Raw genomic sequence first — 71,573 nt, forward strand, 5'->3', positions numbered from 1 at the left:
TTATACCGTTTTAAATTATTATTTTTATTATATTAGTCAAAATTATTAGTCAAAATTATTTTTATAATTTTCTGTGATATTTTTTTTGAAATAAATCACAGCTTAAAACATAAGCAAATAAGAAAATTATTACTTAGAAATACTTGTTGTGATATTGTGCAATGTTTTTTTTACTCAAAAGTCAAATATATTTTTTGACTGTAAAGTCAATTATATTACTTTTTTTTGAGGAATTATTAAGTATAGCTTGTACTCCAATTCAAAAAATGAATATGAGATGGGATATTTAATATTTTAGATAAGAAAAATTACATTTATTACATATTAATTTTATAGTACATTAAATATTTAATATAATTAATGAATAAAACAAAATGTAATTTAATGCATACCACACTTTAAATTGAATTGATTAACAAGAAAATTAATACCATTAAATTGAAAATATTTTTTCCATTAAAACCAAATGATATTTAATCTTACATTACACCTTTCTACAAAGTGGGTCAGGGATTTTATACAAAGAGGGTGTAGAGGAGGCAGATATTGACAGTTTTGGTACTTTTTTGTGGCTTGACATCATTAATGGGCTCCATGCATTTTCAAGAGAGTAATGGAAACTTGAATAAAAGATGACATATTGCTGCATTTAGATTGACAACTTGACGTGCAGTGAGGATAGTTGAAATAACATATCCATTCACCTTCTCATTCAATGCATAAATTTTTGCAGCCTTTTTAATACTGCATAACTAACTCCAATATCTCATTCATCATGGTTGCCCAAGTTAATTATGATTGCATCAAGGGATTTTTCTACCTATTCATCATGGTTGCCCAAGTTAATTATGGATGGTTGCATCATCAAGGGATTTTTCTACCTTTGAGTTATGAGATTGTTACTGTGCCAATAGGAATGTGTATATATATGGTCATATGTAGTTTTAGTTAGTAGGTGAGGTTAAATGGGATTTGGATTTGGTGCAACTAATATAAACCGTCTGATCTCAATGAACAATCAAAATCATTTAATCTTAATTTTATTGTTGTGTAATCTTAACCGTTCAATCTTCGATTGATGGCCAAAATTGTTTAATGCTTGAACTTGGAGTTTATACTGGATCCAATTTAGATATGGTAAAATGAGTTAGAAATGTCGCATCACTTAATCCATAAACACATTTTCTATTTTTTAGTTTTTGTTATGGCAATGTCGGAACTTAATCCACTTTTTCTGAATTCAACCCACCATATCACATTTTACGGGAGGATTGTGTTGGTGTAAGCCTTAAAGACCAATATTTTTATATTTGAACTTAGAACCTGAATCATGTTGTTTAATATTAATATGATTTTTTTGAGGTGAATATGATGCATTTCTTTATTACGTTTCTTTCCATGTAATAAAGTCTCTAGATTAGTTATTTTGTTTAATGGAACTTTAAGTGTGACTAAATTGTGAGACCTCGTTAAAGATAAATACATTGTTTTTAAAGGATTCATGGTCAAACTTTATTGTGAAAATGGGACAACAATATTGCATAAAGACTATTATGTGAGTCGTTTGATGACCACGTCTCTATGAATATAAGATGTTGAACCTTCACATGGGTAGAGATATTTGGAGTAATATTTATACTGACTTGATCCACATGAGAATACTACATAGTGTGTCATGTAAGATTCATTAGTACTAGCAGTGTATGTCACCCTTCAACCTGAAACTATTATGGTCTTTACATGACGAGTTTATTGTTTTATTGTTATCAAACATTACTTGCAACAAGACAGTAAAGTCAGTAATCTAGGAAGCCCATGAGTTATGCATAGGGACATGAGTGACCTATATGAGATTTGTCCCTCATACAAAGGTGAGATTTACTATAGCTATAGATAGATCTGATCTACAAAAGTCAATGTTATTGTTGCGTTGTGAAAGGAGTGGTTAATAAAAACCACGTAAGAGGAAGACGAAATCAAAATTGAAGACACGAGCTCAAGGAAATATGGATGTGAGTTTAGGTTGCATGTTTATTTTAATAAGAAAATACATGAGATGTAGTTGAACATTCTTATTGGAGTTCACAACCATAAGATCACCTTCTTGCGGGGTAGATTAATTGAGAAAAACAAGATGAAAATTGTTGACCCGGCAAGGAGTTTGGTGCAGCCTAAGCATATTTTGATGAATTTGAAGGGTAAAAATCAAGAAAGTTTAACAAATATAAAGCAAGTGTACAATGCTTGTCATAGATTCAAAAAATCAGAAAGAGATAACAAGACATAGATGCAACATTTGGTCACAAAGTTGGAGAAGCACAAATATGTTCATTCAACCGGAACAAATTTTGAGGCTACTACTGTTCATGACATATTTTGGGCTCATTCCGAATCTATTAATTTGATCAGGACTCCACCTATAAAATCAACTTGTACAAAATGACATTGTTTGAGATAATGGTGTCACCTATATCGAGAAGACATATTGTATTGCTTTTTATTTCTTGACGTCTGAAAAAGAGAAATACTTCACTTGGTTTCTATACATGTTGAGTTACCTTTTGAACTCAAAAGTCAATATGTCTAAGATGATTGTGACTGACTGGGATACCGCTTTAACGAATGATGTAGCGACTGCTTTCCTTAAAACTACTGCATTACTTTGTCATTTTCATATTGGAAAAATGTTAAGCAAAAGGCATCACAAACTATAGAGTTAAACCTAACATGGAAGCCAGGTAGGTGAAAACAAGTGAGATAGTTAAAAACATCTTGAGAACTTAAAATAATATGGTTGAGTCTCCTTTAAAAGAATCATATGCAGATGTCGTAGTGCAATTTTAAGATGTCTGTAAAAAATCCCAAAGTTCCTTACATATGTTGAAACAACCATATTGAACACTATTAAGGAAAAATTTATGAGGGCATAGACAAACCATGTTTTTCATCTTGGCAACAAAACCACTAAAAGAGTTGAAGGGGCTCATGGAAAGTTGAATAAATATTTGAGTTATATTGTGGGATATTTGGCAACATTTTGGGAACCAATACACAAAATGTTGGAGGGGAAGTTGACTGATATATAAGCAACATTTAAAAGGAGTTATATTTTCCTAGAACACAGAGACAAAGATAACTTTATGTACTCTAAGTTGGAGGGTAATATTTCTAGAGCTGAATTGAGTTTTATTACTTAGGAAACAAAACGCTCCAAGATAACTAGCATGGAAACGAAAAAATTGCGACTGTGTGATCAAGACACCATATGGGATAACTTGTGCATGTATTCTTTCTATGAAAATCCGTAAAAAGAAGCCTATTTGATTGAGTGAGAAAAACCCTCACTAGAAAATGTTACTTATGGGTGAGGAAGAAGGTTAAGATGCTTTCTCTTTCATGGATAAGTGAAATGGTATTCAGGAACATCTCAAAAAAGTCTTTTAAAAATCAAACTACCCATCAACAAGGTTATGTTCCAGTTAGCATTTCCAGAAACGACATTGTTGGCTCCACCTCAAAAAAAGATACAAACCAAAAGCGCCAAATAAAGAGTGAGATCTACACCAAATGAGGCTTCAACTAGTCGAATTCCATCTTTGTGGGAGCATATTGATTCCAGATTTTCGGATAGTGATAAGTGTCAAATTACAGTTATTTCCCATAACATGTATCGACTTGTTTTTATAAGTAATCTAATACAAAAAAAACCCAATTATAGATAAATATTGTTTATATCGTAAAACTATGTCATAAAGCTATTACTTCTGTTTCCCACACTTTTTTGTAGGTTTTGGACACGGCTAAATCAATACAGAGAAAAGCGAAGAAAGCACACAAGCAGGAAGCTAAGCCATAGCATCACAAAGACATATGGGGTAACCATGATTTGCTAAGCAAGTCTATCGAAGTGAAAGCGAGCCAAAACAGATAGTTATGGTGAGAAATGCCAAACGCATTTTGCTAAGCGATATTTGGTCCGCTAAGCGAACTAAGGAGGTTTCAAAAAATATATGTAGACAACTAGATTTTTCGTTCAAGGAAGAAATCTCAATTCTCTAGTAAAGCCCTGCTTTGTCTGGAAAAGTTAAAATTACATAATTTCTATAAATAGAGATGTAGTTCATTTCTTAAAAACCTAATAAGTTGTAAATTAGACAAATAGAGAGAGAACATAGAGAGGAAGGCATGAGCCACCATAGGAGAGCTAGGGAGCTTGGATTCAAGCTTTTGATGCTTCTCCAACATCTTTCAACCTTCTCTTGTTAGTTATGCTCTACTTGGATAACTAAACTCTCTTGTGTTAGGATTAGATGTAAATAGCTAGGATTTATGGTTTATGCATTCAATATGGTTTATGATTTATTGGCTTAGAAAACTCTCATGTAGTACTATTAATCTGATTGGTTGTATATGATTTATGCATTCAATATAATCTTTTGTTTAAACTTGTTCTTAATGTTTTGCCGACGATGTAGTGTTCTGCAATTGATATTTTGATTTAGTTCGAGCCTTAATTGGTCTTACTAACTAAGGGACATGGTTTAAATTACGTATAGGTGTTATCGCGTTAAAGATGTTGGGTAGGTATATATTCATGTATAATTATCTCCGTGTATGTCATTGAAACAATCGACTATTTTGCCACATATGCATCGGAAGTCAGCTGGTTCAATGAACCTCGCTTTGTTAACCAAAAATGGAGACGTATGTTGAGGGATATGTGGAGTTATATTTGAAGCATAAAAATTATACAATCGATTAAGAGGAGAAATACGAGGAATGGTTATTGAAATCTAATCCCAGCACAACTTTCTCTATCTTGGACTATTTTACTTTTGATCACATCAATAGAAAGCATTTATAAAACTTTATTTAGATATTCTGTCAATACGAGTAAAAAAGAGTTCAGCGCGGTCTCTGTGGTTTGATAATTTATATTTGATAAAACCAGCATAATACTTACTGGTGTGCGAGGATAGGAAAACTCGTCTTTATCAAATAGTCAAACGTCACTAACGAAGCCATCATTTCCTAAAACAAAAAGTGCTCGTATTGATAATCCATCATGTTCTCTGGTTCTAACGCCTACTCCGGACCATAATCCAAATTTACCTCATGTTAAGCATATGCCTTTGTTCATGAGACCATATATTGAAAATATTGTGGATGTTAAAGGCGATGGTAAGTGTGGATTATGAGTTTTAACTCAACACATGAGTATGTACGAAAGAAAGTCATCCTATAATTCGCATAGCACTTATTCAAGAGTTGAATAATCATAATAGTGATTATCTGCTAATATTTGGGTCTAACGAACATTTTAAGTATATCATGAATGTTTTGTACCCTTCTCAAAATAGCGTGGAAATTGCATTCAAAGAAAAGTGGTTGACATAACTAAACATGAGTCGCATTGTTGCAACTTGTTACAATCAAGTTGTAATTGAGTTAGCAAGTAAAAAAATCATAATATTTGAGTTTTTTTTATTTTCAATCAGAGGTAGTTCAACACTTAACTCAAATACTTGCATCATGTGCATTGGCTTAATCCCCTGACATTTTAGAAGATAGGTGCCGGTAGTCTTGTCTCCTTTTTGAATGATAGTTGGATTGGTACTAAGATTAATAACTTAGTTCTTGGTCCCATCCCGACGTCAATTTCTCATTTGATCACTTGCAAGGAGTGTGATGCGATAACTAATCACTCATGGACGCTGGCTGCGGACTTTGTTCATCTATATCCTACTATTGGTTCATATATTCATACTAGCTTGTTTGCGGTGCGGTTTGGTTCGATTTTGAGGGTAAAAGTTATCTAAACCGTAAGATAAAAAAGTATGCGGTTTAGTTTAGTTCGATTGGCTTTTAAAATGAAAATTGAACCAAACCAAACCAACACGGTTTGAATTGGTTCGGTTGTTGCAGTTTTTTTCAAGCAATACAATTTTTTGTTTTCAACATTAAAATTAAGTTAACAATATTACAAATTACCAACATTACAAATTTTATTTTCATCCAACCATGTTCCCATCAACATAGACCAAATTAAAAATATGGACCAAAAAACAATTCTCTTCGGTAAGAAATACAAAATGCTAAGATTTTATCATTCTCTAAAAGTTCTCATTGAGTTTTTATAATTCAAGATATATCTAACATAAAGATGTATGCAAAAGTGCAAGTAGAATTAAATTAAATCACATAAGTACATTTTTAAAATCAAAAGCATATTGAAGAGACTTAACAAGAGAAAAACATGTCTTAGTCAAAAAGAAATGGAGAAAAAAACATGTCATTCTATAAAATTTCTCGTGGAATATCTATGAGTACTAGGTTGGATGACATAAGTTTAATTAGTGTTTCTCTTATGTTGTGGTTTTGTTCGGATTAGTTCGGTTGCTAAAATAAAAACTACAAACCAAACAAAGCCATGTGGTTGGGTCAAAAGATGATCTAAATACATCTGAACCAAATGCAGTTTTTGCGATTTTTCAATTTGGGTTGGTTCAGTTTGCGGTTGTTCTATTGGATTAGTTCGATTTTGAACACCCCTAACTCATACCACTTCTTCACTTGGTGCTCATGTGTTAGATGGTTTGATTTTGTGTGATTTAAATTTGGGTTCTCCTACTTTTAAAGATGTTTATTTTGGCCATACTCATAATCTAGTTCTTCTTGATCTACCTTGGGCAAAAATCATCTAGAAACCTTACATTCCACTGGAAAAATATCTAGTGATTTAGAGACTTATGCGCAATGTGTTTGTCATTGACGATGACTTGATTAAGAGAGGTTTTACTCTTAGATATTGGAATTGGTTGTCTGCTTTGTTGGGGGTGCATATTGATATATCTTCACCTATCTTGTATCAATTATTGATAGAGGTTGGAGCCCACAAGTTTGTGATCTCATCCTAGCTAGTTGTCATCACTTATATTTTATGAATTGTTTGAAAATGTAGGAATAACTTGAGATTTTAAAACATCCATTCCTAATTTTGAACAAGATTTGGCTCAGATGAAATATTTAGTTTAGGCTTAATTACTATTTTGGTCCCTTAAGTTATTTGTTGGTTACATTTTGCTCTCATAAGTTATTAACGTTACAATTTGGTCCCTTAAGTTATTTGTTGGTTACATTTTGGTCTCATAAGTTATTAACGTTACAATTCGGTCTCTTAACTTAATTTTTGGTTTCGTTTTGGTCCCTTAACTTATTTTTTGGTTTCGTTTTTGTACCTTAACTCTAATAACATAAAGGACCAGAGTGGTTGACGGAGGAAGAGTTAAGGTACCAAAACGAAACCAAAAAATAAGTTAAGGGACCAAATTGTAACGTTAATAACTTATGGGACCAAGATGTAACTAACAAATAACTTAAGGGACCAAATTGTAACGTTAATAACTTATGGGACCAAAATGTAACCAACAAATAACTTAAGGACCAAATCATTAATTAAGCCTTTAGTTTATTATTCAGCTACTCGCTCCAAAGGTCACATGTATTCATCTATTAAAGAGTAATTAGGCAAGTCAAATTTATCTATTAAAGAGTATGTGTTAGAACATGTGATGGTTATCTGCCGCAATAACTTGACCAAAAAGATGATGAAGTGTGCACATAAATTCTAAAGTGTGTGTGGGACACATAACCTTTAGGTTCGATTCGCCCCCACCAGTTATGCCAACCGTATGCAAAAAGGTATATCGGCGAATCCCCTTCAGGATACGATATAATCCTTGACTTGACTTGCTCATTCACACCAAGCATATCGTTCAATGGTAGCGTACAAAACAATGTTCTGTCAATTCCCCTCGTGCACTAGAGAAAAGAAAGAATGATTTAGTATAATTTTCGGCAAAATTTCGACTCACAAGAATGTGATTTTTGTCTCTATTTTTCTGAATACTTTTCTGCCTCCAAAGTGTCAATCTTTATAGAGAAACTTATGTCCTTAGATGAAGAGAAACAATCATTTGAAAGAGTTTGTTCATTAATTGTTACATTGCTTCAATTGTCAAATAATACACTTTTTCTCTAAAATGTCTCTATTTAGCCATTACAACTTTCCAAATATATTTTAGAAATTTCTCCTCAAATATTTTTGTGTTCAGTGTCATGCTCTTTCTCCTTTTCTAATTAAACAATATCATTGGATTATGCCCCCCAATTCATTTGATAAAATGCAACATTGATGATATGCATATAAAGGCTCGCTAGGTGTTTCTACATGTGGAGGTATTTTTAGAAGTCATCTTGTGACTTTTATTGGTGCTTTGTCTGCTAATATTGGTATTGCTAATTCTCTTCGCATTGAGATTAGAGATGTCATTTACTCCATTGAAATTGCTCATTATAGAGGCAGGAACAATTTATGACTTGAGTCTAATTCTTTGTTAACTGACCAAGCGTTCTCTAACATTAGCCTTGTTCCTGCAAAAACATGTGGAAGAATTGTCTCGATATTATTAAAAAAAATAGATTTAGAGTTTGTCACATATATAGGAAATGTAAGTGCTAATAAAATTGTTAATCCAAGATTCTTTGTAGATGACTTAGTTTGTTGGGACACCCTTCCTCATTGCTCTAGAAAAACTTTTTTAAAGATAGATAAATTTGACTTGCCTAATTACCGTTTTGTTAACTTTGTTTTGGTGGGTTTGGTTTATGCCTCCGTCTTTGTTTCTTTTTTATTATAAATAATACTTTCAGAGGCCTTGTCAAAAAAAAAAAAAAATACTTTCAGAGGTGTTGTTAATGGTAAACTGGGGTGCCAACATAGTCGAGATGTCAATGTATCACATTGATACAGTAACACTTTTAAATTTGCATAAAAAAAAAAAAAACAAAGTTTGTGTGTAATCTTCATAAGATAACAGCTTCAGTAGTTTTATAAGAAATTATCTATGTTAAGAGACTAAGCTAAATTTTCAAAAGGATTACTAACCAACCCCCTCCAATAACACTTGAATGCACTTCACATGCATCTTAAAAAACCAAAGGAAATCAAGTTTCAGGTCTCAAAAAAGAAGGAACCAAAGACATGGTACAAAGGTTATGGGATCAGAAAAATAATACATTTCAGAACTACTAGCAAGCTAGCTCATTCATGGTGCCAGTGCACCAGTTGATAAACATTGATAGTGTTGACATTTCTTTACATTAAAATTCAAAACCAAATCGTACTTTTGAAATCAATGTTAATGTCCCCTGTCACATTTGCTTGTAACATACAATGTTACTTGTTCCTTTACAACACTTTGACATTCTCTTGGGTTTGTCCAATATATGATTTTGTAGGAAAAAAGGGAAATGAACATTAATTAAAAGGGAAAAAATTCAAAGCCTGTGGCCTAGGATTCCCAGTTTCCACTTTTTATTGTCCTTGTATTTTCACTTTTATACGTTTTGCATTGTTTGGTTTGATTACTACTCTATTGCTTCTTTGTGAAATACTCTTGAGCTAATAATTATCGATCATAAGTGCTTATGTATTTTCTCACCAATATGAGTGTAATTTAGTTCGGTTTTGGAGGAAAAATAACTAAACCAATCTAAAATAGTTGATTTGGTTTTGAATGATGTGAAACCAACACCGAATTAATGGAGGTAGAACTTGATTGATTTGGACCTAAACATTTAAAAAAATGGATAATTTAATTAGTTTGGATTGGAGTTTCGAGTCATTGATTTACAATCTTACTCACTAACTTGGAAACTATGTTTGCCGTTTATGGTAGAGTTTTATGGCTTAAGTACCCACATTGAGCTTTTTTTCTACTCAACGTGTGTCTCAACATTGCCACCTATAAGAGTTGACGTCCAAGCAACTTTTACTCATCTATCAGTATTTCGATGGTGAGAGTTAAATCAACCGCATTTTAGCCTTCTTTTTAGAAAATTACTCCTCACTTCTTAAATTGCTTTTTTTTTCCAACTATCATTGGAGTATGTTTAAGATCGGTTAAACCGATTTAAAATTGACTTAAAAAGTGATTGAACTCCGCTTTAAAAGTGATTGAACTCCGCTTTAAAAATTGCCTAGAGGCACTATATTTCTAAAAGAAGGTAAGCTAACCCACCCAACGACATTTAACTACCGCTGAAAAGCCGAACGAAAGTTAAATGCCGCGGGAGTGTATGCTTTTGAGCAATTTAATTAAAAAGTGAAAAGAGTAATATAATTTTTTGTATATACTAATGTGTCTCTCATAATAGTGTCCGAATAGTGTCTGTCATAATAGAGTCCAAATAAGATCACACAAAAGAATAATTTGACTTTGAGGGTCAATATGCAAGGTTGAAACAGTTTTATAACAGTACCTTCACAGCTAATATTGGGGGTCAAACACACATGCATATAAGTTAAGAGTTGAAATAAAAAATAAATGAAATAATTATAGTTGTAAAATAAGTTTTTTATTAAGTTTATTCTCTATTTGTGGTTTGATAAATTATAAGTTTTTTCTCTATCAAATTTTATGTTAACTGATAAATTTTAATTTATTTTATTAAATTTTTTAAAAAATTACTATCTCTCACTTGAAAAATAATAATAAGTTTTAGACTAGTCAATATACCCAGCAAACAATAAAAAAAAAAAATTAAAGAACAAAAAAAGATAAGATGAAAAACAAATTGGGTCCATGATCAGTAAAATTTGTCTTAGACTCTCACACAATAAACATCAAGATATGACATTGACATTTATACTTATGGAACAAAACAGGTTAATGTGGCCTACACCAAGCAAATATTCTTTGACAAATATTTTGTTGGTTGAGCTGGGAATATATGCGATTTTTTCTATTATATTATTTCCTTCAATGGTGGGGGTTCCCATTTTAGGATCCTACAACTTTTTTTTCCCATTTCTAGTAACAAAGGTTTAATGCAAATTTTCATGTTAAGGAAGAATGCCCTACATCATTAAAAATGTCATTTTAGTCGAATCCAGATGTAATCTGGGAATATTAATTTTTTTTGTGATTTTAATTTTGTTTTGTATTCAGACCTTGAATAATTTACATGATATATTGCAGATTAAATACTTTACTTAGATTCTCACTCGATAAACTTTGACATCAATTTTTTTTAAAAAAAATGATATTATTATTATGGGAAATGCTAACAAGTGCCCTTAGAGCACTTGATAAGAAACCTAAAGTAGTAACTTTATCTTGGAAATTGTGCATTCAACTTATTGAAATACTAGTAAAAAACAACTTTTTCTACATGAAATTTCACAATTATTTCCTTTTTTAATTCCTTAACCATTGCCCAAAGGGCATTGGTTAGCAAAACCCTATTATTATTATTATTATTTTATAAAAATAAGTATTTAAAATTAGGGCTTTTATATCAAACATCTTAAATTTGATCAGTTTGACTTGTCATAAATAGTTGTATGTTCTACTTTTGCAATTTGTATTCACATTTAGAATTCTTCCAATAGTAGACTATACATAAATGTCATTATGAATTCTTCTTAGCCGTATGAGGTCTACCTCCTGTTTGCAATGTGTTAAGTTATTTAGTGACTAGAATAAAACATTTTTTAAATGTGAATTAGTTGGAAGTCGTGGGTTCGAACCTAAATCCATACAAATGGATGTCCATCAACTAAGTTATGTTCATGGGATCGAGGTCTACCTCCTTTATTCTATTTATTTTGTGAAAAAAAAACCTTTAATTTCAGTTGGATCTCGTTACCGGCAATATAAATTTGATCGAACATCAAATTAAATGTTTGATTAGTTTCTTAATTTTTCCCTTTCAAAAAAAAAGATTAGTTTCTTAATTTTTTGAATTTAAATTTACCATAAAAGAAAAGTTTTTATAATAAACTCTACATTAATTATATTTTAAATCTTTGAAATTCATCTTAACTAGTTTGTTAACATTTAAGTTTTGGACAGAGAAAAAAGATGAAATCCAAATTCACAATTGGTGAACACTATAGCTTTGTTAAAAAAATTCAAAACTTAACCAAATTCATTTTAACTAGATATTCTATAGCTTTTTTCAAAAAAAAATTAAGTTTTTTAAAAAAACAATCATTTGAAAAATGAAATAGAAAGGAAGTGTGTAGTTTATAAATGATGGGTGTGAATAACATTCCCCGTGGGAATATATTCTATAGCTTTTTTCAAAAAAAATTTAAGTTTTTAAAAAAAACAATCATTTGAAAAATGAAATAGAAAGGAAGTGTGTAGTTTATAAATGATGGGTGTGAATAACATTCCCCGTGGGAATATTAAATGCTTAATGATAAGTTTAACCTGTTTGGTTATTCAAATGTCCAACCCATCACTTTAAGCCCATATAAAATACCCCATTTGCGGGATTAATTCATTTTTCACTTTATTTTTGAAAAGGAAATCATTTTCACTTAGTTGTGCAGATATTTGATGAGAGCATTTGTACAAAAAAAATAAAAAAAATTCTTTGGAGAAAAATGTTTTTTTACTTAATTATATTACTCTTTAAGAGTTTTAACATCGTTGCATGTCCAATGATGCATTCGAACACATGACATTGGTTAAGTTAGAAGAGTCATGTGTCAATTCATCTAAACATATATAAGCCATTTTGATTTATATTTGCCGTAACAAAAACGACTTATAACTTTATAAGTTCTCATACTTTAAGAATGTTTTATATGGTTGTGATTTATATGACCTTGGTTACAATGGTCCTACTTTTTTTTTAAAGATGGGTGGAAGGAAATATTCTCTAATCACAATAACTATCATTTGGTTAGATACAAATCTGATCACTGGCCTATTCTTAGAACAAATTACAATTTAGATTTGTGATATGTGAGTCACATACTTGCATAAGAAGTCTAGAATAAAAGTTAGAGGTGTCAATAGATCACCAAATCACAAAACCCCACCTAAAGTGCCCGTAAGCCCACTATATGTTAGGGCCCCTTGATGGACACTATATCATATACCCCTACATTTTTACCTTCACCCCTACAAATCATTGATAATTCCAATTTTGTCCTTTTCATAATTTCACTTTTATTTTTCACCTTAACCTTCAATATTTTCAGTTCAGCCTATATTTTTAGTTCAACACGAGTTGTTCACCCCTACGTAGTCCTCCATAAACATATTTTCTGGAAAACGAGATCTTATTTTTCTAGTTCATATTTTATTTTCTAGAAACCGATAGAAAACGTTTACTGTTCATTTTTTAGCTCCAGAATTTTATTTTATTTTACCTTTTTTAGATCATGATATGTTAAGCATCCCACCCGTAAAAAATGTTAGTTTCTGCCAATTATTTGTTGTCTCCCTATATTGGGGTCACTTGAAATCCCAGTTCTAATACGAGAAGCATTACAATATTTACAATAGTAAATAAATCCATTCAATTTGTGTTAAAAGAAAAACAGATAAACAATCGGCATGAAAACGTAAATCCATTCCATTCAAGTTTGAATTTAATTTGCTTTAATTTCAATCAACATTGAATGTCAACAAAAGCAAAGATAAAACTGAAATTATGAAAGAAAATATTGATTATTAATAGAGGAGAGGACACTTTGTGTGGCGAATAGCAAGCAACACATCAATGGCGGGAATGAAGGAATGAATGGCCTCCTCTTGCATTTGGCGACCGATCCTTTCGGCAGCATCGCGGATAAGTTCGGAGACATAGGGTTCTTGTGGTTCGAGAGAAGTGGAAGAGTTGAGAGGTGACAACCAAGGGAAAGGTTTGAGCGGCAGAGATCGCGACTTGTGACGTGTGGGGGCGGCCAATTGTGGTGTACCGGCGGATGATGATCGTGCAAGGGGAAAGTGTGGTTTTCTATTCCTGTTTAAGTTTGCCGGAAAAGTTTTATGTAGGTGTCTAGAAAATAAAATAGGAACCGAAAATGAAAGATATAGTTTTTCCGGAATAAAATGTATTGTGTCATGAAGGTAGGGGTGAACTAATGTGGAATAGAAAATGTTAAAAATGAGGTAAAAAAGTAAAATTGTAAAATGTTAAATTGCCAAAAGGGTAAAATTGAAATTATCATTGATTTGTAGGGGTGAAGGTACAATTTTATGGGTATAAGGTATAACTTCCCCCCTTGTTAGGTTAAATTATTTTGACTCAGGCCACTAAATTTTATTTTTTAGTGGGCTATGATGACGGGGCTCCAGGCCCACTAAAACTTCAAATTCTCACATTTCTCAGCAAGTAGAAAACTGGAATCGCACACACTCTCACTTCTCCGCACATCTCATCCCATCGTCGCCATTTTCGCCTATCCCCATCGTCTACCGCCGTTGCAATTCATCTCTTTTTGGCTCTCCTCTCCTCGGTTAGTTTCTCTTCCCAATTCTCTTCTCCCTCATTTGTGTATTTTAGGGTTATATGTCAATTTTAGGGTTTATGATTAATTCATGCTAAATTCAATTTGTTTCTTCTAATTAGATCATCAAAATGTTTATTATTTGTTTTTTATCTGAATGTGGTGTTGTGTTACAGAAAAATAGAATGGGTTTTTAGTTTTCAGTTGTTCATTGATCTGAATAGATTTGTCTTGATGCGAAAATAAATATGATGCCTGTTTTATGTGAATATTGCATGTGAAGGTTTTCATTAAATACTTGTATATGTTTGGATATAAACTTAATTAAGTGCTTATATAGTATTCTACCATTTTTTTTGTCATGTGTTGGATACTATACTCTAAAGTGTGATATATAGGCCTTGTTAGGATGAACAACTTATTTTGTAGTTTTTAGCATAAGTGCTTATCATGAAAAACGTTTAGTTATAAACTGTTTTTATAACAGAAGATAAAATAATGTTAAATTATTTTTGTATAAGCTACAAGATGTTTACATAGGCTATCTTGACAAGCTTATCAAAATAAGTTGTTTCTCATAAGATCTTCCACCATAAGTGATATAGAATACTTCCTATATTTTAAAGTGATTAGTTAATATATGAAAGTAATAAATAATGGGTGGTGCTTTGATAAGTTGTGTCCTATCACCATGGTCATATCAGATAACTATTTTATTACACCACTCTAAGTTTTGAAACTTCAGTTCATGTAGGTGTTAAATATTTGAATACTACTAATGTGGTTTAACCACAATGGTCAAATGTATGTATCAAAATTTATTAGAAACATCAAACTGTTTGATTCTCTTAGTCAGTGAAAATAAATCTCATATTGAAAAATTGAACTCTTGTTTTAGGTCTGTTGGTTTTTTTTTGTTGCTTAGAGTCCTGTTTTTATGGTTGGTGGTTGTGCTACTAAATTTTAGTTTCTTTTTTGTAAATTGAAACATGTTATCTCATATTCAAGATAATCTATGTGGTGAAAAGTAAGAGAACTTTAATTTCTCATATTATGATGATAGATTGAGATTATTATGAGTATGATTATGATAATGATGTTGTTGTAGATTATTAAAATAGAGCATAGCCATCTTTGTTTCGTGATAAGTGATAAAGTTTATGATCAACTTGGTGGTTATGTCTTTGTTGTTGTAAGTTTATTTGGATCCTGTCATATAACATTGGAATGAAATGACATTAAATCTTATTTGATCTAAAATCATTTTAGTGTTCTTTTTATGTTCTCTCTCTCTCTCTCTCTCTCTCTCTCTCTCTCTCTCTCTCTTATGGGTATGTTATTTGTTTAAATGTTTGGGAACTCCTCTTTATTATTGTATGGAGCCTATGGATATGCTTGTGAATGGAGAAAATCAAGATGAAACTGTTGTGGCATTTGAGAATAACGGTACTCATAAGAAAACAATGTCTGCAGTTTGGAATTTTTTTGAAAAAATCGGTAAAGATCTAGTTGGCATAGAAACGGCTGTCTGCAATTTTTGCAAGAACAAACATGACAAAGGAGATGTGAAGTACCATAATTTTGAAAAGACCACGGGTTTTTTCCGATAGCAAAATCTTTCTTGCAAAAATTGCATACAACCCTTTCTATGCCATTTAGACCTTTACCGATTTAAAAAAAAATCCAAACCGCAAACATTGCTTTCTTATGAGTATCGTTATTCTCAATTGCCACAATAGTTTCATCTTGACATTCTCCATTCACATCCATATTCATAGGCTCCATACTATAATAAAGAGAAGTTCCCAAACATTTAAACAAATAACATAACCAAGAGAGAGAGAGAGAGAGAGAGCACTAAAAAAAATTCATATCAAATTAGATTCAATTTTATTTCATTCCAATGTTATATGACAGGATCCAAATAAACTTACAACAACAAAGACATAACCATCCAAGTTAATCATAAACCTTATCACTTATCACAAAACAAAGATGGCTATGCTCTATTTTAATAATCTACAACAACATCATTATCATAATCATACTCATAATAATCTCAATCTATCATCATAATCTGATAAATCAAAGTTCTCTTATTTTTCACCACATAGATTATCTTGAATATGTGATAACATGTTTCAATTTATAAAAAAAAAAAAGTAACTAAAATTTAGTAGCACAACCACCAACCATAAAACAGGACTCTAAGGAGGTTATTGTTAAGCAGGAGTGGGCCAGACATCCTCCCGACCCATTCCAGATCATCGGGAACATCAGAGCCAGAGTGGCGCATGCAATGGAGATTCCTGATGTGGTTTTAAATCCACTCTTTTTCAGCATTTTGGAGGGCATCCGGTCAGATTATTCCGTGTTTGACGAGGTGTCAACTCCGCGGAGGAGGAGGAGTCCACGGGAGCAGAAGTAGGGTCCTTTTTTTATGACTTTTGTACCTTTGTAGTTATTTTATGACATTTTCGTTGTAATATATTTACATTTGCGCGTTTGCGCTTATTTATGACATTTTAGTTAATTTTCGTTAATGTTGCGTATCTAAATTATGAATGCATGATTTAATGAGTGGTTGAATGGATGTTCTCTAAATTGTGAGTTTTATTTGAATGAATGAATGGTTGTACCTATGTATGAATGAAGGAATGAAAGAATTCAAGGAATAAGGCATTATTGCCTGTTGCGGTACTGAGCACAGAAGCTGCGTGAGTTAACTCACATAGAAGTGTAATCAACGTGAGTTAACTCACGCTGATATCAACACTAGCGTGACTTAACTCACGCAACGTGAGTTAAGTCACGCAGAATTTACATCGGCATGAGTTAACTCACGCAGGGGTATTTTTGGAAATTCAGTTGAGAACGAGCAAAAACTGTTGGGTAAAGAGCAGAATTCCTAACATATAGTGGCCTTAGTGGGGGGTTTTTAGATGAGGCTTTGTGATTTGGGGATCTATTGACACATCTACCTCATTCTTAGGTAATGAATTCCTAAGGCATTAGAAAAGAATAGGATTTGGACATGTTGATAGGCCAAACCGCAAGTGCACGGTCTATCGAAGTAGTAGTAAAAAGAGTATCGTTCCACTACAAAGTTATGAATTCAATTAACTTTTAGAAAATTATTAGAAGAGAAGAAAGATTATAAAATCGGGGATTTTTAAATAAGAGAAAATAACAATAATAAAATAAAAGGAGCCTTGGGATTATTGGTTCATCCTAATGATAAGTCCTTCGCAAGCAAACCCTTAAACTTATAACCTTACGTTGGTCTTAATTTCTAAAGACAAGTTTCTGTTTAGCCTATCACATCTCCTTTCGGTATCAATGAGTGTGTTGCTCCAACAACCACACCTATTTTCATGGGTGATTGCCTTTAGAATCCTTGAAGCTCGAAACTTTATATGTCTCAAGGTTTGCTAGACTATTTTCATGTTTCGCAATCCTTGTCTAGATTCACTTGTTCGAATATCAAAACTCCACTTTCGTTTTATGAATTGATATTTGGAATAATGAATTAACAATTATCAAACCCTCCACTTTCGTTTCCACAGTTTGATAATGGTTAATTCATGTTAAAACGGTGAATCTAGATTAGAAATTAGGGTTACATAAGATTAAGGTTTAAGGCTTGGCTTGATCCGGATTATGTCATTAGACTTATCCAACAATCCCAAGACAAAGAAATCTACTCACCAACGTTCATTGTAGATATGGAGAAGAAGAGGAAGAAGAACATAAAATAAATAACAAGGAAATAAAGATAAACTTTTATTCAAAGAAACAATTGTCACATATTATTTCCAAGAACAAAAGATGAATGTTTATGATGGAGAGCTACTATATTTATAGCTTTACAATTGACTTAAAATCTAAGCAACTACAAGGGCTATTCGGTAAAACTAAAACAGAGTAACTTGGGCTTGAAGAAAAGCAGCAAAAGGGCATCTGGAGGGTGGCACGGCCGTGCCAACATTGGCACGGGCCGTGCCAAGCTTCTGACTTTGGGGGAGAGTATTTTTGTCTCCGAATCTTTCATATTTTTGCTCCAAATCAGCTCCAGACTCCTTTCTTTTGCTCCAAGACACCTTCAATCATATATTCGTTCCTGAAATATAAAATATGCAATTGAAGTAAAATAGTTCAAAAAGGAAATAATATTTAAATAAAATAAAACTAAATCTAATTAAAACGAAACTAAATAATGCATAAAAATAGACTAAATAAAGACTCATCACATGTTTATTGTAGTGACGATCTCCAATGATTCTAATGTTGTTTCATCAATCGCATATTTTCAACCAAAAAACAATCATCGATCTTTAAAATACTCAAAAGGTAACCATGATATTCACAAGTCATTGTTCATACGATACTCTTTTTTTATTATGAAGACATACTCGTACACTTGTGGGCGTGGTTTTTGGCGCCATTCTCGGGAACTTGCTAAAAAATCGAGCTAAATTTTTCTTATTTTAATATTTAATTTTCTTTTATGTTTCTTTCATTTATACCTTGTTTCATTTTTAATTTTCAATTGTTTTCTTATCTTAAATGCGAAGAACTCGAGGTCTTATAGCCATTGTTAAACCAATACCCGAGATCAAGAGATTCCTCTATCGAAGGAATATAAAACAATCATTAGTTTTTCAATTGGATAAATATGTATCCTTCAAAGGAATATGCAACTCTCACCATTGTGGATCTGCATTCAAGTATTGTGCCTCCTACAATGGATGCTAATAGTTTTGAACTTAAGCCATCACTGTTGTCTATGGTACAAGAAAATTAATTTTTCAGAGTCTCGACGGACGACTTAAATCTTCATCTTTCTATTTTCTTAGAATAACGTGACACTTTTAAAATGCATAATGTCACAAGTGATGTCATACAACTTAGACTCTTCCCTTTTTTATTAAGGGATAATTTGCGAGAAAATGCATATTCATTCGATTTCATTTCCACATGGGACGAGTTAAGACAAATTTCCTAGATAAGTACTTCCCCTCTTCTAACACTAATTCAATAAATAAATAAAAAATACAAATTTATCACACAAAGAATGGGAATCTTGTACGAAGCTTGGAAATGTGTTTAAAGAAAAGCTCTGGTTGTGACCACATCATGAGTTAGAAAAATTGTTACTAATGCATACATTCTATAATGGGTTGGCCTACACAACAATGATGACCATGGATGAGGCACACATATGATCACATATGACCAAATATAGAGAGAAGGCATATGTACTCATAGAAGAAATGGGGATGAATTACTACCAAAAGGTAGGGTAGCACTTCGGTGCCTTTTAGGCGCCAAAGGCACCTGCCTTTGCCTCAATCAAATGCTGCCAAGTGTCACTGCTTTGTTTAAAAAATAAAATAAAAATCAAAAACTAGATTTTATTAAGGGAAGGAGAACACTTAAGAGAGCCATACCCACCACCCTCTCTTCTCAATCTCTTGTTATGCAGTGGAATTGAATTGGGATTAATTGAGGATTAATCTAGGGTTGATGAATTGATTTACAACCACCAATATACTAAAAGACAAATTTAATCATTACACAAAGCAAATCAAACAGAAAGCTAACATCAACATGTAGCAAATACTCAGTTTGGGAGAAAGAAGGAAGAGCTTCGCCACCCTCCTGTCGTTCACCATCTGACCAGATCTGACGAAGCAGAAACACTCGACTCACCCATGGTGAAGCTCTCAGCGGCACAACTCATCACCAATGTCGAATCACAACTCGAATCATCCATCGTGAAGCTCTCACAAACCCAAAACTTGTTCCGGTTCACACACAATGATTTCGTCAGACGTTAACGACGCGGCGGTGGGCAATGGGAGGATGGTGGGTGGATGGCACGTTGTAGATGGGAGAGAAGCGGATGAAAAACTGATACGGTATCTTTCTCCCAAACTGAGTTTCTTTTATTAAAGACTTGGTGACGTGGCTAAATCTAATGCATTCATAGGAACGTACGGTCGAGATCTGTTGAAAGGCAGGTGACTTTGGCGCCACAAAGTCACTGAAGCGCGATCCCAAATGGTAGATGATATTGTGGAACCTCCCAAAAAAAGGGCATGTATGATGTTGATGCATTAGATTTAATTTTTGCAAAAATTGAATCCTTATCTAAGCAATTTGAGAAAATTAAGGTTACCAATCCCCGATAAATAAACTTGTGAACTTTGTGGAGTCATATGTCATAATCTAGATTGTTTCCAAATTATATAACTCCCGATGGGGGTCCTACTCAAGAAATGATTACCTTTGTTAATCAATGGGGAAATCCTTACTTTAACATAGAAACCAAAACCCTAAGCAATCGATTGGAACCCCTGGCTATCTATCAAAGGGTATCAACTACCCTCAAAAAAGTCTAACTTAGAGATTATGATGAGAATTTTTGTTTTAACCTAATCTAAACAAAATGAGGAATTTAAAACACAATTTTCATGTTAATAAAATTCTAAAACAAATGGTATCTAAGGTTGATGTTATGACAACACATAATAAGATGCTTGAAACTCAAATCTTGTAAATTGCACACCAAATGGCTACCACTTCTGAAAATCCAAGCACCTATCTCGGTCAACCGGAACCTAACCCTATAAGCCATCTAAATAATATTACTATGATTGAGGGGGAAGGTTTAGAGGAAACTAGAGACAAGGGTAGAAACAAAAGGGGGGTGATGAAAAATCATGATCTTGCAACACTCACACCTCCAACCAAAAGCCTTAAGAATTCATTGAAATAATGTGTGAGTTCAATGAAGATCATAACTTCATAATAATTGTTAATCAAATTACAATCTTTTCTAAATTCCTTTAAGAAATTAGTTTAGATAAAATGAATAATATATGACACTAAGTTAATAAACACTTTAAAATAATTAAACACAATAATCCACGAGGAAATTCCATCGAAACATAAAGATCCTAGAAATTTCTTAATTCCTAACCTCAAAGGAGAGGGAAAAATATTATATCAATAAAGCATTTTGCGATTTATGATACAGTGTGAATCTTTTGCCTTTAGCCACTTATAAAAAAAATTAGGTTAGGAGCTCTAAAACCAATTAATATGATTCTATAACTTGTTGACTGTCAGCCCCGTTCTTAGCATTTTATGGATCTTAGACCAAGTTTGAGAAAAGGGACCTCTTATATCGTATATCATTTTTTATATATAAATGATGATTGAGACATGCATTAATCATGGCGGTTGGCATCTCAACTATGTTGTCACCCCCAAGTCACCATAATATGATGTTTTGAAATCTTAACTATGCTGATACCTCAAAACATTGTGACAAAAAACACCTCATTCTATAGATTATTAATAAAAAAGAATAAAACAAAACAAAACAAAAAAAGTTTGGGGGCCGAAAGCAAACTCGGCAAAGCTAAGTAAAACGATAGGTAGACAAACCAAGCTTTATATAAGTTTTATTATCTGATTTGATAATTTAGCTGATTTACTACCTCTAAAAAATTTCAAAGAGTTTCATAAATATTTACCACATATATCTATCATAATATAAAATACATTTCCCTCAAACCCACTAACATGAAAACCTTTTATCATTTGTCCATAGAATATGATATGTTACCTATAAAAATAACACACAAGACCAAATTTGATGTTTCAAGCATGAAATTTTCATGACGAAAGTCATATTATATTATGAAATCTAAATACAAATTCATGTTAACTTCAATTTGAACTACCAAAAAGAATCCTCAAAATAAAAATAAAAAAATTTAGTCTCTGGGAAGGAGTAGATATAATTTTCTTTTTACGTGTTGCTTATGCGTTTTACGTTTTACTTCAAAGTTTAGCATTTTGGCCAAGGAAATGTTGGAAGTTTGAAAATGAAAGCACTGAGTTGCGGGTGTGAAAATGAAATGTTGTTGGATTGTAAAATAAAAAGGGTGAAGAGCTATTGGGCTAAAGTCAAACAAATAGTTGGTCCTCTTTTGCAGTTTTTGCTATATATACCCCCTATTAAACAAGTATTTCTATATACATCCTCATATATATGAGAACATCATTTTTCCCTAATTGGTATATGGAAGCTACTGGTCACCCCATGCAACCTCTCAGACAAAGTCATGATCATGGCATGACCCACATTTTTTTAACCTTGTCACAAGCAGTAAGGCAAGACCGGAAGCAAAAATTGGATTCTTTAACCAATTATGATCCTCAGTTGGGCGTGTAAGTGAAACTATCTTCTTCTCATGTTTGATGCTTCATAGTACACCTCACGACTCTAAAATACAAGAAACAAACATTTGATAAATATAAACCAGAATAAACACTTGAAATTTAAAAAACATTTGAATTATAAACTAATATAATTATACTTACAATCAATGTCCTTTTAAATCAGGTGGGAAACATGACCTCCAAATGAGGGCAACATAGATAAATATGAAGGGCCGCTAACAAAACCAACGGGTGTCGGTGGGTTAAGATGGTTTGGTGATGGGTGCAAAGTGGTGGTGATGGAGCCTCATGCTACTCTTCATCGTCGTCAGGCTCATAGTGTTGTTTAGGCTCATAGTAATGTTGTTAAGGCTCCTGTGTAAGGTCAACCACCTAGGGTGGGTCCGTTTGTGATGTTTTCTCCCCTACAGCATTCATACGTCTCTGTCCCGGTTCAGGATGAGGGATCACCACCACTCTCTCCGCTTGCGTTACTAGTCATTGTATGCCTTCCTAGCATGCGCCTATCTAGATTGCCAACTATATCTACACAACAGACATGAAAAAAAACAAACAACTCACTGAGGCATTTCATTAAACACTTGGAGTAAAAATATACATACGTTTTTCACTGTATTATTTCAACTTGTAAACTACCACATTGCACTTAAACTTAGTTTAAACTACATTAACTGTCAAAACATGCAAGTATTTGATCATAAACTTTCCAAAAAATCATCAATTTCCTAAACCGTAAACACTAACATATGACCGGTTTAAACAAAAACAAAACTAACATATAAAACTAAGAATGTGAATGTTAAATGATTATGAACACTTACTTGTTATTAGATTGATGAGTTGTTTGACTTTGAAGAAATTAGATGGAGGTTGGTTTGTGGGAGTTCGGTTGGAGTTTTTGTGTTTTTGATATAATGTGAGTTGTTGTTTTGAGCGAACGGAATTTAACTATGGTAGACAGCAAACGGTAGTTAACTATCATTGGGGATAAAATCGTCATTTTGAGGTGCTTGAGAGAAAATAGTGGAACCTAAAGACCAACTTTCTAGCACCGTTGAAGTAGGCATTTGTCAGTAATAGAAAGGGGCCTAAGAGGGTTGTATGTCAAAATCATGTTCGAGCAATAATAAGTTTTGAAAAAATAAAGCCGAATTTATCAGTCTCTAGATACTTATTTAAAGGCACATTCAATATAGTCCCGTAAGTGTAGTTCAGTTGGTAGCTACCAGGGACAATATTTGCAGGGGCCGGGGTTCGAACCCCGGATTCCCCACTTCTCCACACTTTAAAAAGTGTGTGATCTAGCCACTAGGCTATTGAACCAAAAAAAAAAAAAAAAAGGCACATTCAATATCACAACTTAGGACAACTAGAATATTTAGACTGTTATTCATTTTTTCCCATCGTCGGGGCCATCACTGCATACATTGTGTTAAAGATGATTTTTCTTTCTTTTGGACATAAATGAGTTACGATGTGTCCCAATTTAAATTTGTGAATTGGAGAGTTGTATTACTTTATCACAACCAGAATAAATCAAAATGTAGAAAATTCAATTGAAATATTTGAATTGTCTAGAATTCTAATTCTTCTAGAACTTTCAATTAATGTGTGTTTGGAAAAAAAGAATTTCTTCAAGAAATATAATTTTAGAGGGTAATTTAAATTATTCATTGTAAATTCTCATATTTGGATAATATACCGGGATAATTTTCAAAATGAATATGTTTATGATATTTTGCCAATTATCTTCCAATTATCTTTGAGCTGCATAGCCATTTTAAATTGGTTTCATAATGTCATATTAACGTCAAAGAAATCTTAAATAATTCATCTATATTTTTCGCTAATAGTAAAACAAGGGGTGTGGTTATGGTGCATAAGGAGATCCTTATGCACCGTGCATAATTGCTTTCTACACCTAACATAATTGCTTTCTACACCCCAAGTAAGCCCACTATAAAATCTATTTATTTGTGGGCCTAATAAAGCCCCATATTATAATTTTTTTCTTAACAATTTATTTATGCAAAATAGCTTATTCGAAACAACTTATTTATGCAAAACAGCTTATTCCGATCTCATTTTAAAAAACAACTTATTCAAAATAGCTTATTTATGCAAAACAGCTTATTCGAAACAACTTATTAGGATCACTTTTTTTAAAACCGCTTATTCAAAACAGCTTATTTATGCAAAACAGCTTATTTGTGCAAAACAGCTTATTCAAAACAGCTTATTTATACAAAACAGCTTATTCCGATTTCATTTTTAAAAAACAACTTATTCAAAACAACTTATTTATGCAAAACAACATATTTATGCAAAACAACTTATTCAAAACAGCTTATTTATGCAAAACAGCTTATTCGAAACAACTTATTTATACAAAATAGCTTATTTGTGCAAAACAGCTTATTCCAAACAACTTATTTATACAAAACAGCTTATTTGTGCAAAAACAGCTTATTCAAAACAGCTTATTTATACAAAACAACTTATTCCGATTTCATTTTAAAAAACAACTTATTCAAAACAACTTATTTATGCAAAACAACATATTTATGCAAAACAACTTATTCAAAACAACTTATTTATGCAAAACAGCTTATTCGAAACAACTTATTTATACAAAATAGCTTATTTGTGCAAAACAGCTTATTCAAAACAACTTATTTATACAAAACAGCTTATTTGTGCAAAACAGCTTATTTATACAAAACAGCTTATTCCGATTTCATTTTAAAAAACAACTTATTCAAAACAACATATTTATGCAAAACAACTTATTCAAAACATCTTATTTATGCAAACAGCTTATTCGAAACAATTTATTTATACAAAATAGCTTATTTGTTCAAAACAGCTTATTCAAAACAACTTATTTATACAAAACAGCTTATTTGTGCAAAACAGCTTATTTATACAAAACAGCTTATTCCGATTTCATTTTAAAAAACAACTTATTCAAAACAACTTATTTATGCAAAACAGCTTATTCGAAACAACTTATTTATACAAAATAGCTTATTTGTGCAAAACAACTTATTTATACAAAACAGCTTATTTGTGCAAAACAGCTTATTCAAAACGGCTTATTTATACAAAACAGCTTATTCGAAACAACTTATTTATACAAAATAGCTTATTTGTGCAAAACAGCTTATTCAAAACAACTTATTTATACAAAACATCTTATTTGTGCAAAACAGCTATTTTGCACAAAATAAGCTATTTTGAATAAGCTTTTTATGAGTTAGAGAGAGAAATGAGTATGGATTATGAGTTTCTTTACTGGAACGTTGTTTAACATGTTATACACTGAAATTATTACTGAAACCATAATTATGGTTTAATGATTTTGATAATCATGTATGTGAAACCAAGATAATTGTGTAATGGTTTTTAATGAAATTATTATTGTTAGATGGTTTTGAATAATGATTAAGATGTTATACACTGAAATTATTACTGAAACCATAATTATGGTTTAATGGTTTTGATAGTCTTCTATGAGAAACCAAAATAATTGTCTAATGGTTTTGCTATGGCTATGGTTTCTGTGAGTTGTACTCCAAAACCATTTTGCAATGAAAATGGTTTCCGTGAGTTGTACTCCAAAACCATTTTGCAGTGAAAATGGTTTCCGTTAGTTAGACTCCAAAACCATTTTGCAGTGAAAATGGTTTCCGTGAGTAATGTTAACACCAGATCCGAACCGGATTGATCATAAACAACATAATTCATCATAACATTCTCAATAATACTAGTTGTTTATAGTATCTATCATATTATACTATTCATCTTATTTAATTTTTGGCCCAATAATGTTCAATTTAATTTAATTTTACTAAAATTAGGGGTATGGAATACTGAAACCATAAATACGGTTAAATGGTTTTGATAGTGTTCTATGTGAAACCAAAATAACTGCCTAATGATTTTAAATTAAATTATTAATTTGTTTTAAACAATTTATCTTCTAGAAAAAGAAAACATACTTTTGCTTTATTTTATGTTTGTTTTTCGTGTTAAACCTCTCGAGTTTCTACGAAAAGTGACATAATAAGTTGGTTGTGTCTTTTTATAGTATCTATCATAGTATACCATTCATTTTATTTAATTTTTGGCTCAAGAATGTTCAATTTTATTAAAATTAGTTTTCAATGTAACCACTTAATAGTACACATTTTGATAGTTTTCAATGTGAAACCAAAATAATTGTCTAATGGTTTTGTAATAAAAAAAATGTGATAAACATTAAAATCATTATTAAGTAACCACTTAATAGTACACACTTATAACCTATTAAATAATTGTCAAATGGTAAATAAAATAAAAGAATAGTGAAAATTATTATTGATAAATGGTTTTAAATAAAAACTATTACTGAAACCATAAGTATGGTTCAATGGTTTTGCTAGTGTTCTATGCGAAACCAAACTAACTGTCTAATGGTTTTGTAACAACCTATAATCATGAATACGTAACAACAAAGAATGTGAATGTTATAATTTCCAATAACAAGTGCTCCACAACAAGTGCTCCTAAAAGATGCTAGCTATGTCAAAAATGCTAGCTATGTCTTCCGCAACATCAACTTGGATGTCATAGTAAAAAGATGGTTTTGAGAGAGCTTCATTTCTAAAGAATTCTTGAATTACAGTTGCTTCACCAACCACCATCTCCTTTCTAAAGAATTTTTGAAGGATTGTCATTACATGTACATTTTAACTGCATGCAATATTCATGTGTTTTGAGTGAGCTGATTATACAAAAACAAAGAAAATTAACCCAAAACATGCCAACATTGCAGATCAAATTTCACATATATTGTTTGAGAGGTCGATACTTCACTCTGCACACATCGCTAGCATTTAAAAGCAAAGATGTATTTTGAGAGTTTGAGATATGTGCATCTCTTTCATTAATACTCTTTCATTAATACTTTCAGTGTTTCCAAACTAAGGGATAAAAGAGATGAGACATGAAAGAAAGAAAATGGAGCCAGGAATTTGGATATGTCATACCAAGAAACTTACTGTGTAATATGTCTCTAAAATCTCAGTTAATTCTTCTGGATAGAGCTTATGTCAATTTTGTCTTTCATCAAGGAAAACAAACATATCTTGCTTCCTAAGGCACTCATTGCAATTGTGGAGAATCTATATACCCTAATGTCCTAAAGTAATATGATCAGACACAACTTACGCTTACTGTATCCTCTATGTAATGAACAATATTTCAAAAGAAAGTCTAGAAACGCAATTTCGGCCATGCCATAAGATTTTTTATGTCTCTAAGACAACAATGCAACTATGATTAAGGCCGCGTCAACTACATTTAATTGCAATTATCAGCAATATCAAGGATCACGAAGCAGACTCTATAATAACTATTGCATTTACTTTTTCCTAGAAAATCATTCAAGAAAAAATGCCACATGCAAGTGAATTGTGTAGCTTTTATTGTCCGTTGACTTCTATAATAACTATTGCATTGTCTTTCTTATATGTGCATAGTAATGTTTTAACAGCCTTTTCGACAAAAAGCAACAACAACAAAAGTCTTTTCCCACTAGGTATGCTAAAATGAACATTAAGGGATGCAATAAGTCTGAATTCGAAAAATTACCGTCACGTTATCGAGGGTTTGAAAATATCCAATAATCCTTTAGTCAAAAAATATATCAGAAATTTCTTATCAAGTTGTGTGACTACAAGCCTTATAGTTCTGAATCCATTCTGATTTAAATCAACTGAACCAATAATGAAATGTGAGGCATTATCTTACCCATAACATTTTCACCCTCATTGGCTGTGAAAGCACCCTCCCCTTCTTTAATAATCTTCTTAATCACCATGGAGTCACCAGTAACATTTATGACAGGCTTGAAGGACACCAATTCAATATTAATATGGAGCATTGAGTCTGGTGGAATTGAACGGAACCCGCTACCAGCTTCACTCCCCTTCTCCCCAAAGGCATCTACATTCACCGCATGAAAACAATTCAAGACTAATTATTTGAGATATTGGACCGTAGGATTCATGAAGTCTTTTATTTGGTTACCAGAAACATAAAATAAAGATATGATACTAAGTTAAGTAGAAGAACACGAGGCGTACACTGAGGTTGAACAATTAATTCAGCTTTCTCGCCCCTTGTCATAGTCATGATCACTTTTGGAAATCTAGGAAGAAGATGATCTTCAACGAGTAAAATAATCGGTCACAAAGATTGGGATGAAAAATGAAATTATATTCCCCGTTCGGTGAAATAAAATAGGAATGCAACTTAACAGTATAATCGGTATTACCATCATTCACATAGAATTCAACTCCTCCTTCCGGAGTTTCTGCAACAACAGTGCCATCTTCAAGTGCCACCTGATACTTCACTATAGTTGCAAAAAAGATCAAAAAGACTAATAAGCTGACACAATCTTCAATATTAAAACACAAGCCAGAAAAAGAGAAATACAGCAACAGAAAACATCGTTAAAATGGATAATAACATAATACATCTCAACTTGTTGCCATGTGGGAAGCAAAAGAATTATGTATAAGCAGCTGATAGACTACCAAGGACTTCATCAAGATCACCGGGTCGATCATTCCCTTTCCCCTTCTCCATAATTTTCTTGATAATTCCACCATCTTTGCAAACATCCACCACCGTGATCCAAGAAACGAGTTCCACCTCTAATTGCACAACCGAGTTGGAGTCTTGTGGAATGCTTCCAGACTCAACAGCAGGTAATGTGAACAATGCCACCTCTCCTTTCTTCATGGTGACGATTCCATCATCCAATCCAGCATACAATTCACCTATCAACCCAATTAACAAATAAACAAATCTAAATCACACCCACATTAATGTTATTAATTTACTCCTAAAACACAAACAATTCACCTTAGTGCATGTATGGATTGGCGGTGAGTTCGGCAGAATCACGGGGTGTCTCTGTAATTTTGGTAAAAACTACACTTTTGAGCTTCAACAAAATTACGGTGTCACCGCGAATTCGTCAAGCTCACTATCAATCAAAAACACATGCTTAGAGGGTAAAGTAATCTCAACTGATGATGAATAAATCACCATTGAAATTCCAATGTATATATGATCTGCCTTTCTTGTACGAATTGTCAAATGGGTCGCACACGCGCGCACACACACACACATTCAACAACAGGAGAACCTTTGGCGATGTGGGATTCCGATACAACTTCAATACATCTAACATCTACTATTGATTTATTCATCAACTGTTATGATTACTTATTCTATCATCTAAACCAAATATCTCAATTTAGATGAGCTACATCCTAAATTACATAGTATGATTAAAATAAATTACTTAACAATTGTCTAACATATTTGGTGACATTAGTATGATTAAAAACACAGTTTCTTTCATTCACATTTGAAGTCTAAATGATACCCACATAAAAAAATTACTATAACTTGAAATCCAAAGGACAGCCACATAAAATTTATACTAAATAACAACAAAAAAACATTTTTTTATTGAAATTACAACAAAACTAAATTATTGTCATCTTTTCACTCACCTTGTCCAAGTGAAAATGTGACAGGAGAATCAGAATCCCTAGTAGAACCCAATTTGGTTCCATCAAGTAAAGTTCCAACATAATGAACTGCATGCATTTCAACAAAGAAAACATTAAAGGGTGTTAATTAATTTTACATTTATAAATTCAAGATTATAGCATAAAGATGAAGATGATTAGGAACTAACGAGTAACATGATCGTTGAAGTTGGGGGTTTCCCAACCGTGTCCGATTTTGAGAAGCGTCTTCTTGATCGGCAAGTTGGAAGTGAGTTGTTTCTCTTCGCCGAGCTTTTGAGGCGGTGCTGATTCGACGACTTCGCCTGGTTCTTCATCGATTTCATCTTCTTCTATCTCCGATAACACTGCCATCGTTGCAAGAACTCTATCTTTTCCACCGGAGGGATATTCCGATGCGAAGGCTCCTGCGCCGGCGCCGGTGGATCTGGAAGCGGTGGTGCAGAAGAAGAAGAGTAGCAGAGTTTCGTTGATGGAAATGTCGGAGAAATCTGAAGCGTTGGATGGAGTGAGAAAGTGTGAAACTGTAGCCGTTGGATTGAAAGAGCACATAAGTGAAATCTGATGGTTGTGAAGTCCTTATGCATGGTGCATAAGGAAATGGCTTATGCACCATAACTTTTGCCTAAAACAAGACCTTAAGGAACTCATAGTAATGCACTTCTTTTTTGTTTATTTTGATTATATTGAACGTTAAAAGTTGTTGTTTTATAATATAAAAATGCTTAAATTTAAACAATCATATATGTCATTCAGGAAAAAAAGTAACCAAAGTTGGTTATGTTTAAGCAACCAATAAACAAATAGCACTAAAGTTGCTCTTAAAATATGTGGTATTAGATTTTTCTTAACATAAAGGAAAAGAATGAAGCATCATCACAAAGGAAATGTGAAGAATATATGAACTACTTCGCGTTGACAAAACTTGTGGACAATAGTATAACCAAAAAATCTCTCTCTCCCTCCCTCACAATAATTTAAGGTAAGATTGGGTTTAAGACACTACAAGAAAATCATGATTTGCTACAAAATTAAGGATGGTGTACTATCTCCAAGTTGAATAATAGTTTTTTTTTTATTAACCATAAAAAAGTTTTTTTTAATTGAGATTAACTACAATAAACGGTAGTAAAAATATGGTAGCTAAAATTGTATTTACTCGTAGTGAGATGCTCTCAATTTCTTACAATAAATGAACATGTTTAGTTTTGGTTTAATGTTTAATAAATATCTCCAAATCTAAAAATGTGTGGATTACTAGTATTTGTTTAATTTAAAACTAGAGAAATGATATTTGTACAATCATTTTATTACAACTTTTTGACAACTTTCTCTCTCATACTCACATTATATTCTTATTCTCTCTTTTCTTTTTCTCTCTCTATTGTTTTGGACCAATGAGAAGAAAACAAATTAAAGTTGTCAACAAAGTTGTACCAAATGGATGTACATATATCACTACTCTTATTCATCATCATAAAAAATAATAATGGACATTTTTATTTGGGGGGTTTTGGTGTTTTATTTTCTTTTCTTGGTGTAATACTTAGGATTTAATCCCCTTGTATATATAATACATTTTGCCATTCAAAAAAAATCGACAGTTTTATTTTATTTTTAGAAAATAGAGATAATCACGACTCATAGAATTAAGTAAATCTATTTTTTTATCTAGATGCATTTTTTTCCTTTCAAATATACATATATTTTATGCAGTATCCATAATTTGACTCTTCAATTTTGTGAATCTTTTATCTGTACAGCCATTCCATTCACATCCATGTGAAGTTTGTTCAGTTGCCCATCATTTTAGGTTTCTCTAATCCAAAAACTTGAGGTCTCAATTCACTTATAGAATCTGCAAGAATCAATTATATGGCATAGAATAAAATCCTAACCCCATAAAGGTTATAGCCTACATGGGGCCATGAGATCCACTATAAATAACATGTGTAGTTCAATGAACCTTTTATACTTTTTAAAGATAACTAATAACTATATTAACTAGAATATTTTTTTTGGGGATATTAACTAGAATACTTATTAAGAGATTAAAATTACACATACGATTAATTTAATTTATCTATGATAAAGATCTTTTTGCATTGACGACACGTATCACAATTACGGACTTGAATCATCTCCTTCTATTATTCTCTCATTCTCCATTTTGTGTCTCTCTCTTGATATTCTCTCATTCTTAATCTTATTTTTTAGGCTTAAACGCACTTTTCACCCCTTAACTTTGCAAAAGTTGCAATTTTGGCCCCCTATTAAAAAAAATGGCAAAAGTGACCCCCAAGTTTACCCCCTTTTGCAAAACTCCAATTTTGACCTGGTCAACGCCATGTGTCAAGCCACTCAGCGTGAAAAGTTGCCAGCTGTATATTTTTTGAATTTTAAAAAATAAAAAATCCACATATTTACCAATTGAATTAAAAAAAATGAAAAAGGAAAAGAAAAAAAGGTAAGGGCACGTGAGAAAAAAAGGAAATGAAGGTAGTGAACCACACACTAGCAGCTCTCTCCCTCACCTTCATCTCTCTCACTATGATGTCTCATTCATCTTCATCCTTCTTCTTCAGAAAATCATCAATCTTCAATCTTCAATCTTCAATATTCATAAAATCATCAATTCCAGATATCTAACACACCCAGAATCTTCAATCTTCATTAATTAAATCATCAATTCAAATAGAAAAACAAGGACCAAACACGTTCAAGCAAACCTAAATTCGTTTACCCCAAAATCATTAAACCCAAATTCAAGTTCGGTCAGATTATGTGGGAATTTGAAGGATGATGCAGTGGTTGTGGTGGTAGCACCAGATTGAACACGAGTAGAAACTGCAGTGGAAGTAGAAGAAGCAGGTTCGTGCGTCCTTGCCCATTCCGAAGCTTTTGAATGAAAGCACCGAAATCCTCTTTCACAGTTTGTTTAAGCTTTCTCGTTAAAACATAAATTCCTGCTAAACCCAAACCCAGTAATACCCATAAATTGTTCGAAGATTGAGAGGACGCCATTGATTTCATCAAATCAAATCAACTCTGTGACTGAATATAACAACACTCCTCACCCGCCGCCTCAGCTTCTTCTAAGTTCATTCTCTCTTCTTTCTCTATCTCATCATAAATTTATTTATTTTTAAATTTGAGATATTTGAGAATGATGTTTACCTGACAAAAGAATACGATAGTCTAGTGTTTTTTGTTATGTTGGTGTTGTGATTTTTTAGGGGAAATTGGAAGAGAAATGTGAGGTGAAGTGTGTAACCGTAAAGGAGAAAGAAGAGGTGAAACAAGGAGTGATTTTTTGTTAAGGAGAAAGAAGGGGTGAAGTGTGAATTTTTGTTAATTGATTTATTGTTGCTGGAAATCTATTGTAATTTCATGTTAATTGATTTTTTTTTTTTTTGTTTTGCTGGATTTGGGGTATGAAGAAATGAAGGAAGAAGATGAATGTCACGTGCTGCCCTCCAATCAATCCTTTTTTTTTTTTAATTCTGTAAATACACATGTGGCTTTTTTTATTTTTTATTAATTCAAAAAATACCCATATGGCATGACACTGAGGATTGACCAAGTCAAAATTGGTTTTTTGCAAAAGGGGTAGATATGGGAGGTCACTTTTGCCATTTTTTTTAATAGGGGGTCAAAATTGCAACTTATGCAAAGTTAGGGGGTGAAAAGTGCGTTTAAACCTATTTTTTATTATTTTTCTCTCTCTTTATCTTCTCTTTAAAATTTAGAGAGAGAAAGATACAAAAGAAAGAAGTGTAAAAATCAGAGAATGAGGGGAGAGGATCCAACCTCCACAAATACACTCTTCTTGAACAATCACAATCGGACTCTTATTAACATTAATAATAATAAAATTTGGGAGGAAAATGAAGATTGGAGAATTTTGGATGACAAGTCTCAATTCATAGGCCAGACTGAAAGGGTTTTAAGACAAATCAGCCCTAGAATTGTGGGCAAAGGATACGGTGGGAGACCTTGATAGGTCTCCTACCGGTGAGAGACCTCCTCTTTTTTTTTCCTTGCAAAATATGAAAAAAAAAAATGAAAAAAATGGAAAAATATATAATTTTTTGAAAAATGAAATATATAATTTTGAAAATCATTAAAAAATCTGATTTTTTTTGAAAATATATTATTTCATTTTTTTCGATAAATCTGGATATATTAGTTCATTTTTTAACGAAAATTTCAATTCTGGATATATTATTTCATTTTTTTTACGAAAATTTCAATTTTAAAAAATTATTTCATTTTTTCGAAAAATCTGGACATATTATTTCATTTTTTTACGAAAATTTCAATTTTAAAAAATTATTTCATTTTTTTTTGAAAAATTTCGGTAAATTATTTTAATATTTTAAATTTATTATCGCTTTTACCAAAATACCCCTAATTTAAGAATGAAATAACAAAAGCATCATTTTTGTCCTATTTTACTCAACCATTGGATTTAATCCAATGGCTCCATTCATTTTGCAAAAAAAAAAAACAAAAAAAATGAGGTCTCTCACCGGTAGGAGACCTATCAAGGTCTCCCACCGTAGACGGCGCCAGAATTGTGCTTGTGTTTTGTTAGAGTTGAAAGTGTTATCAAGGATACGTGTCGTATAATCATTGAAATATACCATCGCCCCAACTAGGGCTGGAAATGAGTCGAGTCGAGTCGAACTCATCTGAGCTCGACTCGACTCGATAAGGATTGATTCGGCTCGAAACTCGACTCGAGTTCGATACGAACTATTTTTTTGACTCGAGTTCGACTCGTTTAAAGTTCGCGAACAACTCGGTTCGGCTCGATAGGGTCAACTCGTTTACATAATTCAAAAGTTTTTTTTTTCTATTTTCGTCAAAAAATTTCATCTTGACCTTATAATTTGTTTTTTTAGAAAAACAAAAATTGAAATAATATAAAAATGTGGACCATGTTGGTCTTAGCACCACTAAGTAAGAAAGTAGTACCACTGTAGCGCTATTAGCATACATGAGCTCTCTTTTATAAGGATTCCTCCTCTCTAATGTGTTTAAAGTAACCGATGTGGGACTAATTTTGTTACACTTGGTTAAAAGCCTACACGACTATGTCATTAGCTTCTTATTCTTTCTTTCTTCTTCTTTCTCTCTTTTATTATAATTATTGTTAATTAAACTAGTGATAAGTCCTCTAAAAACAAGTACATACATAAATACTAGAGGAAGCTTGTAGTAACTTACATATTTTATCTTTTATTATTTGAGATTATACTTTATTAATTTTTACAAACCTAATATATATATATATATATATATATATTACCGAGTCGGTTCATGAACCAACCGAGTCGAACTATATACAACTCAAGTTCGGCTCATTTATTTAACGAACTTAATTTTCAGCTCAAGTTCAGCTCATTTGGTTCATGAACCAAGTTCAACGAGTTAATTGTCGAACCGAGCTCCGAACTATTGTCGAGTTGGTTCGGTTCATTGTCAGCCCTAGCCCCAACTAATAATAAACAACAACTTGTCCCAAACCTCTCAAAAAAAAAAAAAAAAAGAACAACTTGTCCCAAACTCTAGTGAATTTGTGGCTCACAATTTTTGATGATATTTTATAAGAGTGGTTACTATATCTGAAAGCAAATCCCTTTTTTTATTATATATGTCTAGTAAGCAACACCATCTGGATGCTTCATTTGGAGATTCCTTTCTTTTCTGGGAGAAAAAAATGTATTTCAAGTTTGCCTAATTTATATCCCTAAACATAAACTTTGTTGATATTGTTTTATATTACATTATTCTATCTTATCTTCTAAACTTCCTCTTAATTTATAAATTAAAAAAATAGATGTTAAACCTCATGTTCTTAGAAGAAAATAGTTATGCTAACTTGGACTCTGGTCGGAAGTAATAAACTATAAATAAGATTATTTTAAAACAAAATTCTTTTGATAGAGTACATTAACCACTTAAATTCAATTACTTGACTAATATAAATTACTCGATATTGTTTTTCAATATTCTCTCATTTTTTAAGGATATACTATTCTATCTTCTATTCTTAGAAATGTAGCTCAGTTGATAGCTACCAAATATATTATGTGCAGAGACTAGGATTTGAACTCTAGATTTCCTACTTCCTCGCATATGAGGTGTCTAGGCTACCTAAAAAAAATCTCTCTTCTAAACTCTCTCTTAAATTTAATACGTTAAAACAAAAGAAATCATTATTTATCATATATATGTTGTAATTAGTCTGAAAATTTTTGTAAGCAAAAATGTGAATTGAAGAGTTTGTCAACAACAACTATTTGAGGTCATGGTATGTTGATAAATATATTATATAAAATATCTGAGGTCATGATATTATCAACAAAAATAACTATCTGATCAAGTCATGTGTGCCGATGTATGTTTCATATAAAAAAAAAACTGGATTAAATAGTAGTACAATATCGTGTCCATTTTTTATTTTCTTTAAGAAATATCCTTTTCTTTTTCAATATTCTCTTTTTTTTTAGGATGTATATAAATTTTGTTTCTCTATTAAGTTTGTAGTTTTTTAATAGATAAACAAAATTAAAAAATCATTAAAAACTTATACACACGAGTAGTTGAGTTAGAGTTCGTATCTCAATCTATATGTCTGATCTAATAGTTTTGACGTTTTTATCGGTTAAATTAAGACATGTGGACAAGAGTATATAGTTTTAATGTGTGACGTTTTTCTTATAAATAATATATATACTCAAAGAAATACAGGATGATAAAAATGTCAGCAGAAGTTTCATATTTTGTCAAGCAAAAAGTTGTTTTACATATTGTACAATATTCATATCCAACATCTACATTCTTTTAACAACAATAATATTTATACACTGATGATTTCATACATTCATAATTCATTTAATATCATATTTTCTTTTTATCTCTCTCACAATTACATCACTAACATCATATTAATCACACCACACTCTCTATTTCATTTTCTCTTAAAATGTCAATGAAGTTGGAGTGTTAATGAAACAATTTTCTTTCATTCAACGGATATTGTGATGCTGCAAAAACACTTAAAAAAGTCTTTAGAATAATAAGAATGAGAATACAATCTTTGTATGTATTGATAAATGATAAATTGAGTGTAAAGTTAAAAAAGTTATCAGAATAAGAATGAGAATACAAATTTTGTATGTATTGATAAATTAAGTGTAAAGTCATATCAATATTTGGAACGGAGTATCTCAAAGATTTCGAGTATATCTATGATATTAAAATATAACAATGCAAATAATAAATCTTTTTTCCAACACTCTCTTTAACACAACTCTTTTATCTAATAAAATCAATATGAGTTATTTCATATTATAAAAACAAGCCTCACGAAAATGATAGAACTCACATGAATTTTATTCGATAAAAAGCGGGTATTAAAGAGTATAAAAAAGACAAGGTTATTAATCTTTCTCTAATAAGAATATTGTAAAGAAGAAAAGGATAAAATGTGGATAAGAAGCAATAAGGGATTAAGTGGTTGGCTTTCAAGGTAAATAAACTAAAAATAAAAATAAAAACTAAGAGGAAGTGGAAGCTGAGGTGGCCATAAAGCGTAGAGAAGGGTATGGTAGGGACCACGACAAGTAATCACATTCACATATCTTACTTGCCTTGCCAGCTGTATTTTACATCTTCTTGTTTCTAGTGGTTCTAGATTTTTTTCATTTTTAAGATTTTTTTATTTATTAAAATTGTTTAGTTCTTTTTATATACAAAATGGTAAAATATCATATGGAATTCACATATATAATTATAACATTCTAGGTTCAAACTCTGTGAAAAGTGTCTAACCAAACAATATTATCATTGTAAGTTGAACTAAATCCTACGTATATACAAATTATTTAATAATTTACAGTGATAAAGACAAATGATATTTTTTGGGTCAAATAGTCTTAATGTTAATAAGTGAAGAATATGGAGTTTGAATTCCAACTCATGCATACTGCAACATCCTTATCAACTAAACTAAGTTTACGGGAACTTAACATTTGATATTTTAGTGGGTACACAAAATATCTTTGTAAATTTAGGCCACCGAGTAAGTAACCATAAACAATGTTGTTTAATTTTGTACAAAACTTAGGTTTGTTATCTTCAATATTTTCGTATGAATCTTGAGTTTTTTTTGTTAAATAGTATGGTGACTGGACTCATACTTTTAAGTGTGAAGAAATGAGTAATCTAGAGTTCGAATTCTGATTTTTACATATTATTCTTGCACTTAAGTTTTATTCGATTGTTTTAGTTTTGTTGCCAAGTGTATCTACTTCTACGGACATCATTTGGAGATCAAGTGCGTTGTAACAATGTGCTTATAAGTTATGGGTGCATAGTGTCAAAAGCATACAAGTATGATTTTCATTTTTATTTTTTTATTTTTTATTAAAAGAACTAAATTTTCTTATAGATCTTGTTTGAGTCGTTTGATCTCTTAGGTTCAATTATTACGGGACTTTGTCATGATTGATCCAATATTTGATCCAATATTGAATGAGACATAAATCAGAGTTTGGTATACGGTCAAAGATCCAAAGGAAACAAATTACAATTTGACCATATAAGGATGTGAAACTTCCATTTGATCGGTTATTAACAATTGTTTTAATTGAGTCGGACAAGACTCATTAAATCATTAAAGTAGATCTCACACTACAACCCATATTAGCTAATGCATTTGAACGAGTGTTTGCCTCACAGTAAGAGTGTTGAACTTTCACCTCCCATGTCATCAAAGTAGATCTTTTTTGAAGTAATATCCTTGTCTATTGAACAAGATTACGACTAACAGGACTAACATCTTCTCCATCCAATAAAGTCTTTGTCACAACTAATTAATGAATCAACGTTTAATTCTACCACAATAAACCTCTATCTTCTTGCATACCGAAAACCTTCGTAAACCCACCACAATTTTGCAATATAAGCACTACACATCCCGACATACTTGAAAAAACCGTTGAGACATTCACCCTCACTCCCCTGTATGATACCTACACAACCTGCTCTGCCATCTTCTTTTCGGTCTCCATTAGTGTCGATTTTAACACACTCCGTCAAGGGAACTTCCAACTCACCATTGTCATAACTTTTGGAGTTTCTTGAATGATCTTTGTGGCTTTAACAGTATCATGATATTGACTGACATAACTCATAACATCAACCTTCTCATTCAAATACACAATTTTAATTTCTTTTAAAAGAAGTGCTAAAAACATATTTTTTTAACGCTCTTCTAACATTGACTCTTCTATCAGGTGAAAATCATATTAGTCTAATTATTTACCTGTGATTCATTTTTAAAGTATAAAATTTACATTGATATCACTAAATAAAATAGTTCGTATTAGAGATAATATTAAAAAAAAGTGTTGAAAAGAGAATAGCCAAAACACTTATATTTCTTTTAAATTCAAAGAAAAAATTGAGATCAAACAATCTTTTTTGTGTGGTTAAGTAGTCCAACGACTAAAAATTTATTGCTTAAAACAAATAAATCATAAATTTGATGTTGAACCCAAACCTTTGTCTATTGTAACATCCCTCAAGTAAACTATGTTCATAGGCACAAATCATATCATATTTCAATTGTCTTTTTTTGATACATTTTTCCATAGTCACAAATACAAATGAATAGTGTTTGATCACGTGCACATAAAAAAGCTATTCTTTGAAATACTAAATCATTTTATTATCAATTTTTTCATTATTAAAAAAAACTTTTAATATGTGTGTTCAAACACTATTCATCTGTGTTTACACAATAAAAGAATTTCCTACTTTTTTTAAGTAATCTACAAAAGCTTAGGTTTTTTTTTGGTGTAATCTACAAAAGCTTAGTTGGCACCAACAATCTGAGAAGCAACAAATCATTAAAAAAAATTCATACTCCCCTTGTCCCACAATACATGACACAGTTGACCCTATTACGCATGTCAATGCATAATTTTGAGCTTAAATATCTTGAATAATACTCCCTCCGGTCTCAAATGTAAAAAACTTTTCACTTTTTAGGTTCATTCAATAATTGATGTATGTGGTCTATAATATGGACCACATACATCAATTATTGAATGAACCTAAAAAGTGAAAAGTTTTTTACATTTGAGACCGGAGGGAGTATATTAGAAAAAATTATGAAAATTTAATATTTTGAAAATACTCATCGAGACAAATCTAACGACATCTTATATGATATTATTTATCTTTGTATATTAATAGAAAAATATGGTCAAAGTAAGGGCAAAAGTTATGGTGCATAAGCCATAACTTATGCACCATGCATAAATTAATCACAACCATCAGATGATTGGACACGTGTAATGATCCTGTGCTTCTCAACTCATACCCCAGAAAATTTTTCTCTTTCTCTCGCGCTAACCACTTCTTCCTCCTCTGGTGCCGATTTTCCGGCGTCTTTTTCCGGCGACGTCACGATTTCTTCCTCCTCTGCTCGCCGATCCGACGTTGGCTCTCCGCTCCGATTTCACCGGTGATTGCGACGATTTCACCTGTGTGTGTAGATTTCACGATATTCACCCTTTCTCACCGGATTGACGTCGTTTTTCCGGTTATCTCCAGCAAATTCGTACTGCATTTTGAAGAGGTAATCTTGTTTAGGTTTTCTGTTGTAGCAAATTCTTATTGCATTTTCCAGATTTTTTATTCAAATTTCGAATTTAGGTTTTGATTGAAATTTCCAATTTGTTCTTAGTATAGTATCAATTTAGTGATTCAAATTTAGTGATTCAGTTGTAGCAATAAGCTTCATTTTTCGATTTGTATAAGAATCAATTTTGGTTTAGTATAAGATTAAAACTTGAAAAAACCATTTACACAGTATATTGGTTTTGGCATATTGATTCAAATTTAGTGATTCTCAAACTTTTCCTCAAGTTAACATTCTGAAATACGAAGGATGCTATTACTGATAAAACTGTGTTATTTTTTACATATATGTTAATGCTCTGAAGTTGTTTTGATTTGAAGATTACAAGTAGTTCACTTATTTGGAGTCATTAACTATGGTCATAAGATTAAAGTTCTACATTGTTGTCGACCAAGGTTGATTGGAGGGTGTTTTCCTAATGAAAGGCCATGCTATAATAGGAGTGATTATGTGTTTTGGGATGAAGTCCATCCCACTGAGGCATATAACCAACCCACTGCAACAAGGTCTTATTATGATTCATATAATTCATGCTTCACATATCCCATGGATATTAAGAACCTTGTTGAACAAGAAACTAAGATGGAATTGGAGTCCATAAATGAGACCACATCAAAGCTTAGTGCCTCAAGTTAAATTAAATAGGTTCACCAGGTCCAAAGTAACAGGAATATAGTTTTCCAAAGATACCAGGTCCAAATTTAAGGCTAAAGCCAGTGACAAATAAGACTACACAATGCAGATACAACAAGTTGAACAAGGTTTATGAACTTTGAGTAAGTGCATTTCTGCATATTTGTGTTACTAATTTGTGTTAATCTGATTCGTGTGTAATATTTCCTGTTTCTACGATTATGTGTAATTACGTTTCTGCACTGTTACAATTGTAAGTCTCAAATATTGTGGTGTTGATTCAAAACTTTCTAGTAGTGGCTAGTAGTGAATATTTCTATTAGAAAAAAGAAGCCGGTGAGAATCATAATGATGTCAGACAACTCTAACATCTGAATTAATTTAGATTTTGCAAAACCAGGCGATTGTCAAATTCATGTGTTCCACTTGAAATGAAATGAAATTAAGTAGGGATTTTAATTCATGATATAAATTGATCAAGTAGATCATTCTGCTATTGCTTTAATTGATATATGATTTTATTGTTACTTCCTGTCTTAAAAAGTAAACATCCTATCTCGTAGTTACACGGTTGGTATATAACTAGAACACATAAGCATGCGGTTAGAGATTTGAACACAGATTAGTAGAAAACAATCTGTTGAGAGATGTTATACTCTTAGTAGCCCTAGGAAATCACAATCCTTATGAAATAGCTGTTTTCTTTCAATGGTTTTGCCGCTTTTCACTTGCTCAGTCCTTATGAAACCTGACACTAATATATTTGGTTTTATTGTATTTGTATGTGAATACTACATGAATAATTTAGGGAGGAGATTTTGTACTGCTCATTTCCATGGTTGCCAGATAACAAGGCTCATGCTTTCACTCTAGAAAGGAGAGATTTGTGGTCACTTCAAAAAAATGAATGGGTGTCATGCTTTGTGATAAATGCTTGGGTCAATTGCTTGAACTGGAATCAACCAATTGGAAAAATGACAAGACTAGTTACACCATTCATAAATTATGTATGCATTACATTCAATTAATGTTAAAAGTTTACATACTGTTTGGTCTTTTTGGAATTGATTTTAGTCATTTTATATAAACAGCTTGAGTTGGAAAAACCTGATGCCCTGGAAATAACGAACAAAGTTGCATGCAAAAGATTCATCGAAAGACTGAAAAACTTCAAATATATGGATTGGAAGAATATTGACCCTACATGTCTAGAATATGTAAGACTTAGTTCATTATCGTTTTGCAAATTTCTACATATTGGTTGTTTGAATTATATGGTGTCGATTATTTTATTGATGAAACAGGTAATGACACCAGCACTAGTTGGAAATCCGGGTTATCATTATGTGTGCTTCGTTGTGGATCTCAAGAGCCAGAAATTCCATTTCCTGAACAGCTTGAAAGGAGAGACATTGCACATGAAGAATGGCGAAGCAACTGCGTACAAGAAGATGTTTGATGTATGGCTGAAGGAGGTGGAAGCATTTGTGACAAAATTGTACAAGAAAAGAAAAATCACAATGCCTTTCAAGTTTAGCACATTTAAGTGGGAAACACCAAAGATGCCTGATCAATGTGATAAAAACAGTTGTGGAGTATTTTGCATGAAATTTCTTGCTGAATGGAAGGGTGGCAATACCAAAATTGAATTTTTCAAAGATTGGTCTAAAACGAGAAAGCATGGGAAGAATGGAAAGGCTGCAAAAACTATGGATTTGAGAATTGGAATTTGTTCATCAATTTTAAGCGACTCAAGCAATTCCAAAAGAAACTATGTGCAGAAGGAAGCAACTTCATACTATGAAGAATTGGTTCAAAAGCTAGAACGTTAATGTTTTTTTTTTATTGAATTTCTGGATTTCTGGATTAGTGTTAAGTTTCTTGATAATATTTGTATAAAGTTTATGAATTTCTGGATTTGTAACAAGTTTATGGTGAATTTCTGTATGGAAGATGTTTATAAAGATGTTTATGAATTGAAACAAATTTAACCATTAGGCGTATGGAATACTGAAACCATAAGTATGGTTTAATGGTTTTCATAGTTAGTTGTGTCTTTTTATAGTATCTACCATATTATACTGTTCATTTAATTTAATTTTACTAAAATTAGATGTATGGAATACTGAAACCATAAGTACGTTTAAATGGTTTTGAAAGTGTCCTATGTGAAACCAAAATAACAGACTAATGGTTTTGTAATAAAAACTGACTAACAGGTGTGTCTTTTTATAGTTCTATCATATTATACTGTTCATTTTATTTAATTTTTGGCACAATAATGTTCAATTTAATTTAATTTTACTAAAATTAGATGTATAGAATACTGAAACCATAAGTACGGTTAATTGGTTTTGATATTGTTCTTTGGGAAACCAAAATAACTGCCTAATGGTTTTAAATGAAATTATTTATTTGTTTTAAACAATTTATCTTCTAGAAAAACAAAACATGCTTTTTTGCTTTAAAAATAAATAAAAACATTGTAACCGCATGATTTTTTTATTTAAAATGACTTCAAGTCATTGCAACCGCTTCAACTTCCCCTCAACTTTTCTTTGCAACCGCACCACTTCAACTTTCATTCAAATTCATTTTCATTTTGATATTAATCTCATCCTGCATTTTCTTCTTAAAATGTTTAGAATGAATTAATAAATGAGTATAGTGGTGATCCAATTCAATATAATGTAAACCGCAATAACCGAATCTAAAAACCAAAAAACAAAAACCAAACAAAACCGAAAAAAAATCACAATTTTAAATTGATTAGAATGTGAAATGTATAATTTTCATTACTTCATATCAAAATATTCTCAATAAAATCTAGTACAAACTTATAATAGTACAAACTTATAGCATAAAAACAATCAATCAGTGACAACTTTTTGGTTTAAAACTTCATCATCTCTATTTTGTTTCTTCCGATTTATAATGAATATTTGCCTTTCTCTAGCTTTTTCATAATCTAGATGAATATTTGAAAATCTTAACTAAACCATAAGTATGGTTTAATGGTTTTGATAGTGTAATATATGAAACCAAATTAACTGTCTAATGGTTTTGTAACAAAATATAATCATAAATACGTAAAAACCAACAAATGTGAAAATGTATAGTTTCCAGAAGATAATATTGAAACCAATACATAACAATCAAGAATTTGATATAAAATCTAGTACAAACTTATCACATAAAATAAGTGACCGCTTTTTTGTTAAAGCCTGAACATTTATCTTAACATACTGCTGATGTTTTGTAACCTGAACATTTATCTTAAATGAGAGTGAAAACTGAGAAGAAAGCTAATCCAATCAGCCTCAATTATATAGAATCATAATTAATCTGTTGAAGCCTCAATTCACTAGCAAATGTGAATAAGTGCAAGTGAGTAATAAGATAAACAAAATAAATTTTAACAAGGTCAAGATGTTTTGAGAATTAGTGCTAGTGAATCTTAAAAGAAATCCAAAAATTGAAACTGCATGAGAGTCCCACTTGATGCAAAGTTCTGGCTGATGTGCAGCTTCATCATCATCATGTCCATGAGTTGGTGTTTAGTATGAAGTATACGAGATTACCCTTTCTCATCGTCGTGATCTGTGCATAGGAAAAACAAAACATTGGTGAATATGAGAATAGATGTCATAAACACAGAGTACATGTGATGTCCGTATCAGATACATCCTGTAATGGCATATATTGTGCTCTAAAATACATATAATGGTTTTGAAGTACAACTGACCAAAACCATTCCCATAGTACAATGGTTTTGGCATAGTTTCACTAATAAAAGAATCCTCCAATTATTGTTCTTTCACATACAAGTGGTTAAATATAAACAAATATCAACTTAAACATGTTTCAAGTTTCATGCAAGCACACTAGCAGCTTAGGCACAAGGCAAAATTCATAACAAAAAAAAATCTACAATAATTACACCCTCTTGAAATGAGTTTTTTTTTTTTTTTTTGTGTTCTCTTTGATTGTTTGCTAATCAGTTATGATTGTGACTTGTGAGCTTCATATGATAGAAACATATGTGGTAGAGAGTTAGCACTATTAATAGTAAATGAATGTTTTCTTGTATATTTTCTCTTTAATACATTTTTGCATAGTTGACTGAAGCACAAAGAAAACAATATGATAATGGGAACTAGAAGGTTACATTAAATTTAAAGGTTACATACAATTCTACTCTAATGTTTGCGGTTCATGATGTCCATTTAGGTTCTTCAAAACCAACAAATGTGTATGGTTCAAAAGAGGAAGTTAAAGCTAACAAACCTCACGAGAGTCCAGTTCCACACCAATCTGCAGTTATTATAAGTGGTAAACAATTTCTTTCCCTTTACTGACTAATATGTTTGCAAATCCTTGATACTATTCAAGTGATTATTACTTTACTTTTCTTTTTCAACATCAATATATCTAACAACAATAATCAACTCATTCTTTCAGATATGGATCATCAAAACTGTGCTCGAAAGAACGATCTTGATCCACCTGTTTTTACAATTAAACCTGAATAGACACCTCATTACATTCGCTATAGAGCTACTGTAGTTATTGATGGGAAATCATTTGAAAGCCCTACATCTTTCAACACTATAAAAGAGGTAGAGCAGGCTGTTGCAAAATTTGTTGACATGTTTCAGAAGGTAAATCAAATGTGTTTGAAGTTGTCGAACTTATTCAAGTTTACTTTTATGTTTGTGTTTTATCCACATTAAAAATAGTTATAATTGAATTTTGATATGTATCCTACATATTCAGGATGAATCTTGTCCATCCAAGAAACTACTTCAGGAATTATTCTATATGAAACCATATGAAACCATAAATAGTCTATCAAAACCATATGAAACCATTTACACAGCATATTGGTTAGGACTTATAATTCAGATTATTCTATATGAAACCATATGAAACCATTTACACAGCATATTGGTTTTCATAGTGAAAACTTAGGGTTACAAATGCAATTATGTCGGTGTTAGACAACAGACACACTTTCAATTTATAGGGAGGTCGCAACCTATGTGAACTTTGTTATAAATGTTTGGTCAATCAACACATGATATGCCATCATCAGTGTATCTCATCTACATCCTAGAGAGCCAATACATGAAAAAGTGGATTTAAAAAAACAGGAACAGCGATGAAGGAACTTGATCTACCCTTTATACCACAAACTAAGCATGATTAGAATGAAAAGGTTTATACATGAGAGAGAAATCCAGAGATAGAGTAGGTGAGAAATAGTTCTTTTTTTTTCTTTCAGACGAACAAAGTAACAAGAAGGTGCTCCCATTCACATGTCTCAGTTTCTGTTATTTTTGCCAAATGCATTCCTTTACCCTTTCTCCTACTAAACCATAGAACCTCCCTTTCATGCCATTTCTCTTGGATGAGAGTTTTCAAAACCTTTTTCGCACAAGCCAGTTTGATTAGTTACACAAAATCTAGCAATCAACACATTGTTCTAGCTTTAGAAATCTCACACAATGGCTATAAGGAACTATCTTTTTTCCCTACCAATCATTTGAAACCAATCGTATTACCTGTCAGCTGGTTTTCCACGAATGTTTGATCAAACAGAATGATGAACACTCATACAGAATTCAGTTAACAGCAATTGGGCGATATAACGCAAATGCATTTTATAAATGAAAAAGGTATTCAACTGCGTAACTTAGATTTTATAGACTTGCTTCAGACATTTTATTAAAATTTAAACAGACCAGAGTCTTGATAATCAGAACTCGGTATGTTATTTTTTGAACTCAGTATGTTATTAAATTGGCAAGAACCATACAGTTGTTATAATGATAGGCAAAAGCTACCATACATAATTTGTTTTACCTAAAATCATAGCTTTCTAAATGATCCTTATTCCTTCTGTTATGTTCATTCTATTATAAAGGAAACAAACATTCGTGAAATAGTTGCAACCATAGACAATTAATTGCACAACAATAACCTAAGAAACTATCGGCAACTTTAACACCCAAGACAGCTCAAATGATACAAACAAAACAAAATATGTGCAAACTTTAAGGTAAAACCTCTAAAGTTGAGTGCAGAGTAAGAGATAAAACGGTTCAAACAGATGAAACAAGTTCACAACAAATTGAGAAGAAAAGCATAGTTACTAGGGAATTAAAAAACTCAACCACTATTGTTGTTACAAGTATCACAGAACACTACCAAAGTATAGCATTTAATCAAAACTAACGTAACAGGGAACCAATTGTACTAATCATCAAATATGAATATCAAATAAAAACCAAATACCAAACCAGTATGTTGTTAGAGTGTGAAAAACCTCGCTTGATATTTTTAATAAACTCGCTTGATGGTTGGCGTGCTGCACAGCGCAGACTATGAGTTGAACGACAACTATATACATGTTATGTTTAAGCTATATGAAACCATTTCCTCAGCAAAATGGTTTCAGAGTAAAACTTGCGAAAACCATTTACACAGCATATTGGTTTTCATAGTGAAATTTAGGGTTACAAATGCAATTAGTTTCTAAGTTTTCATAGTAAACCATTCCAAATTCAGATTATTCTATATGAAACCATTTACACAGCATATTGGTTTTCATAGTGAAATTTAGGGTTAAAAATGCAATTAGTTTCCAGAAACAATTTCCAACTAGCAGATGAAATTAAACTGATTGTAATTACTTTAAAGTAGAAAATAAGTTCAAACCTGTCTTGTTTTCATCATTTTGCGAAAAACGAGTGTGAAAGTTGATGAATGCGATTATGCTGAGTATGCTGAGTGTAAAACGGCGATGATGATGAAGTTGATGAATGCGGTGGTGAACGACGGTGTTGTTGAGTTGAACGACGGTGACGAGTTGAACGACGTTGTTGAAGACCGTTTCCGGTCGTGAAAGTCTGTTACCGGCGATAATGCTTGCGTGACATGATGCTTGCGTGAAAAACGACGGTGGTGATGATGATAATGAATGACGGTGGTGTTGATTTGGTGAACGGCGACGGTGAACGGCGAAGTGAACGACGGTGGTAGGAGTTGGTGAACGGCGAAGTGAAACTGGTGAACGACGAAGATGAGTTTGTTTGTTAGACCACTTACAATGGGCTTGTTGAATCTCAATTCAACCTATTGAAACCATTGCAAGAGCCTATTGAATATCATGCAGAGGAAAGAGAGGATGAAAAAATTCAACAAGCTTAATCCCTGTCCGAGGTGCCACGTGGCGTTGCGGCATTGGTCAAAACTGGCGCGTGCACGTCACGCGCCGACAGGGAGGGTGAGAAGCAGCTTCACGCGGTGAGAGAAAGGGAAGGGGTAAAGATAATGCCACGTGGCTTGCGTTGATTGGCTGCTTGGATTTTTATCTTCTTAATAATTTGGACTCAATTATTTCATTGCAAATAATTTTTTTTTTTTTTACCAAAATTCGTGATTTTTTTTTCTCTATAAATAGAGACTTGGATCATTTCATTTGGACACAGAAAAAAAATCGAGTTTTTCACTCTCTTAATCTCATTATTAGTCTTTCTTTTAAAGTTTTAGTCTTTGATTAGTGAAATGGATCCCAATAACAATCAATTCAACACCCAAAATTCTTCTGATTACCCATTTAGCTACCAAAATCCCAACAATTATCAACACCCAAATCAATTTCTCAACCAACATCCTCAAAACCCAAATCAATTTCCCAACCAATATCCTCAAAACCCAAATCAATTTCTCAACCAAAATCCTCAAAACATGCCTAATTTTGGTTTTGCCTCAAATTTCAATCACCCATCCTCTGTTCCAAACAACTTTCATCCATATTCTAGATCTATGATGGGATATCCATCTCAAACACCCCCATTTAATGGTTATATGCCGATGATGAATGAAAATTTTCAGAGTGTTGGAGAAATGACAAGAGACAATGAAGTCACTCCAGAGGATACAACTCCTAAGAGCAAAAAAAACCCCAACCATCATGGAACACTGAACAAAATTTGGTGTTAATTAGTGGGTGGATAAAATATGGAACATCCAGTGTTGTCGGGAGAAACCAGACAAGTGAATCATATTGAGGTAAAATTACTGAGTATTGTAATGAGCATTGCTCATTCGATTCTCCACGCGATGTCATTGCATGCCGAAACCGTTTTAATTATATGAGCAAATTAATAAATAAATGGGTTGGTGCTTATGATACCGCTAAGCGTCAACAAGCAAGCGGTTGGTCGGAAGATGATGTTTTGGCAAAAGCCCAGGAAATATATGCATGTGGGAAGAATGGTAAATTTACTTTAAAGGAAGAATGGCGCGCTCTTCGTGATCAACCACGTTATGGCAGTCAAGTAGGAGGCAGTCAAGTGGGAGGAAATGTTGGCTCAGGTAGTAGTGGATCTAAGAGATCTCACGAGGACTCTGTAGGATCTAGTGCTCGTCCAATGGGAAGGGAGGCAGCTAAAAAAAAAGGAAAAAAGAAAAGCAATGACGTTGGCTTGAAGGAGGTGGAAAACGAGTGGGTTCAATTCAAAGAAATGAAGGTGCAAGAGATGGAACAATTTAAAGAGTACACCGAAAAAATGGAAAAGTACACTGCAGTGCAACAGGAGAAAAACAGATTGAAGAAAATGGACTTGTACATGAAGTTAAGTTCTCAAGAGCATCTCGATGACAGGAAAAAAAAAATGTTGGAAAACTTGGAGCGTGAGCTGTTTGGAAATTAATTTCACTAATATTTGTTTGTATTCGGTCAAAATTTTCAGTGTTGTCTAGTCCCCAATGTTTACTTTAAATAATTGTCAGTGTTGTCTAGTCCTCAATGTTGCTTTAAATAATTGTCGGTGTTGTTTAGTCCTCAATGTTGCTTTAAATAATTGTTAGTGTTGCTTTAAATAATTTGTCTCGTGACTTTACTATGCTTTACTATGCTTTTACTATGCTTTAAATAATTTGTCCCGTGACTTTACTATGCTTTACTATGCTTTTACTATGCTTTAAATAATTTGTCCCGTGGTATTCATAGCCCATGGTATTCATAGCCCATGGTATTCCTAGCCCATGGTATTCGTAGCCCATGGTATTGCTTCAACTATTTTCTTATATATAGGGACTTGAATAACATTCATATCTACTTCCAAACCTATTTGCCACTTCAATATTGTTTAAACTATTTCCTTTCTCAAATTACATTCATATCCACTTCCAATATCTACTTCCAAACACTATCAATGGATCCTTTTGGTTTTGAAATGAAAGCCTACTTCCAAAAACGTGATGCTGAAGACACTTATATGGTCAACCGATTTATTCAGCGTCGAAAAAAACTAGAGGAAGGTAGTGGATCCGGTAGTGGATCTGGTAGAAGAAAATATTTAAATAGAGATCATGCAGCAGCTAACCAAAGACTCATTGACGACTACTTTGCCAATGAGCCTACATATGACGATGCAATGTTTCGTCGTCGGTTTCGGATGCAAAAACATGTTTTCCTTCGAATCGTTGGAGACCTTTCAAGTAGTGACAACTACTTCACCCAACGAGTTGATGCCACCAACAAAGAAGGTATATCACCCTTAGCAAAATGTACCACAGCAATGCGAATGTTAGCATATGGTGTGGCAGCAGATGCGGTCGATGAATACATTAAAATTGAAGGTACTACAGCATTGGAGTGCTTACGTAGATTCTGTAAAGGAATCATACGATTGTATGAGCATGTGTACTTGAGAGCACCAACCCAAGATGACCTTCAAAGAATACTCCATGTTAGTGAAATGCGGGGGTTCCCAGGGATGATCGGGAGTATTGACTGCATGCACTGGGAGTGGAAAAATTGTCCTAAAGCATGGGAAGGTCAATTTACTAGGGGGGATAAGGGAACCACCACAGTTATTCTTGAAGCAGTTGCATCTCATGATCTATGGATCTGGCATGCCTTTTTTGGATGTCCAGGAACGTTGAACGATATCAACGTTCTAGATCGATCACCGGTGTTTGATGATGTGGAACAGGGAAAGACTCCAAGGGTGAATTTCTTTGTGAATCAACGTCCCTATAATATGACATACTATCTAGCTGATGGTATCTACCCTTCTTATCCAACTTTCGTCAAATCAATTAGACTTCCTCAAAGTGAACCCGATAAGTTATTTGCAAAACAACAGGAGAGCTGTCGAAAGGACATCGAACGTGCTTTTGGAGTGCTTGAAGCTCGATTTAAAATCATCCGTGAACCAGCTCGCTTGTGGGACATAGCCGATTTGGGTATCATCATGAGGACATGCATCATATTACATAATATGATTGTTGAAGATGAAAGAGATACATATGCTCAACGTTGGACCGATTTTGAGCAATCTGAGGGAAGTGAATCTAGTACACCGCAACCATACTCGACCGAGGTGTTACCCACCTTTGCAAATCATGTGCGTGCTAGATCCGAGTTGCGTGATCCAAATGTTCATCACGAATTGCAAGCAGATCTCGTGAAGCACATATGGACAAAGTTTGGAATGTTTCATGATTGAAGATGATTTGTATCAGAATAAATAAATTAGTTGTGTTTTGTGTGCTTGTTTGTTGTCTTGCATTTTAAGCTATTTGTGTGTCGCGTGCTTAGTTTGTTGTATTACATTTTAAGTTAAGAAAAAAAAATATTTCAATAAATATTGTTTTTAAAAAAAATTAATTGTATTATTTTAATTTAATTTAAATCGATAATTATAATTTTATGTAATTATAAAAACAAAAATTAAATAAGAATAAGAAATAAAAAGTGGTGGGGTAGGGTGTTGAATATTTACCATTGGAGTGATAAAAATTGAATGGGTGTTGAATTAAGAGAGAGAAAATGATGTGCAGTGTTGGGAATTGAAAAAGTGGGTGTTGAAGGTTATTGAAAAAATTTTCCCATTGTATATGGTCTTATGTTTTGGGTTTCTTCAGTTATTTGGGAAGAAAGCAATTTTTGTTTTTTCTGAGGTGTAAAAAGCAATTTTTTTGGGCTTGTTGTTAATGGGCCAGACTTATGCAGGGTGCATAAGGATTTCCTTATGCACCATAACCACACCCCAAAGTAAGTTAGATCAAAATTGCACGTTTTCAAATGAGTCATCTATTGCAGGACAGACGGAGTATTTTAATTAATCGGTTTTCTTTATCTAAGTAGAACAGCGAGTGAGATTCACATGCTATAACTGCAACTGAAATAACAAAAAAACAATAAGTCAAAAAGGGACACTAAAAAACAACAAAAAAATATCTTCTCAATTATCTTCTCTGCACTAATCTCTTCCACAAATAAAATCTAAACCACCCAATTTTTTTTTTTACCAATTTAATTTTCTTTATTTTCCCAATAAAAATTAACACATCACAAAAACACGACACGTGTCCTTTGTCTTAGACCATTTTCAGCCACAAACCTCAAATGTTTTCTCGAACCCTCTTTAGAAATTTCATTTCATTTTTTATTTTTTCTCAAAAATATTTTCAATCTGACGTGTCACTCTCTGGTTTTTTGTTTTTAATTTTTAATTTAATTTAATATTATTTTTTAATTTATTTATATTGTCTTTTCTGTGTTCTTCTCTTTCTCCCTTCTTTGCTCCAACCTTCTTCCATTGCTTCATTCTCTCTTTCTCTCCAAATTCTTCATCTGGGTCACTTTGATTTTCTCTGAAAATCTCAATTTTCATATAAAGTTTGCATTTTTACTTGACAATTGAGACTTACAAAATCGGTTGACTCAGCTGAAATTACAAGGTATATCCATTTTTTTAACTATTTTTGTATTATCAAAACAATTTTTGTTTGGATTTAGTTCTTAACATTCAGAATCAGATTGATCTGATTTGTGAAATGGATTTTTTGTAATTTTTTTGTTAGTTTCTATTTTTAGAAATTTTTTCTGAGCTTTTTATGACTATTATGTAGAAAAGATTGTGAATATTGATATGTGATCTTTCTTTTGGTGTTGCTTGATTGGTGGCAGTTGATATTGTTAGGGTGTTCTGGATTGGCTCTGAATTTGCTACAATGGAGACTAAGGTATATAACAATGAATAGTTCAAACTTGAGCCTTTTTTTAATACCCTTTTTATGATTTTGATCTTAATTTTGCATTTTCTTTAAAAAGTAAGGTTGATTCTTATATACTTCATGTCTCAACATAAATATCTTTTCAGGTTCGTTGATTAAATAACTGATGTATCTGGTCGTCTATAACGGTTAACTGATGTCAGTTATTCAATGAACCTGAAAAAAGATTATTTGATTATATATGAGACTAGGGAGTAGAGGGGAGTTTCTTTTTGGTTAAGAAACACATGTGCTTTAGAAGATATGTGTTTTGTGTACTAAATAGTATTTATTTTTGTTTGTACTTTTTAAGGAAAAACATGTTTTAGAATCTATGTGTTGTTTGTGTATTTCTAGAGTATTTTAGTTCCATAGGGAAGCTAAAAAAGTTCTATAGAAAATGGATTGGATAGTTTCTTGAATGTATTCAATAGTTGATCTCTGAAATAAAAAATTGATATGGTAGTTGAGTCATAACTTGATCGGCATCTAAGCTTTAAGAACCGATGTTTTAAAAACCGAACCAGACATGAAATCAGCTAGACTTTGCCTCATGGTTCAACTGCTTTGAAAGGTTCAATTGTTTGAATCTTCTGGTTCGGTTTTTAAAACATTGGTAAGAAGTTGAAATTGTTGAATCTTCTGGTTCAGATTTTAAAACATCGGTAATAAGTTGAAATTGTTTGCTGAATCATTCTGGTTATGCAAAGTGCTTGCCTAAATAAGGTTAACTTATAGAAAATGAGTATTTCTTTTGATTCCTTGTTTGTCCCCTAGAATTTTGGAGTGAGGTTATAGATATACATTGATTCTTGTAAGCACCTCAGTTGATAATTTTCATGTATAACATTATTTGACATAGTGTTCTTACTGAAGTATCACTGAATATTTGGTTTTATGTGAGTGTATTTGCATGAGTTAGTATGTGAGATTTGAACGGGACGGCGATTAAGCTTAGGTCTATTTAACATGCTGCTGCTTGGTATGAAGCAGGTTTCATCCATCTTACATTCATTCCTCCACTCTTCCGGAGACTTTTTTCCTCTTTTCATAGTAAAAGAGGGTTTCAACTTTCAATATGAATTCATCAATTTCTTTAAACGAAACATATTCTAGTGAGCATCAATTTCTTTCATCATGAAATTAGTCCCAATCCCTTGTCTTTATCTTTTGGTTTCCATTTTTTGTTGTCGAAACGGTTTTTCAATTCATTAGCTACTTTTGAATGTAGGATCAAGTTCAATGCACAAAGTCAACTGGAACAGGTAGTAAGTGCCATTCCAAAGGTGGATCGCAGTCTGAAAATGATGCGAAGTCGCAGGATATACCTTCTGTCGGAAACAACCTTGCTCCCAAGGTTGTTTTACTTTCCACAATCCATAATGAAATATTTTTTTTCAAGTGTTGTGATACAGTTGCTATAGCGGCTATTATTTTTGTAAACAAAAAAAGTAGGCGCTATAGCATAGTAGAATTCGAACCGATGCTGTTCTGCAATATACTATTTAGTACAAAATGTTGTCAAATAGCGGCTATAACGGCACTACAGCACTGTTGCATAACAGCATTTGAACTAACCACTATTTTCCGCGATCTGCTTTTGACAACACGGATTTTTTTCAATTGAAGAACTACCCCTTTGTTTCAATTTTTCTTTTGTCCTGAAATGTATTTCAATTTTCAACAGGTTAGGAAACCGTATACCATCACTAAACAAAGGGAGAAATGGACCGACGAAGAGCATCAAAAGTTCCTTGAGGCTTTGAAACTGTATGGTCGTGGCTGGCGTCAAATTGAAGGTAAAATTTATTTACTAAATTTGGTTGTATTAATTTACAATAAATGGTTTTGCATGTCTTCTAGTTAGATATAAAGTCCTCTTAATCTTCATGCAGAACATATAGGGTCCAAAACTGCAGTTCAGATTCGAAGCCATGCTCAAAAGTTTTTCTCTAAGGTTAATAATTTTTTTTATTTCAGTAGATAATTATTGCTTGCAAATGAAGATTATAAATGTAGATTTGGATTTTTAATTGGACGTTAAAGGAAAGGATTAACATGATAAACACGAAGATGTATTATTCCATTTCAATATTCCATTTCAACATTCCAAGCATCTTAATATCTACTTGGTTGCAGGTTGTGCGGGAACCTGATGGCAGTGCCGAAAGTCCTATTCAGCTTGACATACCTCCTCCTCGGCCGAAGAGGAAACCCCTTCATCCATACCCTCGCAAATCAGTTGACTCTTTCAAAGGACATTTGGTCCCAAATGAATCTGAAACATCTCCATCCATTAACCTGTCAGTTGCAGAAAACGACACCCAATCGCCAACCTCTGTACTATCTGCACTTGGTTCGGAAGCATTTGGCTCCGCAGCATTTTCTGAGCAGACTAACCGATGTCTTTCTCCAAATTCTTGCACCACCGAGATTCACCCGGTCAGCTTGTCACCTGTTGAAAAAGAAAATGATTGCCAGACATCCAAACCATCTGAGGAGGAAGAGAAAGGATCTTCAGCTTCAATTCCTTTATCCACCAACTCAAAACCACTTATGGCCATGGTATGATAAACTGCTTGATATTCTTTGATTTAGCTTATGGTTCATACGACCCATGTTTAAGATTTTAGGACCTGTATGGATTAGCATATTTGAGCTTATTTACTAGAATAATAATTTATGACACTGTTTTGGCAGAGCTTATGGAAACAGTTTATAACATGTTCATAAGTTGCTTTTAGTTTATTTTCATAAGCTCTGCAGAATAGCCATTGAAAACAGTTTATAGCTTAAACGAAAACAGATTGACTTTATTATATACGTTTATGTTATAAGTGTTCAAGTAAGTTCTTTATCCAAACCATATCTTGCTAGTTTTGAAATTATCTTGTGTTATGGCAGAAGTCCGAGATTATTTCTTCTGAGGAAACTCAATCTTCCAAAGAACATGCTGCAAATATGCCACAAATCACTAGTATTAAGCTGTTTGGTCGAACACTCTCTATGGGTTCTCAGAAGTCAATGAAGGATGATGACGAAAATACTAAGCTAACAGCTATCAACTCTAATGAAATGGATGATCTTGAGAAGGTTGGGCAAAAAGAGGTATCAGAGCAACTTGATACAGAATTATCACTAGGTATGTGTACACTTGATGGAGCTCAAGTGAGCAGCATGGAACAACCAAAAGAGAATCCTTATGTCGGCGAGTGCGCAACTTTACCATTATGGAGTTTGTACCAAGGCCTTCCAGCTTTCCACCTCATGCCATGCAATCATCAAATTCTTAACCCTGTGCCTCTTAGGCCTTGTTTGAAGATAATAGCAAGAGAAGAGGAAAGCTCTTGCACTGGTTCCAACACTGAATCAGTTTGCGACATGGAGAATCAAAGCAAGAACAACTCATCAGATACCGATGATTCTCAAACTCAAAAACATCGTCAGGAAGGAGTTGTCCTTAAGAAATCTGGAAGAGGGTTTGTTCCATATAAAAGATGTTTAGCTGAAAGAGATGAAAATTCTTTAATTGCTGGCTTGGAAGAAAGAGAGGGACAAAGAGCTCGTGTGTGTTCATAGCTTTCTATTCCATATTTTTTTTTTTTACAATGTTCATTTTGTTTTTGTCAAGAAAACTTCCTGAGAATAAGGAACTGATTTAGATAGCTGTGATCTAATTTTGTCTAATTGTTGAGCCTCTATGATTTTCAATTCTTTTTGCAATATTTCTATACGATCCTTTGTAATATATTGCAAATGATGTCCAATAATTTTTTTGCTGTATCATTTTACAGTTCAATCAAATTGGATATACATACCAGCAAATCTTTTGTTGTTTTCAGTGTTTTTAACTCCCATTTTTGGCACATGTATGTCTCAATAGTTGCATGATTGAATCAATGATTGAGGTACAGGAGGAAGCATGGATAAGCTCATCATATCACTGACACTGAGCATCAACCATTTGTTTTTGTCATAACAATATGCTATAGAACTCCCAAGGACATGCAAGTATATAAATCTCAATAGTGTCATGTGCTAATAGCCATCATAGCAAACTGGTATATATGGATTTTTTTGTGTATCCTGTTATTTTTGCTATTAGGAAGAACTACATCAGAGTACTTAATTTTATTTATAACATCCTGTCTTTTTTGTCAAATTAGTCCTTTATCTTAGTCTACTTCTGTTATAAAATCTGTCTATCAATTGTTACTGTCATGTGTAAGTTTATGATAATCAACATCTCTAAAATTTATGTGATCAATTGCTTCGGTAGAACTATCGGAGTTTAGCGCAAGTGGTTGACGTGAAGTTGTGTGAATGTTGTGAATTACAAGATGCCGAGTTCGATTGCTACTGGTAAAAAAACTACTTAGATTGAAGCCATTGACATATGAGACTACAAAAATTACACTGTCAATAAGCACATTGGCCACATATGACATGGAAGTTTGACAGATGTATACACAGTAGTGCAAAGACTGATGAAATAGCAACCATGGTTCACTGCTTGAAGTGGTTCCAGATAGTGTCGATGTATAATGCAGAAAGTTGGACCAAATTCTACTGTGATCCTTTCTGCATATTGCAAGCCAAGATGAACATGTAATTTACTATGGAACTTCATTATAACTACATTGTGTTATTGCTTGGTTCTCTTCCTTAGCTCTGATCTTGGTTTAGCAACTTCCACAAATATGACCCTACCATCCAGGAACTGCAAAAGTGTTTCCAATCTTGTCAAAAATTGCTTAAATAGCTTAAAACTTAGTTATCAAATCGAGATTCAAATTCTGAATTGAAAGACTTAATTTTCAAATTGTGAATCAAAGCTACCAAGCTATACTGAGAGTTATAAATTTTCATAACTAAAATTAGTTAATTTAGTTTGCAACATCAAAATCGTACCTTCCCATGCATTCCTTCAATAGCCTTCTTCGATTCCTCTTCAGCTTCATAACGAAGAAAAGCAAACCCTCTTGGTCTATTTGCAACTTTATCCATCACCAGATTGACTGTTCATAGTTCAATGAATGCTTACTTTAGAAATGAAAGCAGTTACAAATTGATTAAAACTGCTAAAAGAATGATGTACAAAAAAAACACGACAAAAATTTCTGTTCTTACCATCCACAAGTTGACCGAAATTCTTAAAAGCATTTCGCAAGCTCTCTTCCGTTGTGCGAAATGATAGCCCTTGAAGAAACATGAAGTAACAATGTGTAAAGGTAATGTCCAAATATATGCATATAAACAATCAAATAACAGAGAAATCCAAAACAAGTTTTGATCCTGAAAAGATAGCAAATGGCTATTGAATCAGAGCATATACATGAACATCATTGAAACTCGGTACAGATTTGATGCTTACATGATTTACAACAAAAATGCCAGAATCATGTCCTTTTTTTATGAAGTTGTTTTGCTAGATAAACAAAACATTCTTACAAAACATTCTTGCTAGATAAAAAGCCAATATAATATACATCTAAAACGTTAACAGTTGAAACCAAAAATCAAATTAAATATATCACAATGGCAAATTTTCTGCCATTGAATTATGTCAAATATCGAATTCACTATAATCCAAGCCAAAATACTAGTTTTTCACTTCTGTTCTGCAAATCAAGGCCATCACACTATCAATTTCCTTGTACTCTGAATTATGAACTACCATGACAACAAGATACCACCACTTCAACCACAGAAGAAAATTCTAAAGGTTTCTAATGTTCAAATTACTAGCATTTGAAATCAACTCTTGCAACGAAAAAAATGGGAACACTCTCTACAGTCAAACAAGTGTCCTTATCCGGTATGTTTGGATTGATCGTATATAATTGAACAGAGTTGAATAGCCTATGTTTGGTCATGCAGCGTCTTCATGAAAAACCACAGTGGTTTTTCACGTTTACTTGGAAGCTTAGATTTGTTGCTTCTACATATTCACGCTGGAATAGCATCCAAACATATGCATAGAATAAAATGGAATAACATCCTATGTAGCACCGACATTTCAAATTAAAGGCGTGTCGGTTCAATAACTTCAATTTTCTCAAATTATATTGATGTCTATGTGTCTATCATAGTTTAATTGCATGTTTGGTCCCTTAAGGTTATTTTATGTTTCATGTTGGTACCCTACGTTTAAAAAGTCTCAAGTTGGTCCCTTACGTGGCTAACGTTACAATAAGTTAGCCCTTTTAGTCAAACTTTCGTCTAAAACGTCCATGTGGCTAATAGAGACCACACATGCGGATAGCTTTGAAAGGTGCCACATGAACGTTTTAGACATAGTTAATTCATAATTTGATGGAAAGGACAATATGATGACATCAGTAACGTAAGGGACCAACTTATAACCTAAAATAAACCTAAGAGACCAAACATGCATGTAAACCGTCTTTCATCGTCATGTTCAGTGTACATGAAAATGATTCATAGACAACATCCATTTTTTGAAATATAACTAGTCCATTCTATTCTGATCAATCCAATTCCATTTCACCCTATACCACCCAATCCAAAAATACAACTAATAAAAATGCTCCCAACAAGCCCCTCAAGTGTCAAGCCTAGCTCAACCGACAATGCTGATATTGTTAGGTTGGACGTCATCACTCATAACCGAATCCATGACCTCCTATGAAGCACGAACACTCCTCGGATTAGATGTGTCCCGTGTTGGACATGTGTCGTGTTTGACACCGACACATATAATTACACAAATTTTTGGCATTTCTCCAATTATTAGCGGTATCAGCGTGTCCGTGCTTCATATAATTGACATCTCAATTGTGTGTGTGTGAGTTTCATATGATGTACCACTTCATCCAAAACCCAGAATAAAAAATATACTCTCTAATAAAAAAAAATCCCATTGTTTTTTTATCATGAAGTAGAATTGTTGATATTGATCAAAACCACCCACCAATTGGAACAAGACCCATAAAACAAAAATACAGAAATTTTCAATCTTTATCAAATGCAACAAAATTCTAGACTAATTAAATGAGAAAAAACATAAAAGGGTGAAAAGGGTCAAAGCAGTTATCACTTACCACTAACATACAGCTTAGTTGAAGGAGAAGTAGAAGATGAAGATTCAGAAGCAGGAGGAAGACAAGCTAACACAAAACATTGAACATTGTTTCTAAGTGATGATGATAAGGAAGATGAAAACGAGGTTGTTGTGCTGTTTGTTTGTGAGAAATTGAGATAAAGTTTATACTTTTGGGTTTTGATTTTGGTGTTGAGAGTGAAAGTGATTGAATTTGTTAAGGGTGATTGAAGTAGAAGAGAAGAAGGTACTCCAATAATGTTAGCCATAGCAATAACAGGGGTAACCATTTTTTTCTACACTAACCAGAAAACTGAATGAATGGTAATATGGTACTCCCTCTTATATGTCCTATAATATAAGCAAAAATGAGTCAACAAAAGTTGAAGTATTTGATACAAATTTTGAATCAAATACATTAACTTTGATGACTAACTTTTGTTTATATTTTAGGACGGAGAGAGTATGTTATTTTTGACTCTTTGTCAAACTTTCCTCTACAAAATGACCGATAATCTGAAGTTCATTCAAAATGCAAATAATGTTTGACTCGATTTTTTTAATCTGTTAGGAAATTTAGTAAAACTTTTGTATACAATGTATAAACATTTTGTAAGATGTGAGATTATAGTGATTTTGGATTTTTTTTTAAATAATCGGTGTAATTTTGTATTTTGATTGATTTGCTTTTTTAGTGGAAGAAAATTAAAAAATAATTTAGATGATTAAATTTGTGAAAATTATGAAGATATATTGTGAGAATTTAAGGAATTTAAATAATTGAGGAAATTATTAAGAGACCAAGATCTTATATATTATACGAATATTTTTTCTAAATGTAAGAGACTTAATTCATTTCATTAATAATAGCGGAACTAATAAAAAATAATAGCGGAACTAATAAAAAATGTGGTCGTATAAAGTGTGTGCAACTTCATTGGTTTATCCCTTAGTAAACTAAACCACGGAAGTTTGCAAACTGTGACCTATAAGTTCTGACGATCTTAAATGATAGTTCCTAAATCCAATTAGTCGTCTCCTTACTTTGAAACTTAGATACCATATTCTCATAGTCTAGTTCAAAATCTACACTCGTAAGATGTTGATCTTGAACCCATTGCATACTAGTGAGAAGCCAAAAGTTTCACCCATATCCATGTTCAAAATTGGCGATAAACACTATGTTTTAGCAAGCATAAAGCATCCATGCTCATCCCTCATGCAAATGCATATGCCATGAGAGAAGGAATCAAACCCACAACCTCTTGATGCAAAACACCTTCAGTTTCCACTACAACACTTGCAAAACACTTTATAGTATATGCTTAATATAGTATTAATCCTAAATCTGGGGGGATCCATGGCTACCGTGGGCTCTAGAGAAGATCTGACACTGGCCATGGTTGTTTTAAGTACTAGTGAAGGAAGTATTGATGTTACACTTATACCTACCAATGCATGTTTTTTCAAGCCCCCATCATTTGACGTCGCTCCCGGATCATGATTGCTATGTGTTGCGAGGTTGTGTATATGTCCAATCGTGAAGTAAGCTGATTGTGCAATCCCAGGTCACCTGAGTGGTATCAACCATATTTTTTTTTTTGAAGAAGGGGCACTGGTAAAAATCAAACATATTACCTTAAAAGGAGCACACACTTCAATGTTTCAAACCAACACTACCAGGCCAACATAAGTGGGTTGGTATCAGTCGTATTGCGATACACTTTGTTGTTCCTTTGTTGCTATATGCTCCACAACATAATCAAATTTTGTTGTCTCCTGACCTGACCTAGGAGGTCGTGTAAAATTGAAAAACAATGTTAAGAACGATAGTTTACTATTGTCGGTAAATATGTACAATGTAATAAGATTCATAAATTCAAGGTGTTTGTGATCAATTGCTAGGTGTCTAAAGATTAATTTTCCAAAGTATAGTTAAAGGCCCAAATCATAATAGTCCAAAATTCAACGTATGGAGCTTAAAAGTGTAATTACAAGTTTTGTTTAAAAAACGTAATTAGAGAGAACTAAACCTATATTATCTCTTTTCAATTTCGCACTGCAAAAAACATCAAGAACAACCTTCGGTGTGCGCCGTCACATGGTTGATGTCACAAACAATGTTGTTAACACAACTCAAACACAATCCAAAGCACAGTTCTCCAACAACAAGAACACAAACATGAAGAAGGGTTCAGCTGCTATACTTTATCACTACCCTTGTCCTGATGGCGTTTTTGCTGCTCTCGCCGCACATCTTTACTTCAAAGCCACTTCCTCACTCTCTCCTCTTTTCTTTGCCAACACTGTCTATTCTCCTCTCAGGTAATCACTTAATCACCATTTTCATCGTTTTCTCTGTTATCTATTATAATCTATCAAGCATACAACACTACACTACAACACTGGCACAAACACAGGTGATAATTTAAAAAATAATAATTGAATGTAAACATAAGCGTAGGTGTCGTGTGACTCATGTCGGTGTGTCAGTTACCAGCTATGAAGCACGGATACCGACACGCACAGACACATTTGAGAAAATTACATAGTTCAGTGTAATTATAAGTGTCGGTGTCGGACATGACACATGTTCGACACCAGGACACGCCTAATCCGAAGAGTGTCCGTGTTTCACAGGTTACAAGACACGACCTTGATATCAAAGATGTAAAAGTTAATTACATATTAATTAGGATTCAATTGGTCTAATTGTCACATTAGTCAGGAGTTAGTTCTATAATTTTTTTTTAATATGGTATCATAGCCTAGTTACAATCCAGAGACATGTGGGTTATGGGCCCACCACGCCCCCTCACGCCTTGAACTTGACATTGGAGTGTGATTCAATAACAGATGGCTCAACGAATCTTGCTAGATATGAGATAATGCAATCCCACAATGTGAGACTCTTTAACACCCCTCACGCCCAACACTATTGGGCTTGGTGCATGAATATAAACCGGTGGGTGTCCCGATAGCGAAACCTGATAGCAGGTGGTCCAACGGATATTGGATCAGCTTTGATACCATCTTAGACTCTGTCGTTGGACCTAAAACAATCTCCACTTAAACTCTTATTCAAGTCATATCACTTTCAACGTGGGACTCTAACAATAACAATCCTTTATTTTTTTTTACTCTGTTTAATTATTAAAATTGTTGTTTTGTTTACCCTTTTCAGAGCTGAAGACCTTCCATTGAATGAAATTGATGATCTTTATCTTCTTGATTTTGTTGGGCCACCTGGATTTGTTCAGGAAATCTCCACCAAAGTTCCAAGGTATTACTTTCTTTTCCATGCTGCATAGGTTTTTCTTTTGTCTCCATGTAATTTTATTTTGATTTTAGTCTTTGAATGAATTATAGAAAATTTCACCTTTGGTCCTTTTTATTTCTTCTGGTCCTTGTAACAGTATTTTTATGTTCAAATTAGTCCTTATCAGAGTTTTAAATAGCGATTGCGGTAACAGTTGCAATTGCGGAGAATTACGCTCAAATGTGCTGATGCTGCCTCAATGGCGGTTGCATTGCACTTTCAGCAACATTAAAAATTATTATTTCGCAGCTCAGATCGCGGTCGTGAGCCCCTATTTAAATCTCTGGTTTTTATGTGGTTTATAATTCAGGGACTAAAATCAATATGGTTCACATATTGTTTGTAAGCAATCTGAACAAATGTTACTGAGGCCTAAAACAAAAACAAGAAGGATCAAAATCCAAATTTTCTATTTTTCATGACCAAAAGCAAACAATTTTTTATGGAGCCTAGAAGAAAAAACTGATATATTCATTAGGACAAAAGAGATTTTTAAAATATTCTTTTGTTAAGGTGATTGTTTAAGAATTAAAGTTAAAATAAAAGATGATTTAAGAATTGAAGTATCTTTGTTTGCATCAACTGAGTGAGGTTTTTTTGTTGTGTTTCGAGAGTGATAATTTTGGACCACCACAAAACTGCACTTGAGAGCCTCTGTCGCGATGATACTTCTCTTGGCGAGAATGTATTTAAGGTTATTGATATGGAGAGGAGTGGAGCTACTATTGCTTTTGATTACTTCAAAGACAAGCTACTGAATACTGATGTTGGTGTTGTGGTGAACCAACCTTCTGTGCTTGGTGAATTCGAGCATGCGAGACAACTTTACCGATATATTGAAGATGTGGATCTTTGGAGGTGGAGACTTCAGAATAGCAAAGCTTTTAGCAGTGGTTTGAAGGATTTGAAGATTGAGTTTGATGCTCGGATAAACCCTTCCTTGTTTGACCAGGTAACTTGACATGTGTTGCATTTCCCTTCCAAAATTTTTGCTTTTTCTTTTCTCGGACCTTGCGTTGATCATGTTTTGTTTATTTTAAGGTTATCGCTTCAGCCATGCTTTGCTTATATATTCTTGTAAATAATGTATATTTGTAGTTTTTTTTTATAATAATTATCTAGGCTCATCTATTATAATTTATTAAAACATCCCTCAAACTTTGATGATGACATCTCAGCATTCTATATGTCACATAGTTCCAATTGTGGCACCTCAATCTATAAGCTGAGTTGTTAACTTAAAAACAATCTTTTCCTTTTATCTCTTGTATGTTTCTCTAAAGCTATTTTGGGCTGACTATTTTGTTGTTTCGTGTTTTGCATTCAATGCATTTTTCTAATGTTACAAGTCTATCTCAACTCCAAACATAACATTAACTACACTCAATTTCAAACATCTCATGGATTTACTGTTACTTCTCTTTTGACCTCCCTCAATCTCGTAACCTTTTGTTTTATTCTCAACAAGGCCATCCCCCATTCAAAAAAATATTTTACGGTTATATAATCTCTTTGGATTTGCATTTTGCATATCTGATTCAATCAAGATTGAATATATATTCACTCAGCTCAATAAAAACATTCAACGTGTTTGCGCATTCTTGGTGACCATGATGAAAATGATTTTTCCCTCTGAAAACTCAATCCTTAATTGTTGTTGTTGGAGGACAGGTGCCCTTATCTTCAACTTCTCTTAATTTAATATTTGTATGTTTGAGTTGAATTATTTGTTTTGCAACTTTTCTTTGTAAAGTTTTTTACAATGAATATTTTGGAATACCTATGTGGAAAACTAAAAACCAAATGCCCTGGACATATTCAAGATTAGGGATGCTAACCCAAATCAAAGAAAATATGACAGCAATGCATTCCTCCACCACTGTAGAGGGTTACGAGAATTGGCTCGATATAGTGAAAAAACCCAAGAGTTTCTTATGGGACTACCTAGGCATTTTTGACTTTATCGAAATGTCTCGACACCTTATTAAAGTCAACATGCCTATGGTGGCAAAGGCTTCTTATTTCTGGAATTATACCACTCACAACTTCCATCTCCCATATGGCACACGTGATTGAAGATCACAACGCAATCACGGTTATACCGTTGCGGAGACTACCATAACTGCTGCTGCAGATCTCAATTGCTGCTGCAGACCTCAATTGCTGATGCGGGCTGCAATTTGAACCCATGGTTGTCATGTCTATTTTATGTATTTATATATGGACTGGTTTGTGTCTTCCTGTAATTTAAGCTAGAAACTTGTAGCTTATTTTGATACTTTGATTTATAGACTTGCACTAAACCCATATAGCTTATTTAAAAATTGATCCGATTTATTTAGAAACATGTATATTTTCATGTTTTCTCATTGTATGAAAGTTGATCCCAAGCTCACGACACTGAATTTATTTGTAATTCTTATGTAAACTTTGAAATTGTTCGAGACACGTGTGGGATGAAATTAACTGACATTTTTTGAAATTATGGCAGTTGCTTTCGTTGGATTTGGACACTGTCATTAGTCAAGGCATGGTGAGCTTGTCGCATAAGCAAAAATTAATTGATGATTGTCTCAGTAAATCATATGAAATTTCCCTTGGAAACGGTGCATATGGTCGCTGCCTGGTATGGCTGATATTTCCTTCTTTTAATCTATTTCTATTTTTCCATCCTACTCCCCTGTATGCCTTGTTTTCAGTTGTCGATTGCAAAAAGCAAAAAATAGTGGTTTGCTTAAATTTCGCTACACAGCAAAGCTATGGCGTTGCTATAGCCTCTATTTGAAAACATTTTTTCTAAATAGTGTATCATGAAATAATAGCGATTTGTTCAAATTCCCCTCTATAGCAGCTATTTTTCAGCACTGCTTGCTTTTGTTATCCAGTTTTCATGAACATCCGTCAGCTATTTATTTCATCTTAGTTCTCCATCAGTGTATAATTTTTAATACAACATTGGTATACTTGTGCCCCCGTCCCTCATTTCGTAGATACAATATCCGGATTATCTTACTTATGCAAGATCAAGTTTTTGTTGTGGTTTTAAACCTTTTTCTGAATTAGAAGGAACTATATAACACAACATCTCATTGCTTTCAGCAACTTTTTGTGCTTGTAGGCTGTTAATGCAGATGCTGCTCTCTCAGAGTTAAGGAGTGAACTAGGACATCAGTTAGCTACTAAAAGCCAGAATATGAAATTGAGGTTTGTTTATTTTATTTTCTTATTCAAATGGATGCCATTCTCCATTTGAATAAATTTTTTGCCATATCTAGTGAGAATAACATCTTTATGTGAGATAAAAGGAACAATTGTCCACTAAAAAAAGGATTAAGTAGTAGTGATTAGATTAAAATATGTGGCTGAAATTTAAAGATTGATTTAGCGAGTCATGTGACATATTCTTTCACGCACATGTTTTCCTCTTGACAATCGACTCACTTACCTCCTTCGCGTTCTCAACCACAACCTTCCACCAGTTCTGGCCGCCATCACTCACCTCTCACGAGTCCTCTCATCTATCTCATACCATCTCTCTTTGCGTCCCCCTGTGTCGTGAATCTCCATTTCGCCCAAAAACCCCCGTGTTGTGAATCTCCCTTTCGCCGATGTGCCATATGGTCCCATCCACTTCTTCTTTCATTAAATATTCAAAGAACAGGTATCGCTTCATCTAATTTTTATTGATATATCTGCACTTTGTGTTTCTTCTTTTTATTTTTTTAAACACTGCTACTAATTTTGATTATTGTTCAATTGCAAACAATACTTACTAACTTTTAATTTTTTAATTGTTAACTTGTTTATTTATTGATTCTCTTTTGTGTTTGTTCTAAGTTTTATTTTTATGGAGATACTTGATAATGAAGTTGATATCGCTCACCGTCAAAAGACTTCAACGATCTAGCAAAAATGTTGGAGGAATGAATTCTTATGTGCGAAGATGAATTAAAGCCTGTAAGTGACAAGATATTTGGTACTTGAATAGAAATATTATGCACATGATGTTGGTTTTGGTGCACGTAGTTGGATTGAAACTAAAGATATAAAATAGTGTCAAATGTAAGTATTTTATTTGCTCAAAAGAGGGATTTAAAGTGGAAACAGGATAGTTTGCCTAAAAGTAGAAAAAAAATTTGACATGAGAGGGATGTAATGTAAGGATTGTTTTCAAGAGAAGCATTGAGGGTAAATATAAAGTCTTTAAAAAATTTATGAAGTTCATTCACATACATTTGTCACACCTAGAAAGAAACAATTGTTAAGATCGGCAAGGAGTGTAAACATTGTTAATATGAATTTATTATTTTCTTACAATAGAACTAATGTGAGGACATCAAAAGTTTATCAATTACTAAAGGAGCGAGTTGAGAGTTATGACCATATAGGATGCACACGAAGAGATTTTCAAAATTATTCAAGAGATTAGAAAGAATTGGTCAAAGACTCTAATGCATATATGTTTATTGATAATTTTAGAAGAAAACATGAGATGAATCATTCATTTTTCTATTATTATTAGTCTGATGATGAAGGGAAAATGAAATATGTATATTGAGTTGATGACATTTGTCGGAAAATTACACTTTGTTTGGAGATATGATTTCATTTGACACAATAAAAAATACAAATAAGTATTTCATGTCACCATTCATTGGCGTAAATCATCATTGTCAAAGCATTACCTTTAGGGTTAACATTTTTAACAGATGAATATTGAATCATTTGCGTGGTTGTTTAAGACATTTTTGAAAGCAATGAAAGAACATATGCATGTTGTGATAATAACATATTAAGACCCGTCTATGACATTGCAGTGGATGAAGTTTTTAATGGTTCTTCTCATAGATTTTGCATGTGACACTTTCTAAAAAAACTTTCAAAAAAAGTGGGGGGTTTCTTAATTTTGAATATGAATTTTAATAATCGTTTCAAGTCATGTTCTTGGAACTCTAAGTACTTAGAAGAATTAAAATTAAATTAGAATAATATTAAAAATGATTTCAAGTTGGAAGAAAATGACTGACTTTCTAAAATGTATGATCTTAGAAGCATGTGGATACCTACTTAGTTTAAAGATATATTTATGGTTGGAATTTTGAGAACAACCTCTAGATGTGAGAGTGAAAATTTATTTTTTTGGTAGCTAGTTTTATAAGAAACTTACTAGTGGAATTTTGGATGCGATTCGATTCTTCTTTAAAAGCATAGAGGCACAAAGAAGTTTTTACAGATAATGATACACGTAATTATATTTAAGAATTTAAGATGCATATGGATTTAGAGAAGCACAATAGATAGGTTTATACTAACGTTTTTTTTTTTAACATATTTAAGAGATAGTTGTGGAGTGCATGTGTAGATTGTGAAATTAAAGGAACAAAAGAGGAATGTGAGAATTTATTATTTTACATACTTAATAATGTTGTGGTCAATGACACCAAAGTGAGACAATATAGAGAAGTTGTTTATCACTACATTTTGCACGTGTCTTGAGAGTCAAACGTTTTACTTTTACACGAACAATGTGCAATGCCGTTAGAAAGACGATAAACATCTCTATATTTGGTCACTTTGGTGTCATTTACTACAACATTATCAAATATAGAAAATAATAAATTCTCACTTTCCTCTTTCGTTCTTTCAACCCCACAATCTACACATGCACTCCACAACTCCCTCTGAAATATTTAAAAAAGTTTGTGAGTGCAAACCTCTTTACCTTGCTTCTTTAAATCCAATGGCATCTTCAATTTTGGAATAGAAGAAAGTGCATCATTATCTACAAAAAGTTGTTTGTGCATCTGTGGTTCTAAAGCATAATCAAATTCCATCCAATATTCCACTAAAGTAAGATTCTTATTCAAGTAGTTACCAGAGAATGAATTTTCACTCTCAAATCTTGAGGTTGTTCTCAAAATTCCATCCATAAATATATCATTGAAATAAGTTGGTATCTAAATGCTTCTAAATATCATACATTTTAGAAAGTTAAGATTTTCTTCAACTTGAAATCACAAATAGTATTACTCCATTTTCATTTTAATTCTTCTAAGTACTCTAAGTTCCAAACAAATTATTTGAGACGGTGATTCATATTCAAATTTAAGGAACCATTCACTTTATTCAAATTTATAATGTGTCACATGCAAAATCTACGATAAGACCCATTACAAACCTCATCCACTACAATCGTTATAGTCGGGTTTTGGTATGTTACTATCACCACATGTTTATGTCCTCCCATTGCTTTCAAAAATGTTTCAAACAACCACATAAATGACTCATATTATTCATCTGTATAAAATGTAAGCACCAAAGGTTATGCTTTGACGACGATGATGATTTACACCAGTGAATGGTGTCACGGAGTACTTATTTGTACTGTATGTTGTATCAAATGAAATCACATCTCCAAACAAAGAGTAATTATCCGACAAATGCAATAAATCTAAAATACATATTTGAGTTTCCCTTTACTATCAGACTCATAATCATAGAAAAACGAATGCTTCATCTTATGTTTTCTTCTAAACTTATCAATAAACATATTTACATCGGAGTCTTTGATCAATTCTTTCAAATACATTGAATAATTTTGAAAATCTCTTTGTGTGCATCATATATCGTCATAACTCCCAATCCGCTCATTCACTAATTGATAAGCTTTTGAAGTCTCCACATTAGCTCTAATGCGAGAAAACAATAAATTCTAATGAGCACTGTTTTCACTCCTTGCCAATCTTGACATTGTTTCCTTCTAGGTGTAACAAGTGTGTGAATGACCTTCATAAAATTTTGAGACATCATATTTACTCTCAATAGTTCTTTTGAAAACAATCTTTGCATTACATCTCTGATCCCTCTCGTGTCAGTTTTCTTTTTCTACCTTAGGCAAACTATTTTCACTAACTGGCAATTGAGACAAGACTATCTTTTTTCCCCCCGCTTTAAAACTCTTTTGAGCAAAGAAAATACTTTCATTTGACACTATTTTTATCTTTTGTTTTAGTTGAACTACACACATTAAAAACAACATGTGCATAATTTTTATAAAAATTTCCTCCTATTAAAGTATCAATACCTTGCCAATCACAAGAGTGAATTCATCATCACATGCAGGAATCCATTCTTTCGACAAGTTTTCTCGATCATTGAAGTCTTTTGATGGTGAGGCTAGATCAATTTCATTATTATTTATCTCCAAAAAAATATTCCTAAAAGTAAACACGACATAAAATCAATAAATAAACAAATAAAATCTAGTAAGTATTCTTTGCAATAAAAAAATTTATAGTGTAAAATTAGTAGCAACATGTGAAGAGAAATCAAGTAAAGGAAGAAACAAAGAAGCTGATTTATCAATAAAATGTAGATGAAACAATACATGTTTTTTTGAATGTTTCACGAAAGAAGAAGTGGATGAGACCCCGTGTCACGTCGACGAAAGGGAGATTCACGACAAGAGGGGTTGAAGGCGGACGAAAGATTCACATCGATAGGGACGTAGAGGGAGATGTGGTGAGAAAGATTTGAGGGCTCGTGAGTGATGGTGGAAGGTTGGGGGTCGAGAACGTGAAGGAGGTTTGGGAGTCGATTGG

General features: G+C 32.7%; 5 protein-coding genes, 5 long non-coding RNA genes and 1 pseudogene across 16 annotated transcripts in view; 6 read left to right on the forward strand and 5 right to left on the reverse strand.

Annotated features, from left to right (window-relative positions):
* Window positions 1-22,303: 22,303 nt before the first annotated feature.
* LOC146917465 (uncharacterized) lies at window positions 22,304-23,757 on the reverse strand. The gene is made up of 2 exons (XR_015014162.1): window positions 22,712-23,757; window positions 22,304-22,613 (listed from the first exon to the last, which is right to left on the reverse strand). It is a non-coding gene; the product is annotated as an uncharacterized LOC146917465 (long non-coding RNA).
* Window positions 23,758-28,166: 4,409 nt separating this feature from the next.
* LOC146917466 (peptidyl-prolyl cis-trans isomerase FKBP62-like) lies at window positions 28,167-30,600 on the reverse strand. Of its 2 annotated transcripts, XM_085717250.1 has the most exons (5): window positions 30,333-30,600; window positions 30,145-30,231; window positions 29,155-29,400; window positions 28,699-28,970; window positions 28,167-28,558 (listed from the first exon to the last, which is right to left on the reverse strand). In XM_085717250.1, exons 1-4 carry the CDS (start codon window positions 30,514-30,516, stop codon window positions 28,750-28,752), a joined length of 738 nt encoding a protein of 245 aa, XP_085573376.1. In that variant the 5' UTR covers window positions 30,517-30,600; the 3' UTR covers window positions 28,167-28,558; window positions 28,699-28,749. The 2 variants fall into 2 exon arrangements, with proteins under 2 accessions (XP_085573376.1, XP_085573377.1); XM_085717251.1 differs by lacking the exon at window positions 28,167-28,558 and having other exon boundaries at window positions 28,885-28,970; window positions 29,103-29,400; window positions 30,333-30,597.
* A 1,774-nt stretch (window positions 30,601-32,374) lies between these two features.
* Window positions 32,375-33,567, forward strand: LOC146917467 (uncharacterized). Its single transcript, XR_015015638.1, has 2 exons — window positions 32,375-33,261; window positions 33,399-33,567. It is a non-coding gene; the product is annotated as an uncharacterized LOC146917467 (long non-coding RNA).
* Window positions 33,568-40,490: 6,923 nt separating this feature from the next.
* On the forward strand, window positions 40,491-43,512 carry LOC146917468 (uncharacterized). The gene is made up of 4 exons (XM_085717252.1): window positions 40,491-40,819; window positions 42,324-42,522; window positions 42,607-42,732; window positions 42,820-43,512. Exons 2-4 carry the CDS (start codon window positions 42,490-42,492, stop codon window positions 43,345-43,347), a joined length of 687 nt encoding a protein of 228 aa, XP_085573378.1. The 5' UTR covers window positions 40,491-40,819; window positions 42,324-42,489; the 3' UTR covers window positions 43,348-43,512.
* Window positions 43,513-44,809: 1,297 nt separating this feature from the next.
* On the reverse strand, window positions 44,810-48,572 carry LOC146917469 (uncharacterized). The gene is made up of 2 exons (XR_015014163.1): window positions 48,236-48,572; window positions 44,810-45,115 (listed from the first exon to the last, which is right to left on the reverse strand). It is a non-coding gene; the product is annotated as an uncharacterized LOC146917469 (long non-coding RNA).
* LOC146917470 (uncharacterized) lies at window positions 45,703-46,069 on the forward strand. The gene is made up of 2 exons (XR_015014182.1): window positions 45,703-45,847; window positions 45,977-46,069. It is a non-coding gene; the product is annotated as an uncharacterized LOC146917470 (long non-coding RNA).
* A 4,544-nt stretch (window positions 48,573-53,116) lies between the features above and the next one.
* Window positions 53,117-57,415, forward strand: LOC146917471 (protein REVEILLE 7-like). 6 transcript variants are annotated; one of them, XM_085719300.1, is made up of 7 exons: window positions 53,117-53,275; window positions 53,447-53,560; window positions 54,822-54,947; window positions 55,278-55,389; window positions 55,486-55,547; window positions 55,730-56,155; window positions 56,495-57,415. In XM_085719300.1, exons 2-7 carry the CDS (start codon window positions 53,549-53,551, stop codon window positions 57,167-57,169), a joined length of 1,413 nt encoding a protein of 470 aa, XP_085575426.1. In that variant the 5' UTR covers window positions 53,117-53,275; window positions 53,447-53,548; the 3' UTR covers window positions 57,170-57,415. The 6 variants fall into 6 exon arrangements, with proteins under 6 accessions (XP_085575426.1, XP_085575427.1, XP_085575425.1 ...); XM_085719301.1 differs by having other exon boundaries at window positions 53,452-53,560; XM_085719299.1 differs by having other exon boundaries at window positions 53,505-53,560.
* A 501-nt stretch (window positions 57,416-57,916) lies between these two features.
* On the reverse strand, window positions 57,917-60,974 carry LOC146917472 (RNA-binding (RRM/RBD/RNP motifs) family protein). Its single transcript, XM_085719305.1, has 4 exons — window positions 60,655-60,974; window positions 58,721-58,789; window positions 58,502-58,608; window positions 57,917-58,310 (listed from the first exon to the last, which is right to left on the reverse strand). The coding sequence occupies exons 1-4, from the start codon at window positions 60,941-60,943 to the stop codon at window positions 58,236-58,238; spliced, it is 540 nt and encodes a 179-aa protein (XP_085575431.1). The 5' UTR covers window positions 60,944-60,974; the 3' UTR covers window positions 57,917-58,235.
* Window positions 60,975-62,662: 1,688 nt separating this feature from the next.
* Window positions 62,663-71,573, forward strand: part of LOC146917473 (DHHA1 domain protein) — an 11,982-nt gene continuing 3,071 nt past the window's right edge. The window contains exons 1-5 of the mRNA XM_085719298.1: window positions 62,663-62,978; window positions 63,838-63,936; window positions 64,585-64,924; window positions 66,464-66,598; window positions 67,091-67,176. Coding sequence (XP_085575424.1) covers window positions 62,755-62,978; window positions 63,838-63,936; window positions 64,585-64,924; window positions 66,464-66,598; window positions 67,091-67,176 — 884 coding nt within the window. The 5' untranslated portion in view covers window positions 62,663-62,754. The remainder of the gene's footprint in view (window positions 62,979-63,837; window positions 63,937-64,584; window positions 64,925-66,463; window positions 66,599-67,090; window positions 67,177-71,573) is intronic.
* Window positions 67,540-67,974, forward strand: LOC146917474 (uncharacterized). Its single transcript, XR_015015641.1, has 2 exons — window positions 67,540-67,633; window positions 67,810-67,974. It is a non-coding gene; the product is annotated as an uncharacterized LOC146917474 (long non-coding RNA).
* The window catches only part of LOC146917475 (protein FAR1-RELATED SEQUENCE 5-like), a 3,541-nt pseudogene continuing 1,281 nt past the window's right edge, over window positions 69,314-71,573 (reverse strand).

The sequence above is a fragment of the Medicago sativa genome, chromosome 6 (genome assembly GCF_051527215.1).
Source record: "Medicago sativa cultivar Bolivia chromosome 6, Bolivia_mono, whole genome shotgun sequence".
Taxonomy (NCBI): Eukaryota; Viridiplantae; Streptophyta; class Magnoliopsida; order Fabales; family Fabaceae; genus Medicago; species Medicago sativa.

What these genes read in the sequence shown, in the direction of transcription:
- LOC146917466 (XM_085717250.1), bottom strand. Translation starts at nt 30,516, where the DNA reads ATGGCAGTGTTATCGGAGATAGAAGAAGATGAAATCGATGAAGAACCA. An exon ending in CACATTTTCACTTGGACAAG is followed by an intron (nt 29,401 to 30,144) that starts GTGAGTGAAAAG and finishes TTGGGTTGATAG; the next exon opens with GTGAATTGTATGCTGGATTG. An exon ending in TGATCTTGATGAAGTCCTTG is followed by an intron (nt 28,971 to 29,154) that starts GTAGTCTATCAG and finishes TTGCAACTATAG; the next exon opens with TGAAGTATCAGGTGGCACTT.
- LOC146917468 (XM_085717252.1), top strand. Translation starts at nt 42,490, where the DNA reads ATGACAAGACTAGTTACACCATTCATAAATTAT. An exon ending in TTACACCATTCATAAATTAT is followed by an intron (nt 42,523 to 42,606) that starts GTATGCATTACA and finishes TTATATAAACAG; the next exon opens with CTTGAGTTGGAAAAACCTGA. An exon ending in ACCCTACATGTCTAGAATAT is followed by an intron (nt 42,733 to 42,819) that starts GTAAGACTTAGT and finishes TTGATGAAACAG; the next exon opens with GTAATGACACCAGCACTAGT.
- LOC146917471 (XM_085719300.1), top strand. An exon ending in TGGCTGGCGTCAAATTGAAG is followed by an intron (nt 55,390 to 55,485) that starts GTAAAATTTATT and finishes ATCTTCATGCAG; the next exon opens with AACATATAGGGTCCAAAACT. An exon ending in CTCAAAAGTTTTTCTCTAAG is followed by an intron (nt 55,548 to 55,729) that starts GTTAATAATTTT and finishes ACTTGGTTGCAG; the next exon opens with GTTGTGCGGGAACCTGATGG.
- LOC146917472 (XM_085719305.1), bottom strand. Translation starts at nt 60,943, where the DNA reads ATGGTTACCCCTGTTATTGCTATGGCTAACATTATTGGAGTACCTTCT. An exon ending in AACTAAGCTGTATGTTAGTG is followed by an intron (nt 58,790 to 60,654) that starts GTAAGTGATAAC and finishes TGTTTCTTCAAG; the next exon opens with GGCTATCATTTCGCACAACG. An exon ending in TTGAAGGAATGCATGGGAAG is followed by an intron (nt 58,311 to 58,501) that starts GTACGATTTTGA and finishes ACACTTTTGCAG; the next exon opens with TTCCTGGATGGTAGGGTCAT.